This window comes from Malania oleifera, unplaced genomic scaffold (assembly GCF_029873635.1).
Source record: "Malania oleifera isolate guangnan ecotype guangnan unplaced genomic scaffold, ASM2987363v1 ctg159, whole genome shotgun sequence".
Taxonomy (NCBI): Eukaryota; Viridiplantae; Streptophyta; class Magnoliopsida; order Santalales; family Ximeniaceae; genus Malania; species Malania oleifera.
Window position 1 is genome coordinate 73,064 of NW_026651733.1, and position 72,089 is coordinate 145,152.

Genomic DNA, 72,089 nt, shown 5'->3' on the forward strand with positions numbered 1-72,089 from the left:
TTGTTTGACACTCTCACGTACGCATTACACTGATAGAAAATACTTTGAGAGTTGAACTATCTAGACCACATTGAGCTTACATATTGAATAATATTTTTGATGTATGTTATTGCGTGCATTTAGGTACATATCTACTTTACACGAAAGCACAATCACTGTACCATCTGTTTATATACACATTTGTTGTATAACCAGGCATGGGCCTGAAGAGGGAGATTAGCCGTGGAATAGTCTCGGATTGGCTTAGACCCGGTTAGGAAAGCTAGGTGCATCGTCCTGTTAAGGCGTGTAGGTAGAGGTCAGCCCCGCTAATTGACCTGGTTAAGGTTGAGGTCAGCCTTGTGTTAATTTGACCTGATTGTAAACGGTGCTGCTCCACCCTTAAGTAAGCTATTAGTGGAATCCTCTGGCTTGCGAGCTAGAGGCGGGGATGTAGGCACAGTTGGCCAAACCCCGATAACATATCATGCTCTTTGTTTATATTTCCGTTCTTTTTATTTACTACACACTTATGTTTTGGTGTGAATGATGTGTTTGATTTAATTTCCACATCATCATCTTGATCTTCGCATTTGGAATCGCATAAAAAGATCCTAGGTTGTTATATTCAGTCGACATCTAGTTTTAACTAGGAAAGAAATTTAAAATTCCAATTCACCCCCCCCCCTCCCCCACCTCTTGGGAATACACATTTTCTAACAAATTTACTAACTCCCCATCTGAGAACTGGCTTCCCCGTATTATAGGAATTTAAATATAATACGACAATAAGTCTAATGCATCTCCTATCTGGAATACATTTTAACATATTCTTCCAGTCCCTCGTGTTAACTCTGATCGGCAGAGTTTTCTCCACACTTCTATCTTGAAGATCAATATGTAAATCATATATTACATTTATCCAGGATACTCCTGAGTGTAAGTTAGCCCTTGCTCCTCCTAGTAAGGACCTACCAAAATTAACAATGCTTCCGTCCATTACTACAATAAGAGGAAGATCTTGCCCTTTTCTTACTAATGGATTTATCCCAACCTGGATAATTCCATAGTGCACATATCTTGCCTTCTTATCCATTGCTCTCTGAACTTCTTGTGTAGTGAGTAAAGGAACTATAAATGTTCCCATATCGGTACTAGATACCTCTACAGTTATCTGTTTTTCAATAACCTTCATACTCTCTTTATAAGGTATCTATGAGGTTTGATATGCTTCATACCAACTAGCTTGAGGCATTCTCCATTCTTGGCAATCCCTACTTTCTGAAGTGATTTCAGTTTTTGCAGTTTGCACTAAATCCTCTTCTTCTCCTACTAAAGAAACTAGTTCCGGTGCTTTATTTACTGCAATCATCAAGGATAGTCTTAACTGGCTTAGTTTAAGATGAAATGGAGATTGATCTAAGTCTTCTTCTTCTAATTCTTCTCCCTCAAATTCTGAGTACTCTGAAAAGATAGAGTAAACACTGTCGTCATTTGAGTTAATGTCTTCTCCCCAAATTGGTTTGTAGAGAAGCTCTGAAGAGTTCTCTATAAAGATACTCTTCAGGCTACCTTTTCTATTCTCTGCTTTGGGGCAGTCATTAGCCTTATGACCCTTCTTGCCACAAAACCAAAAATAGTTACATTCTGAAAGAGATTTTCCTTGTGGGCATTTAGGATATCTTTCATATTTCTTTTTGAAAGATTCCTCAACATCCTTTCTAACCCTGCTAAGTCTCAGGTATCCCTTTCCTAGATCTTTAGGTTCTTTCCAAGAACTGCTCCTTTTACAATATCTTTTCCAAGATTTCCTTCTTGGTTTTCTTATATGGCAATGACCTCCTACACAGCTATACTCTGTATGTTCTAAAGTTTTTATTGTCCTCTGATCACATCCGTACCTTCCTACAGCCCCACTAGTCTTAGGGCAACATGCAGGATTCATAAATGGCATATTTCTTACGTCCTTTAAGACATGCCTCTGCATACAGTAAAGCCTTATCATCTGGCTTACTATTTTTGCTCATACTCCGAGAGTATCTGACACTTATGTATCTCTCTCTAATCTTTGTTTTACAGCTTGGGCTACCAATCATAGCCAGCTACTTGGTAGTTTCTGTACAAAGACCTCTTTGGCATAGGCTTGGTCTTGGGAGCTTAATCGATAATACTAGTGTTGAAACTCACAAAGGTATTCTTCAAAATAGCACATATCACAAATTTGAATTTTTGTGATTGCCATTCTGGCTTTCTCTTCTAATTCATCTCCCCTATCTCTATCACAAATATATATGTCTCTCATAATGGCCAATGAAAGATCAAATCAATGGGGTATGTGGATGGATTGCAATGTCAAGTTAGCATTAAAAGTGTGAAAGGAAGAAGGGGAAAGACAACTAGATTTTTGGGCAAATCACTACATATGGAATTTGTGGGGGAATTGGAATTGGGAGGGTGGACGAAGCAAAGGCTAGGATTGAGTCGGGCTTGGGCTAATGTGAATTGAGCTAAAACTAGGAAATAAATGAGCTACAAGAATGGGATTTGGGCTAGATTTTTCGAATAAAACTCCAATTGGAGTTCAATTTCAAAATTGAGAATCCGATTAAGCCTTGATTCTAGGGCTTGGATAAAAGTGAGTTTTAGTACATACTTTTGGATTTTCAACTTTTTAAGCATTTTTTAATTTTAAAATTTTTATTTTGCTAGTGTCACCCAAAACCAATTTTTCTAATTTGAGACCCTTGAAAATTAAGAGGTATAAAAAATGAAACCATGTTTTACTAAGCAACGCTAGAGACAAAATGGGGTGTCAATAGGCATTGTAAAATCATAAATATAACTCATCTAGATCCTATTATTGAGAAGTAACCCTCCATTAATTTAAAGAATGAGGATGTATAACTCCCTCAAAATGGAGGAGTAACCTCCCTATTAATATAAGGTATAATGAAGGTGCAACCCGCTCCAAATTATTGGGTGACTCCTTATTAATATAGATCATTTAAAAGAGTAAGATAAAAAGGAAGGGTGGGGGAAAGGAAGGTAGGAAAGATTTAACATGGCCATACTGATTACATTCTTTCACTATCAACACTGGCTAAAGCATTTGAGAAGGCCATCGGAGTTTAACGAGGGCCTCTTATGCTCTTTTTTTCCCTCAGTTGTTTGTTATTGATAATGAGTTACAAACATGAAAATAGAGAGTTGATTTTTTATGTCAACATACATAAATGTGGTAGAGATTCATTCATACAATTAATACATTGCCCAATATTCAAATAGTTGTGATTGTTAATACTTATTTAAATTAGATATTCAACTATTACGTGTTCACATATAATATAATATATATATATATATATATATATATGTATAAACCCTTCAAATTGTGATGATTTTGATTCAGGCATTTTGATTATTCTCCACAAAAATTAGTTCTTTTTATTCAACTTCCAAATTCTTTATTTGTAAAGTAGCATTAGACCCATCTTTTATTGTTATTTTCCAGAGACATTGTGATTATTCTCCAAAATCATTGGAAATAGAGAGGTCTGAGTAGTATTGTGATATCCATCCTTCGAGGATCTTAACCTCGACTTTTCGTTGCATGACCAACCATTCTGGATCAGTGGTTTGGTTTGCTATAAGTATATCCAGGCAATGAGATCCTGCAAAATAAAGTTTATATTAAGAGATTTCCAAATTAAGTATATATCATAGTCTCCTAGGTCTTGCATAGGGATATTTTTTTTATTATGGTTTCTATTTATTTATTATTGTTGTGCAAAATATCAATGCGCAACGAACAAATAAATCTTTTCGAATCAAACAATGTAGAAATCAATGATGAATAATATGAAAATACAATCACACACAAATAATATGGAAAGCAAATAAACACATAATACAATAATTTACGTGGTTCGATAATATGCCTACATCCCCGAGAGCAAGCGGCTGAATTTCACTATCAATCCTCAAACAAGGGTTATAATATTGTTTATATGCTAACCCTACACATACCAAGAACTTAGGAAGTTCCTAAAATACCCCTATAACAATCCTCAGAGGTTTTGCCTATGAATCCCCAACCTACTAATCTTCCCAATTCAAAATTTGAAATCTGCGCCAAACAAAACTGTTGACAGTTTCATCAAACCGTTGATTAAACCATTGATTGTTCCTCCTATAGCCCGACTTCCTTGTTTTTCTTCACCATGCTTCACCTTTGCATGCATTCCACTCAATATGAGCCATATACTCCAACAATATCTACCTTGGTGAATATTCACCCCTTACGAGAAATACAAAAGCATAACTCATAGCTCCACCTGGGGTAGTAGGTTGAGACGCCTCCCATCTAGCAATTGAAGACGTTGACCAAGTCCGAGCAATTCTTGAACTTGTCTGTTGTAATAGGATTTGTCAACATATCTGTTGCATTCTCATACGTGAAAACTTACTCAAACAATAGTTCCCCAGAAGAAACCAATTTCTTAATCTTGTGAAACTACACATCTATGTGCTTGGTCCTCACATGATACACCTGGTTCTTCACAAAAAAGATGACACTCTAACTATCACAATGCAACTTAACTCCACTTACTGAATACCTAGCTCCTTGACCAATCCTCTAACCCACAATGCTTTCTTAGTAACCTCGGCCACTACTATGTACTCCAATTCAGTAGTAGATAATGCAACAAGTTACTGCACCATGGACCTCCAACAAATAGGCCCTCCCACAAGGGTGAATACATACCATGTGGTAGACCTCCTGTCATTCAACTCCCCCGCATAGTCTACATTCACATAACCTACCACTGAAGGATTATCCTATTGTGTGCTAAACATAATGCCAAAGTATGTAGTACCCCTCAAGTATATGAGAATCCACTTGACTGCATCCTAATGCCTTCTGCCCAGATTTTAAAAGAACTTGCTCACCATACTGACAGCTTGTGCCAAGTCTAGTCTTGTACAAACCATATCATATATCAAGCACCCCACTGCACTGACATATGGGACCTTTGACATGCAACGAATATCATCATCCTTCTTTGGACACAAGGTGGTAGACAACCTAAAGTGATTCACCAATGGTGTACTCACTGATTTTGCATTAATATTGTCCATGCTAAACCTCCCCAACACCTTCTCAACGCAGCTCCTCTGAGATAACCACAATCTCCCTGCAGCTCTGTCCCTGCGAATCTCCATCCCAAGAATCTTCCTAACACTACCCAAATCTTTCATGTCAAATTCTTTATCTCCAAAAGAGATACTATATATTTAAATTTGCTATCCATATATTTAATCTCTAGAATGGGTGAAAAATTATTGCCACAATTTAATATTGTAAATTGGAACCATTCTCTTGAATAGTACAAATTTAAACAATAAATAAATAAATAAATAAATAAATAAAATAATAAGTAACCCCGAAATGGTGAAAATAATATATTATTATCTCATTATTATATCAAATTTTACATTTCGCTTTTCTAAATCACTTTATTATTGTTAATTTATTTAGATGTCAAGCCTAAGCAAAGTTGAGTTTGTTCCCCTTAACATCAAAAGAAACAACTATTTGTCATGGATTCTTGATGTAGAAATCCATCTAAATGTAATGAACTTGAAAAATGCTACTTTAGATGGAAATTCCGCATCCCTGTAGGATTGCGCAAAAGCCATGACCTTTATCCGACATCATTTAGAGGAAGAGTTAAAAATGGAATGCCTTACTGTTAAAGACTCACTCGTCCTATGGAGAAATTTAAATGATAGGTTTGACGTTCAAAATACAGTGATTTTACCAAAAGTTCGATATGAATGGTTGCACCTAAGGTTGAAAGATTTTAAAACAGTGAGCGAATATAACTCATATCTACATAAGATTAGTTAAAATCTAAAATTATGTGGAGAAAATATTACTGATGAAGACATGTTAGAAAATTTTTTTACTACCTTCCATCCCATTAATGTGCTCCTACAGCAGCAATATAGGGAGAGGAAATTTACTAAATTTTCCAAACTTATATCATGTCTTCTTGTCGTTGAACATAATAACGAGCTTTTGATGAGAAATCACCAAACTCGTCCAGCTGGTTTGACCCTCATTCCCTGAAGTGAATGTAAACACATCTCATGGTCAAGGATGAGGCCGAAGGTATGGTCGTGGGTATGGTCATAGTCGTGGTTGAAATAATTACTGACATTGACATGAGGTAACAAAACCTCAAAAGAGGGATGACCCCCAGAAGCGGGCAAATTATCAGAATTAGCGGCCCAGACATCATGAAACTAAATGTTACAGATGCAGAGGAAGAGGTCATTGGTCGCGTACCTATCGTATGTCTAGACACTTGGTAGATCTATATCGAGCATCTATAAAAGAAAAGGAAAAGAGTAAAGAAGTTGAAACAAATTTTTCTGATAATGTTATTCCAATAGATTTTAATACTGGACCATCAAACTCTGTATATCTTGATGTTGTTAATTTTCTTATAAATCAAGATGAAAACAATGATGTAATAATTTAAAGTAAGCAATATTATGTTTGAATTTATTACCGTATGATAAAAAATGGATTTTTAAAATATGTATTGTAGTGGGGATTGTCCTAAAGCTTTGAGCGAGTCTAAGATGCCTATGGAAGAAGTTTGTTTAGTTGACAGTGCTACAACATACACAATTCTTCGAGATAGAAAATATTTTCATCATTTAAATATATCCTCAATGAATTTTAATACAATATCTAGGCCTACAAATATAATTTAAGACTCTAGAAGAGCTAATATAAAGTTACCCATTGGTACTCTATTAAAAATCAATGAAGCTTTATATTCCAGCATATGCAGAAGAAATATGTTAATCTTTAAAGATTTAAGACTCAATGGATATCATATTGAAACCACAAATAAAGGCAGCTATTGTTTCTGAGAAGAAACAAATTTTAGAAAAACTACCAACTTTATCTTCAGGACAATATTATACAAAGATTAAAGTAGTAGAATCATATAATGTCTTGCACCAGAAGTGCAATGACCCAAAGTTGTTTACACTTTGGCATGATCGTCTTGGACATCTTGGAGATGTAATGATGCGAAGAATCATTGGGAATTCACTTGGTCATCCACTAAAGAACCAGAATATTCTTTTGTCGAGTGATTTTATGTGTACTACCTACACTCAAAAGAAATTAATTGTCAAACTGTCTATTTCAAAAGTAAGTCTTGAATCTCTTAGTTTCTTACAAAGAATTCATAGTGATGTATGCAGACCAATACATCCACCATCTGGATCATTTAGATATTTCATGGTTTTAATTGATGCATCTTCTAGATGGCCACATGTTTCTCTACTTTCTATTTGTAATATTGCATTCGCTAGACTTCTTTCTCAATTGATTAGATTATGAGCCCATTTTCCCGATTATCCAATTAAATCAATTCATTTGGATAATGTTGGTGAATTTACATCCAAAACTTTTGATAACTCTTGCATGCCACTTGGAACAGACATCGAACATCCAGTTGCTCATACCCATACACAAAATGGTTTAGCTGAATCTTTTATTAAGAGACTTCAACTCATTGCTAGACCTATGATAATGAGAATCAAATTGCCTCTATCTGTTTGGGGACATGCTTTTCTTCATGTTGCATAACTAGTCCATATAAGGCTAACTGCTTACTATAATCTTTCACCTATGCAATTAGTTTCAGGGCAACAACCTGATATTTCTTATTTAAGAACTTTTGGTTGTGTTGTATATATTCCTATTGCCCCTCCTCAAAGAATTCAAATGAGTCCTCAACATAAGTTTGGTATATATGTTAGTTTTAATTCTCCTTCTATTATTAGATATCCTGAACCTTTAACGGGTGATTTGTTTAAAGCACGATTTCAAGATTGTCATTTTGATGAAACATTATTCCTTACATTAGAGGGAGCAAAATTAGTGCCTAAAGCACAGGATGAAATCGTAGGGAATGCCATGAGTTTATCTCATTTAGATTCTCATACAAATCAAAGTGAACTGGAAGTTAATAAGATTGTACATTTGGAAGGAATTGCAAATCAGTTACCAGATTCTTTTGCTGATACCAAGGCTATACTAAAATCTCACATACCTGCTACAAATATTCCAACATGTATTAATGTCCTTGAAGGATAACAGTCAGCTAATAAACCTAAGCCACAAGTTAAACATGGAAGGTCTGATGGTGCAAAAGATAAAACTCCCAGATGGAGAAAACTAAAATCTGTAAACACTCTAGAAGAGGTTACAGAGGTGAATAATCCATTCGACATTCACAAACTCATTTCTCCTAAAAATGAAATCCCTATTATCGAACCTCCCAAAGAGGAATCTCCTAAAGAGAAAATTCCTTCGGAAGAGGAATCTCCTAATTAAAGAGAAAACTCCTGAAGAGACATCCCTTGAAAAGAGACAGATACCTGGAAATAATAATGAGATCTCAATTCATTATATAGGAGAAATGTGGTATAGAAATAAAGTTGTCAATAACACATTTGCATATATAGTAACTACTGACATTACCAAAAGTAATAAGGATGCTGAACCTAAATCTATTGATAAATGTCGATATAGAAGTGATTGGTCAAAATGGAATTCAAGAGGCTATCACAGCAGAAATAAACTCTATTAAAAATAGAAGTTTGTGGACTTGTAGTACAAACACTAAGAGATGTCCAACCCATTAGATAGAAATGGGTATTTATGCGCAAACGAAATGAAAATAATGAAATTACTCAATATAAAGCAAGACTTGTGGTACAAGGTTTCTCACAGAAACCCGAAATTGATTATAAGAAGACATATTCTCTCGTAATGGATGAAATCACTTTCAAATTCTTAATTGGGCTAGCAGTCGCTGAATGACTGAGCATACGTCTTATGGACATAGTAACAGTATACCTATATGGATCGATGGATAGTGAAATTTATATGAAAATACCTGAAGGATTTGAATTGCTTGAAGCAAATCCCAGAAATTTATATTCAGTTAAACTCCAACAATCTTTATATGAATTAAGCCATTTGGATGCATGTGGTACAATCGATTAAGTGAGTACCTTGTGAAAGAATGACTCATAAATGATCCAATTTGTCCATGAACTTTTATTAAAGGATCAGAATCTGGATTTTCTATAATTGTTATAGCAAATATTGTCTTGGCCTAGAGATTGAACATATAAATGGTAGAGTTATTGTTCATCAGTCTAAATATACCGAAAAGGTATTAAGGCAATTCTATGTGGCCAAAGTTCATCCTTTGGGATCTCCAATGATGGTACGATCACTTGATGTTAAGAAAGATCCATTTCGACCTCATGATAAAGGGGAGGAATTATTTAGTCCTAAAGTACCATATTTAAGTGCTATCGGCTCTTTGATGTATCTGGCAAATTGTACAAGACCCGACACTACATTTTCTGTAAATCTACTACAAAGATATAGATATGCTCCTACTTGGCGACACTGGAATGGAATTAAAACACATTCTACGATATTTAAGAGGTACATCTGACTTGGGTTTATTCTACTCATTGGATTCCAAATCTAAACTAGTAGGATAAGTAGATGTTGGATATCTATCTGATCTTCACAATGTTAAATTTCAAGCTGAGTATATATTTCTTTATGGAAAAACTATTATATCTCAGAAATCAGTAAAATAGACGATTATAGCAACATCCTTTAACCATTCTGAAATACTAGCTATGCATGAAGTTAATAGAGAATGTGTATGGTTCAGATCAATGATTTCACATATCCAAAAAAATTTTGGTTTTCAATCAATCAAAGATATTCCAACAGTTTTATATGAAGACCACGTTGTATGTATAGCTCAACTGAGAGGAGGATACATAAAAGGTGACATAACGAAGCATATGTCTCCAAAATTCTTTTATACACTTGAACTTCAAAAGAATGGTGATATAGATGTTCAAAAAATTCGATCAATTGATAATTTAACTGATTTGTTGAGCAAAGTTTTGACAACTATAACATTCAAAAAATTGGTTCATCTCATCGAAATGAGACATTTTAAAGATTTTAGCAAAAGGAGTGAATATATGATTGACAACCAAGAGGGAGTATTATAAAATAAAGCATGGTGGTTGTCAATCACATGGCTGACAACCACCTACTCTCCACATGCATCACATGGATGCTCCATCATTGATGTCTCTTCATTACTCACATAGATAATAATAATATATTATCATGCATTTAGATCTCAATATGCCTATATAAGAAGTAGATTGAGGTGAGAGGTATACACGTAGAAGAGAATATAACGGATGAAAGAGAAGAGAAATAAGGAAGAGAAGAGAGAAAGAAAAAAGAGAGATATATAAGGTAAAAGATGGATATTTTTGTACAAGGTCAAATTCGTATCACTTTGTAATTCTCCCCTAAAATAGTGAAACTTTGATCCCATCTACCCGTAGAGTAGGTATATCCGAACCACATAAAAATTCAGTCTCGTCTTCATTTATTTTTTTGCTCATCTCCATTTATTTTATTATTAATTTCTATATAATTTTATAACAGAAAATAATTTAAGATGAAATAATCTAATACATACCATTAATTGTGGAGATGGCAACAACACTATCTGATATATTCTGCAACACCCTATAGCCAACCAAGCAGATATGCAAACAAAAATCATAAATAGTTAGAGCATGTAAGTATTCCATAAAATAATATATCAACACTATTTTTTTTTTAAAATGAAAAATATATTGTTTCCACACTAGATTTTTTTTTTTTTTTTGGACAACCCGAGGACTACAGCCACCATCGCGCCACTTTGGACACTATGGGACGACACCAAACCCAAGGGATAAAAGTCGCTCGCCCATTGACACACCTCTGGTATTTCACCAACATAGTGCCTTAAAAGGGAATTGAACGGGTGACCTTGGGATCACCAAAGTCACCCATGACCTTAGTTTCCAAGGTAGATTGATAAGCTTATAAAATTAAACTATCTATTTTAACAGCATAGTATACATCTTTTTCTTTCTTATAATTTTAAAGTTACCCGCCAATGCTGTAAGGGTCTCTTAGCCCATTCGAGAAAATAATGTTACTTCCAAACCTTTGGAGAACCAACTTTATATCCTGTAGAGCATAACAATTTTTCGAAATGATATGATAAAATAAGGTTACATAAGAATTAAATATATATGGAAACATTATAAATTAACATATAACTTATAAATATGGATAAAGAAATATACATACATGACCTCCATAATAACTTGTCACCCAATGAGGGCGGGGAGGGATACCATAAGATTTGTTACAGTCCTCAATGAAGCTACTAAGATTAAATGGGGTTGGTGGAGAGAACATACTATCTTTTTCAGTAGCAAAGTCAAAGGGCATCACCATTTCGCTACAAGTCTATATAAAAGAAACATAATCAGTCATCATCAACTATATTTGGTTAAATGCAAGCATAATTCTTATCGAATTAATTAAGTACTCCCAAGAGCAATTTCTCTCAAAAATAATTAACTGAACACTTATATGTACAAGGATTGATGGTCCAAGTAACAAAATAAGTTTGACAGTATTCAATGGATAGAGAATGTAGTGTCTTTCTTGTTGCTTTTCCAAATAAAATTATTAATCTAAGAAAAGAAAAGTGCAGTTTCTTGGCAGTGAAAAATAAGGAAATTTTGAAAGTTGATGAAAAAATTAGGTCACCTGCCATTGCCAACCCAAGGATGTTTCTGTTGGCGGAGTAGTTGTGTGATAGCATGATCTTTTCCCAATATAAGCAACTAATCCAGCAAATATCCTACTGAGAATATCAGTTTGCTGGGATCCTCCATCAATACCTGAACATATCCTGTTAACTGGGTAGTATGGCGGAAGATCATATTGCGCTGCCCCTTCATATATATCGACCAGGTAGTTCATCAGCTCTGAAGAGTCGTTTAAAGGGCTGATCCACAAAGCCATAGATGTTATTAATCAGATAGTTACAAAAATTAAATCTATATGTAAACTTGTATTATATATATAGAAGTCAATGGCAGAGATTGTATAGTTACGAGCATGTTCTAAATTTCCTGCTGAGGAATGAAAGACCATCAGGCGTAGAGCCTATTTGTTTGATTTGAGTCCATGATGCACGTATAGTCTCGTAGCAACTCTCACTAGTTTCCTGCATGCATTATATGTGCTCGCCTTGTTAGTCTTCACGACAAGCAGATTTCATGCATGTGGGCATGGTTTAAAATAGCATAAAAGCAACTGACCTAAGTTCCAAAATGCTCTTGAAAGATAAATTTCTATTTAGATTATTAAAATATTATATTATAAGATATATATTTTATATATTTATTATATATCGGTTTAAAATAAGTAATGTTCTATAATATATATATATATATATATATATATATATATATATGTGCATGTGAAATCAATTAAACCAAAATTAGATAAAATTACATTTATAATTTCTAATATTTAAAGTTTGAACGTGAAGAAAAAATTTTCTATTTAGCTAGAAAATAAAATAAACTGAAAATAATATAATAATTTAATAAAAATATGAATAAAGTAAATCATTTTATGACAAAACTATCCCTAGTTTTCAAAGCAATACAAAATATTTTTAAAAGAAAATAAATTCTACCAAAATTAGATAAATACATTTATAAAATTTATTTTAGATACATTAAAGTTTGAACACAAAAACGAATGTATACACACATCATATATAAAAATACAAATATTTTAAATGATGTGGACAAATAATATTATTATCTTTTATAAGTAAGACAAGTATTTAAAAAAAAAGGTAAAATTCAATAATACTATATAAATATATGTTTAAAACCTTTATTTTAAACATGTCAATATTGAATCTAATAAAATCCATTTAATTTGAAAAATAAATAAATAAATTTAATGGTGTTATAAATGTTAAATAAAATATATATACCAAAATAAAATAGGTAAATTTCTTGATTTCTTCTAAAATTATTATGAAGTATCTAACATCATTGAAATAAATAGTGATATAATTTCTAAAAGCTTAATTTTATAAATGAAATTGCGGACCAAGAAGTATCCTCCAAACAATAAATTTAAAAATTAAAAATAAAAAAAACTCATTAATAATTGGTTGGTAACAAAAAAATAGCAGGCAATAAAATTTTTAATTACAATTAAAAAATTGTAATAAACTTTTAAATATTTTCATGGAAGAAATCATATATTGATATTTTTTTAGAATAAGAACTAATTACGTATAATTTTTTTTTTGTCTATAATGCTTTGTAATATTTCTGATAATCTCAATTAGAGCATTCATGTCATATTACATCTTGCATTTTTTTTTTTTTTATACTTTTCATGTCATATTCTTTTAGAATAAGAACTAATTACTTATATATTTTTTTTCTATAATGCTTTGTAATATTTCTAATAATCTTAGTTAGAGCGTTACTGCCACATTATATCTTGTATTTTTAATACTTTCCATGCCCCTATATTACAAGATGTTACATGGTATCTCATCGATATTTGTATTTTTTTTTTTTAATTTAAAAAAGTATTAATATTTATAAATAACTTCAAAAATTCACTCTTTAATATTTATAAACTAAATTATGATGAAATCTTTTTTTTTTATATCTTTTTTAAAAAATACATTTGAAAAATTTCTTAAAAATTATAAAAATATTTCATGCGGCATTACTCATATGCAATCACATTCAATATATGTGCATGTTTACTAGCTTATACGAAATATATGCTTAATAAACTATAGATGATTGCTATTACTTTAAAATCTTTGGTTACAATTGAAGTATATCCATTGTGTGGTGTGATGTCGTCGAACCACAGGATAGGCGCTGATGAGGCTAGAGCTCCGAGGGCAATGTGGGGATACTTGAGCCGAAACCATGATGCAAGCACTGAAAAAAGTAAATTGAAAAAAATGATGCGCGTTTATTTAATTATTGAATCGTGCTTATCCTTTCTGTGCATATCAATTTGTGTATTTGATTGTGAGTTTAGTCGATTAAATCAAAAGGTTAGGATTTGTAGTAACTCACTTCCACCATAAGATCCTCCGATGACAATTGTTGGAGACTTTTTTGCATTTAATGTTTCTTTAAGATATGTGAGCACTTCCGCATAATCTGCTATAGCTTGAGCAGAGTTGAAATAACCTCGAATAGTAACATTTTTCAAGACCTCTTCAATCGATTTAAAGGGTTTGGAATCCCCATAAAATCGATGCTGACAAGTTACAAAGTAAATCTCAAAATAAGATTCCAATGATAAATGATGGAGTTGAAATTATAGGAATAATAAATGGAAAATAATAATAGTCAAACTTTAATTAACTATGAAAGGAAGCGTAAATACAACTCGATAAAATATGATAAATTATTAGGTTATACAGCCTAATCACGTCATATTTTCGACTACCAATCATATTTCTAGATTTTAAGTGATTTTGATTTGAAAAATTAAATGTCTAGTTCAAGCTTTTCTAAAATCACTCTAGGTCATTCAAAATCTAAAGATATGATAAGTTATTTATGTCGACATTCCATTTTTTTGGGGGCATCGTACAACAAAATCAAACCATTGCAATCCTCCCTTTTTTTTTTTTTTTTTCCATTTGTTTAAAAATCTCGCAAATTTCAATTAAAAATTGGGATTTTAGTAAAATATTGAGATTCCTAATATAAGCAATTACCAAGGGGTCAAGAAATCCCTCTTTCCTCTTATTGTTTAAAATTCCCTCACATCCCTTCTTGCCACTTCACCAAGTGACATAAAATCTAAGTTGTTTTTTTTTGTTTCGTTTCTTGCACTATGTTATTTGTGGCTCTTATACTTCTATTTTGATAAACAAAGAAGGAAGGAGGAAATACATGAAGGGGGCAACACAGCAGGACTCATCAACGAAAGGCCTATGCTCGTCGACAAGAGAACAACAGAGGTTTGTCGATGAAGGCTCTGAAGTTCGTCGACAAATAATTACCAAGAGCAGGAAATTTGAGACTCCTGACTTCATCGATGAGAGCCCAGTATTCTTCAACAAAGGTTCTTCTTTGTCTTGTTGACGAAGCCTTGTGTTCGTCGACGAGAGGCCCCTGGGCTGCGTCAGTTTGTCTAAATTTTTAAATTTTGAACGTTGGGTAGTTGGGAAAACGAGAGGAAACCTCTGAGGAAACTCTAGATATGTCATCTGGGCATATTTTGAGAGTGAGAGTGATCATTATTGAAGTATATTGTGTACATTGTGATTTTCATAGTGAAATTTGTGTGCCTTTTGCTTCCGTGGATGTAGGCTTTGCCAAACCACATAAATCTTTGTGTTGTTGTTCCTTTTTGTTGTGTTATTTATTTCTTGTTGTTTATTCTGTCATACATTTTCATTATACGATCCATATCACAACAAATTGGTATCAGAGCGGTTGTTGTTATGGCAGTGGGATCGTCTTCTACAAGATTTGACATTGTCAAATTCGATGGAATCGGAAACTTCGGTTTATGCAAAGGAGAGTGAAAGATATTCTTGTGCAATAAGGAATGGATGAGGCAACATGGTTAGATTTGAAAGCAAAGGCAGCGTCGACAATACGCTTGTGTTTAGCCGACGAAGTTCTCTATCGGGTGATGGAGGAGGATTCTCCAACGGCTATTTGGCGAAAGTTAGAAAGTCGGTACATGTTTAATCCCTCAATAACAAAATTTTTCTTAAGCAGCGTTTATATTGGCTTAAGATGGTAGAAGGATCTAGTATAGATCAACACATCAATGCGTTTAATCAAATCATAAGTGATCTTGTGAGAGTTGATGTGAAGTTTGATGAGGATGATAAGGCTTTGATGTTGTTAAATTCTTTGCCCTCAACTCATACCTACGAAAATCTTTTGACCACTCTTACGTGGGGAAGAGAAACACTTGATTTGGAAGAGGTAACAAATGCTTTGTAAAATTTTCATCCAAGTTTGAAAATATGTGATGAAGGAGAAGGACTTGTGGTAAACGGTAGAAATGAGTGAGGCAAAGGAAAGTTTGAAAATGGGTCTAATCAGAAATCTCAAAATCAATCCAAGAAGAAGAAGGAAATCCGATGTTATAAATGCGGTAAAAAGGGGTATGTGAAACCAGAATGTCCAAATTGGAAGAAGGGAAATGCTAATAAGCATAAGAGGATTTTTAAATCTGTGAATGTTGTTTAAGAAGAGGATTCAGTGGATGGTGATGTTCTATCAGTTTCAGCGGAGTCGAATAATCTAACGAACTCTTGGATACTTGATTCGACATGTTCTTATCACATGGCTCCAAACAAGGAGTGGTTCAACACTTACAGGTTAGTAAATTCTAGATCAGTTCTTATTAGGTAATGTTGCTTCTTGCAAGATTGTTGGCATGGGAAATGTAAAGATAAAAATGTTTGATGGTGTTATATAAACATTGTGTAATGTAAGACATATACTTGAGTTGAGAAAGAGTTTAATATCTCTTGGTACTTTGGATTGCAATGGCTTTAATTACAAGTACAAAGGTAGAGTCTTGTCGGTATGGAAAGGTAATCTGATTGTAATGAAAGGACAGAAACTAGATGGAAATATTTACACATTGCAAGGAACTACCGTTGTAGGTGGAGTTGCAACCGTGGATGCTGAATTAGATGAGACCGTCTTGTGGCATATGCATCTTGGGCATATGGGAGAATATGGAATGAAAGAACTACACAAGAGAAAATAATTGAAAGGTTTGAAAACATGTCAGTTGGAATTTTGTAGGTTTTGTGTTCTTGGAAAATAGAATAGGGCAAAATTCAAATAAGCTACTCACAAGACAAAAGGAATTCTTGACTATATACATTCAGATGTTTGGGGGCCAGTTAGAGTTGCATTAAAGGGTGGACATGTGTACTATGTTAGTTTCATTGATGATTACTCATGGAAGGTTTGGGTTTACTTCCTGCGTCACAAATCTAGTACATTTGCCAATTTTAAGATTTAGAAGGCTGGAGTGGAAGACTTGACAGGGAGGAGAATCAAATACTTAAGGTCGGATAATGGGACCAAGTACGTTGATTCTCGGTTTATGGAGTTTTGTGCAGAGCAGGGCATCAAGAGACATTTTATAGTTCACCGAACACCTCAGCAAAATGGTGTGGCAGAACGGATGAACCGGACTCTTGCTGGTAGGACTTCATGTATCAGATTGAATGCAAGGCTATTGAAGAACTTCTAGGCCAAGGCAGTTTGTATGACTTATTTTATGGTTAATCGATCACCAAGGCTATCACTAGCCGGTAAAGTGGTGCAAGAGGTTTGGATAGAAAATGCAGTAGACTACTCCAAATTGAAGCTATTCAGGTGTCAAGACTATATCCACGTGTCTAGTGAGGAGAGGTTTATGCTTGACCTGAAGTCTCATTATTGCATCTTCTTAGGATATCTAAAGGATGTGAAGGGGTGTAAGTTGTGGGACTCAGTGGCAAACAAGGTGGTGATCAGTAGAGATGTAGTCTTTAATGAGAAGGCTATGGTGAAGCGTACTTAAGAGTTTGATGAACATAAACAAGAGCCAAAAAGCTGGGGCAGTGATGAACATGTTGTGTAGGTGGAGTTGGAAGCTCAGGGCAATGAAAATGATCATGGTCGCGTTGTTGTAGGGAGCTCTAGCTTGAGAAACCAGCAAGTTGACGATATTCATATATGGAGATCCAAACGCATTATTAGACCTCTATTAAGGCATGATTTTGATGAGTTAGTATCTTATGCTTTCCTTACTTGTTGCAACGATCCAACTTCTTTTCAAAAGGCAGTGCACGACCAGGAGAAAGATAGTGGATGAGAGCAATGATTGAGGAAATGGAACCACTGCATAAGAACAAAACTTGGGAGTTGGTGGAGCTTCCAGATGGGAAGACACCGATTGGGTGCAAATGGGTGTACAAGAAGAAGGAGGCAATATCTGAAAAGGAAGAAAATAAATTCAAGGCACGGTTGGTGGCAAAAGGATACTCACAAAAGAAGGGGATATTTTATGATGAGATCTTTTATCTAGTGGTCCGACATACTTTTATCAGAATTGTGTTGGGGTTGGTAGTTTATTACTATCTTCATTTGGAACAAATGGATGTGAAGACGATGTTTCTTCACGATGACTTGGAGAAACAAATCTACATGGTATAGCCAGAGGGATTCATTGAACTAGAAAAAGAAAATTTTGTTTGCAAGTTGAAGAAATCTTTTTATGGTCTAAAACAGTCTCCAAGGCAATGGTATAAACGGTTTGATTCGTATATGATGAAGATTGGCTACAAATAGTGTGAGTATGATTGCTGCGTTTATATGAATAAACTTGAGGATGGTTCTTTTGTTTTCTTGTTATTGTACGTCGATGACATGTTGATAGCTGCAAAGGATTTAACTAAGGTGAATCAATTAAATGACCTATTGCATAAGGAATTGGACATGAAGGATCTTGGTTCAGCCATGAAAATACTTGGGATGGAGATTCGCTGTGACAGTACTGTAGGGAGATTATGGTTATCTCAGGGCGGTTATGTTCAGAAGGTGTTGGAGAGGTTTAGCATGGCTGATGCAATACTGGTGTGTACACATCTAGTGAATCATTTCAATTTGTCTACTACAGTTTGCCCAAGTTCGGATGAAGAAATCTGGGACATGTCAAAGGTCTTCTATGGTAGTGTTGTGGGGAGTTTAATGTATGTCATGGCATGTACAAGGCCAAATTTGGCGCATGCGGTAAGCATGGTGAGCAAGTTCCTCTCTAATCTAGGAAGGCAGCATAGGGAAGCTATAAAATGGATACTCGAATACTTGTGGGGCACATCAGGATATGGTATCATGTTCGAAAAGCAATAGGGTTGTCCTTCAATTATGGGGTTTGTTGATGCAGATTATGCTGGAGTTATGGATGATAGAAGGTCTACAATGAGATATGTGTTTACCCTTGTAGGAGGACCGGTATGTTGGAGATCCATGGTATAGTCTCTGGTTGCATTGTTTACAACTGAGGCAGAATATATGACAGTTGTTGAAGCTGCAAAGGAAGCATTGTGGCTTACTGGTTTAGTTAGAGAGTTGGGGTTATAGCAAGATGGTGTGGTGCTGCATTGTGATAGTTAGAGTGTCATTTACTTGGCGAAGAATTAGGTATACCATGCTAGGACCAAGCACGTAGATGTGAGGTTCCACAGGGTTCGGGAATTGATTGCTTCAGGTGAACATGTGTTGGAGAAAATTCACACATCTAAAAATGTAGCGAATATTCTGAAGAAATCAGTTACTTCAGAGAAGTTCAAGCATTGCTTGGACTTACTCCATGTCTCCAAGTGATACAAGGGAGACATACCCAACCAAGCGTTTTTACGTTCAAGGTGAAGTAGCTCATGTTTTTTAGATTCTCCTAAGGGACGTATAATCGCCATGGTGGAGATTGTTATTTCTGGCTCTTATACTTCTGTTTTGATAAACAAAGAAAGAAGGAGAAAAAACATGAAGGGGGTAGCACCGCAAGACTCGTTGACGAAGGGCCTATGCTCGTTGATGAGGGAACAGCAGAGGTTCATCGATGAAGGCTCTGAAGCTCGTTGACCAATAATTACAGAGAGCAGGAAATTTTAGTCGTCTAGCTTCATTGACGAGAGCCTTGTATTCTTCGACAAAGGTTCTTCTTGGTTTCATCGACGAAACCCTGTGTTCGTCGATAAGGGGTGCCTAGGTTGCGGCAGTTTGTTCGAATTTTTGAATTTTGAATGTTGGGTAGTTGTTCAAATGGGGGGAAACCTCTGAGGAAACTCCATATATGTCATCTGGGCATATTTTGAGAGTAAGAGTGATCATTATTGAAGTGTATTGTGTACATTGTGATTTCCATAGTGAAATTTGTGTGCCTTTTGCTTCCATGGATGTAGGCTTTTCCGAACCACGTAAATCTTTGTGTTGTTGTTCTTTTTGGTTATGTTATTTATTTCTTGTTGTTTATTCCACTATGCATTTTCATTATATGATCCATATCACAACACACTATTTATATTATACATGTAACTTAGTGTCTCAAAATAAAGCAAGAAAATTTAATGTACATGCAAAAGAGGAGGTTTTCATGCATCCATCTTCAAGTGAGCTCATCACTACCTGCATGATAGAGGGTAAGTATAAGTTCCATCATTTATTGACCAAGGTAGCTTAGTTTTTTTAGCATGAGATCGAGGCCCAATTAAGTTTTCTTTCTTTTTTACAAGTGATCCAAGCATATCTCCAAACCTAAGCCATTTGAACCTCTACTCAAGCCTAACATGCAATCCACACCTAAAGCCCACTAAACTTAGTCCATAACCTATACTTGGAGTTCATCTCACATGTAGCCCATAAACCCTTAGAATCAATAATTCATACTCCTTCTCTCAACATCTTGGACATCCTAGATTTTCCCTTAACCAATAGCATATTCCCTCGAAACCAACTCCAAACTTGGTAGCCCTTCAAATTTTCAAGCAAAATGACCACAAAAAACAAACAATTGAAAATGAAACAAAAGTGTACATTATTACCCTAAAAAAACAATGTTGCCTATTTCAGTGTTAAATTTTGCATTGTAGCTTGCATATCTTTTTACTTTGCATGTGCATGTGGGAGTGTGCGCTTCCCTTATAGTGAATGTTAATAATTCGAGGTTATGTAATCCTCAACCATTTTCTAAGGGGACACTTAGTTTAGAAAAATCACTTCAAGTTCGTTCAGTGATGATTCTATTAGACTTTCTAATTTTGAGCAGACATTTCATTTGCTATTATTTCTATTATTTGTATTCGTGTGTGTTTTCTTATGGAAAAGTATGAAAATTGTGGACACAATGATTAGAAGAAAAATTAATCTAATATGGCTTCGAGTAACTAAGTGAGTGAGGGAGAAGGCCAGAGAAATTAAAAGATCATGATTTAAACTTTGGTGCACCAGAAAAGAAAAACATAAAAATAATGTAGGAATTATTGTTAACAAAAAATTAAAAGATAGGATTGTAGATGTTAAAGGAGTAAGGAATAGAATTATAAAAATCAAGAAGATATTAGCCCAGGAGATTATAAATGTCATTAGTGCTTATGCTCCTCAATAAGTAGGTTTAGTAGAAAATCTTAAGAGATAATTTTGAGAAGATATGAGTACTATACAATCCATATTGGGGACTGAGAAAATATTCATAGGAATAGGTTTGAATAGCTAGATATGTTGGAAGGGATAATAAATGTTAGGAGATGATACATGGAGGATAGGGATACTATGAAGGCAAAAGTGAGCCTAGGGAGATGATCTTAGACTTTGCCATGTCATATGATTTTATTACAATGAATACTTGCTTTAAGAAGAGAGAAGAGCGCTTAATAACCCTCAAAAGTGGACAAAATAAAAGTCAAATAATTTTCTTCTTAACTAAGAGGGTTTCATCATTTATCATGTAAGGATTGTAAAGTTATCATAGGTGAAAGCTTAACCACATAACATTGAGTTTTAGGGTTTGATATATGTATCAAAATTGGAAGAGAAAAGATACAATAAACCAACATAAGAGAACTTGGTGGTAGATCCTAAAGGGAGAAAATATAATAAAATTTAAACATAAAATGATCAAAAATGGCAATTGGACTATAGAGGATGGTGTAGATACAAACACTCTTTAAAGTAGGATAGCTAACTCTATTGAAATGATAATATATATATATATATATATATATATATATATATATATATATATATTAAGTCAAACAAGAGGCAAATTCTTAAATAGAAAAGAAAGTTGGTGATAGGGTCAAGATGTTTAAAAATATGTAAAGACAAAAAGAATTTGGTATAAAGCATCGAAAAAAAAAGTAGAAGAATTAAAAACTTTAAAAAGTATAAAAAGGTTATTAGTGAAGTTAAACATAGATCATTTAATAATTTGTATGCTAGATTAGGTACAAAAGAAGGGGAAAGTGACATATTTAAACTTCCTAGAACTAGAGAAAGAAAGAGTAAGGACTTAGTTAGGTAATGAAAAATGTATAAAAAGTAAGGATGATATTGTTTTGGTTACGGAAGAAGATATAAAGGAAAGATCTGAAGTTAAAACTGAGTAGAAGGCTTAAGCTTATAATTTGAAAAATGAGGAAAAGGCTAAAAATATGAGATTTATTCAAAATATTAGAGTTAATGAAATTAAGTTTATACTAAAAAATATGCAAAATGGAAAGGTTATAGGAGTGGATAACATCCCTATTGAAGTTTTGAAATGTTTAGGTGATAACAGAATTATATGGTTAACTAATTTATTTAATACAACTATAAAAAAATTAAAAAAATGTCAAACGAATGTTGGAAAAACATTTTAATACTTATATAGAAAAATAAAGGAGATATTCAAAATTGTAATAACCATCATGGAATTGAAGTCATGAGTCATATAATGAAACTGCGGAAATGATAGTTGAGTAAAGATTTAGACTAGAAACAAAGGTCTCAGAAAATCAATTTGGTTTTATGTCTGAGAGATCTATTACATATGTTATATATCTTTGAATAAGATTAATGGAAAAGTTTAGGAAAAATAAGAGGACTTGCATATGGTATTTATCGATTTAGAGAAAGCATATGATAGGGTACTTAGGAAAATTTCATCATGGGTTTTAGAAAAAAAATAAAAAGTGTATGTTGTTGGTATACGGCATAATTAAGGATATATATGATGGAGTACTAACAAGTATTAGAACTATAGATGGAAAAACTAGAGAGTTTCCAATCACAATAAGTGTACATCAAGGATCTTCATTTGAGCCCTTATCTATTTTATTTAGTTATGGATGAACTGACTAAGAGTATCCAAAAAGAGGTTCCATGGTGCATGTTGTTTGCAAATGATATTATCTTCATTGATTAAACTAGGGGTGGAGTAGAATCCAAGTTAAAATTATGGAGATAAGTTTTAGAATCCAGAGGTTTTAGGAGAATTATAAATAAGACATAATATATGAAATGTAATTTTAGTAAATATATAGTAGAAGGAATATTGGAGACAAAGTTAAACTTGATGATGAAAAAATCAATAGCACTAGTAGATTTTGATACATAGATCTATTATGCAAGTTGAATGAAATATTGAAGAAGATGTTATATATAGAGTTAAAGCAGGTTGGGTAAAATGGAGTTCTTTAAGCATGCTTTTGTGATCGTGAAACACCCTTAAAATTAAAAGTGAAGTTTTATAAGACAATCATAAGACCAACTATGTTGTATGGATTAGAATGTTGGGCGACTAAGAAACAATTAATATATTCAAAAAATAAAAGTTGTGGAGATTGGAATGCTTAGACGGATGAGTAGTAGAAAGTTAAAAGATATACATATTCATGTTTAGTTAGACCTAGCTCCTGTAGAAGATAAGACAAGGGAGGGACGACTCAGATTGTTTATGCACTTACAACATAGGCCTCATAATACGCTAGTGAAGAAGAGTGAAAAAGTTAATTTTAGGGGTAATACTAGAAGGGTAGCAGTAGACCTAAAATAACTTAGAATGAGATAGTGGGTAAGGATTTAATGGCCTTGAGTTTGTTGAAGCAAATTTTCCATAATTGCATAAATTGTCCATAATTGCATAAATTGGTGGAAAAAGATTCATGTAGCCAACCCCATCTAGTGGGACTAAAGGTTTGGTATTATTGTTGTTGCTGTCGTCGTCGTCATCGTCGTTGTTTGTTTTCATGTGCATTTTGCTATCTTGTTTTTGCACAAACGTGTGTCTTGCCTACATGCTCCCATGTTTGGCTCAATTGTTCATTATGCTTCCTTAGGTGCTTTTTGTAGTTGTTTACACATACTTGATAGTTTAACAAGCTCTTTTGTGCTTGCATGTATTTTTAGTTGTTTAATTTATTTTTTATAACATGATGTCTATTCCCTTTGCTTGCCTTAAATAGTTTTGTTGCTATATATTAGATGATTCAGTATGTTATGTGTGTACTTTCCCTTGGTTTTGCATGTGTTTGCAGGTGGTTTGTGAATATGTGCTATTATGCCTTGTTTATTTATTTTTCTGGCTTCATTTTTCATTATTTTTTAATAAAATGAATTTAATAAAATGCAAAGAATTTATGTCTTGATCAGTTATATTTAAAGGTAAACTTAGGATAATCAAGTACCGTTTGTTGGACGGGTGTTTTGGGAGTGCTAGCACCTTCCCCTTAGATAACAATAATACTCCCGAACCCTGCCTACTAATGCAAGCCATTGACTATTGGTTTCCTTAGATCTAGGTGTATCTTACAGGCCATCAAACTGATAATAATTAATTGTGTGTTCTAACCTCACTTAATTAGGATGAAATAGTTTAGTGTTAACTCCATTGGATTATGTGATAGACCCATTTATCATCCCATCTTTTACCCTTTCGATTCCAAGTTCTCCATTTGATTAAGGGTAGCCCTCTAAGACACTACGCAACCTAAAATATCACATGATGAAGCACCTAAACTAATAATTCTAATAGAAAGAAAAATAGTTGTTCAAAATCCAAGGATATAACTTTGCTTGTTATTGACCTATGATAGATGAAAAAGGATATAGTGATTTTTATTTTTAGGCATTCAAAATTAAAATTTAATTTATAAATTTCACATTATTAGAAAAGGTGAAAAATTATAGAGATACTTTAAAAATTCTAAATTGGGAATAGTTTATCAAATTACATGTTTATTCATTTTTTTAAAATATTATCAGCAAATGATAATTTGTGAATACGTACTATAGGTTTTCTTTTAGAGTATGTGAAAAAATGATATATGATTGAGAGATACCACGTCTCCTTTTAAATAATAATGTAATAAATCACGAAGGATAAACTTTTATTAAGTCTCCATTTTGTTAGATGAAAACAATAGAAAATTAAATAATATTAAATTTGAAGTAAAGTAAGGATTGTTCTGCTGTGGGAAAAAAAATATTTTTCATTTCTAATTTACTTAAAATTCAAAAATATTACCTTATTTTCCAATATTTTGACATTTGAATGGAAAATTTGACAAAGTATACATTTCTACAATTTTTCATCTTTTCTATACAAAACGTTGTATTGATACTACTTTCCACAACTTGATAGATCTTAATCTTTCCATGATTTTAATATGCTTGTTAAGACTATTGAAAATTAAGGCAGCCGTTTCTGTTGACATTAGCGATCGGCAGGCAACCTATTCCACCTACCAGCCCACCTCCATTGAAGATTAATTCCCACCATTGTTGATTATACTGTTGTATGATTTGCTATAAATAGATATGTGTGTGTACAATGTATTAAGAGGTGTTGAGGGAGTGAATAACCAGTGAGCGAGAAAGAGAGTTATTTTTTAAGTCCTCTGTATTTATTTTCAGAATGAATTACATTGTTTCTACAATTGATTCTCACTGAGTTTTGAGTCACAACTAGTGACTAAGTGTCCCCTCCACCCTTCAATGGTATCAGAGCGTCTAGGTACACCAAAATTTGCCAAACAAAGATGAACAGAGGAGAAATTCAATTTTCTCCCAGATTTGAAGTTGCTCAAAATCCAAATTGAGCCTACCATTGTGAAATTCGCGTCGTCCTTGCTCTGTTGGTGAGATCCGACCCAGCCACTCGATCCGAGACCCGCGTGCACAACCCGAACTCCTAACCCAAACACGACCCGACCTGCCTTCTGACCACGTCCAGCCGCTGACACATGGCACCTATAGAATCCGCCACATGGCCCTACCGGTAAGTGCTGACACCATTAAATGGCTGTTAAGTTAAACCAGCCCAGTTTAAACCACTAGAACTTCCTGTACCCGGTTCAGTGATTTTTGGACCGGTTCTTTGCAACCCAAAGTTGGTTCCTAAGGTTTTTCGACCTTCTAAACACATTGGTGGCATCAGATTTTCCAAAATCAACCCCCATCTCTCTTTTTTTATATATTAAATTTAATGGTGAACGGTGCTACTTAAGCAGTCATTCCAAAGTTGTCCCAGAAGAATTATGACAACTGGTATATACAAATGAGAGCTCTTCTAGGTGCTTAGGATGTCATGGACATCGTTGAAGATGGATACAGAGAAAGCCCATCAAAAGAAGCCGAAGCAGCTATGTTCGATGCTCAAAGAACGACCTTACGAGCCGATCGAAAGAAGGATTGCAAGGTGAAGTCCATAATCTACCAAGGCCTTGATGGGGCCACGTTCGAAATCATCGCTTTCTCCAAGACATCCAAAGAAGTTTAGGAATCTCTCTAGCGAACACACAAAGGTGCAGACAAAGTAAAGAAGATTTGTCTTCAAACATTGCGAGGTGATTTCGATCTTTAAAAATGAAATCTACTGAATCTAATGCTGACTACTATACATGAGTTATGGTAGTATCAAATCAGTTGAGAAGAAATGGAGACACTCTTAATGACGAGAGAATTTATGAGAAATTTTTTTGATTTATAGATCCAAAATATGATTTTATAGCTATGACCATGGAAGAAACAAAAGATTTGGAAACCATGTCCATAGAAGAACTTGTGGGCTCACTTCAAGCCCATGAGCAGAAAGTCAACAGAAGGAGTGATGATAAAGCTTTGGAGCAAGCCCTCCAAAAAAAGTTGCCCCTCACTATAGATAAATATGACAAAGGGAGGAAGTCACAGCAAGGAAGGGACGAGGCTGAGGATCTCGTGGAAGAAATTATGAAAATTTTGACTCCAGAGGAGGTGACAAAGGCAGAAGAGGTCCCACTAGAGAAGGGTAAAATTGAAAGAACTATATCCCACAAGACAAAGGACAAGGAAGAAGAGGAAGATATAATAACTGTCCAAACGTAGACAAGAGAAACATTCAGTGCTACAACTGCCACAAGTATGGACACTACAACAATGAGTGCAGAGGTAATCCCCAAAATCACAAAATAAATGAAAATGCTAACTTTGCAGAAAAGGAGAAAGGCAAAGGAGTATCGTTGATGCTGATGGCACACAGTTCAACCCACCAGGACCAAAATGTTTGGTACCTTGACTCTAGAGCTAGCAATCACATGACTGGAAGAAAAAATCTTTTGAATGAACTTGATGAGAAAGTTTAGGGAGAGATATCATTTGGTGATCTCTCTAAAGCCCCAGTTTGAGGAAGGGGAAATGTCCTTATCAAAAGGAAGGATGGAGACCACGTTTTTATCTCCAACGTGTACTATGTGCCAGTCATGAAGACTAATATACTTAGTCTCGGACAGCTTGTGGAGAAAGGCTATCGAATTAGTCTTAAAGATAAGCAGATGGTAATAACAGACGCTCGAGGTAAGCTCGTTACTCGAGTATAAATGGCAAAGAATCGAATGTTCCCTCTCGCCATCCAACATGATATGCCAAGGTGTTTGAGCGCTATCATCAAAGACAAAGACTGGCTATGACATCTAAGGTATGGACATTTGAATTTTGAAAGTTTGAAACAGTTGGGAAGCAAGAAGATGGTGAAAGGCTTACCTAACATCCACCACCCAAATATGATATGTGAAAACTATGTTATGAGCAAACAACACAGAAACAGCTTTGGAAAGCAAGCCGACTAGAGATCTACCATGTCGCTCTGACTAGTACACACATACGTGTGTAGTCCATTAAGACCATTGTCAAATGGACAGAATCAATACTTCCTCACCTTTATCGATGACTACAGTAGGAAAACTTGGGTTTACTTCCTAAAAAGGAAGTTAGAGGTGTTCGACAAGTTCAAAGAGTGGCTATCGCATCAAGTCACTCCGATCAAACCATGAAGAAGAGTACAAGAACGAAGCTTTCCTAGAATTCCTTAGGCAACAAGGGATTCAAATACAGTTCACACTGACCTACACTCCCCAGTTGAACTGTGTAGCTGAAAGGAAGAACCGTGCAATCCTTAACATAACCGAGAGCATGTTAAAGGATAAGAATGTGTCCAAGAGTTTTTAAGCAGAAGCAGTGTCATGTGCAGTCTATCTACTCGACTAGTGTCTTACGAAGAGTCTTGATACAAAGACACCACATGAAGCCTGGAGTACTCACAAGCCTATTGTGAGTCATCTTAGGGTGATTGGCTCCATAGCCTACGCCAAGATCCCAGAAGCAAGAAGGACAAAGCTAGATGATAAATGAGAGAAGTGTATCCTTGTTGGATATGGTGACAGAACCATGGGATATTGACTCTACAATCCCATCAACAAGAGAGTCATTAATAGTCGGGATGTGATTTTTGAAGAAAATGAATTCTAAAAATGGGACTAGGCTAAATCTTCCAAAGATGCGGAATTGACACTTGAAGGAGAAGAACCTACTCAGGCAAGAGAAGTGGTTATCGAGTCACAAGTTTCTGAGCTGCAGACACCTACACATGGTTCACCAAAGAGGAATGAAGCTCTATCACCAATTGAGCATGAAATCTCAGACATGAGACCTAGAGAAGCTCGAAATCTAGCTGACTTGTATGAAACTACAAAACCAATAGAATAGTATGTTACCCTATACTATCTGTTGTTGACTAGTGACCTGGTTAGCTTTGAAGAAGCTAACGAAGAAGACAAATGGAGAAAAACGATGGATGAGGAGATTCAATCCATCGAAAAGAACAAGACTTGGGAGTTGACAAATCTCCCGAAGGGCCGCAAAACTATTGGTGTGAAATGGGTCTACAAGACCAAGAAGAACACTCAAGGAGAAGTTCAGAGATACAAAGCAACACTTGTCGCCAAAGGCTACAAGAAGAAAGAAGGGATTGATTATGGAGAAATCTTTACCCCAGTTTCCAAGCTTAAAACCATTAGATTACTAATTTCACTATCAGCAGAAAATGGATGGAAGATTTACCAGGTGGATATGAAATCTGCATTTCTCAATGGTTTTCTGGAAGAAGAGATTTATGTCGATCAACCACCTAGATATGTGAAGAAGTGCAAAGAAGATAGATTGTACAATCTGAAGAAAGCACTTTATGGCTTGAAGTAGGCACCTCATGCTTGGAACATGAGGATTGATGACTACTTCCAGAAGAATGGATTTGAGAAGTGTCCCTACGATAATGCGCTATACATGAAGATGGAGATAGATGGAAGCATGCTGATTGCCTACCTATATGTTGATGATCTGATCTTCACCGGCAACAATCTAGAGATGTTTGTCATTTTCAAAAGGAGCATGGTGAAAGAATTCGAAATGACGGATATTGGTCAGATGACTCATTTCCTTGACATAGAAGTCGTGCAAAGCAAGAAGGGAGTCTTCATCTCCCAGAGCCACTATGCAAAAGAAGTACTGAAGAAGTTTGGGATGGACAAATGCAACCCTGTGACAACTCCAGTTGAAACGGGATTAGAATTGAGAAAGAATGAGGAAGGAGATGTTAACCCCACATACTTCAAGAGTTTGGTTGGAAGCTTGAGGTATTTGATGTGCACCAAACCAGACATACTCTATGGAGTTGGACTTATCAGCAGGTACATGGAGACTCCTGACCAGTCCCACCTGAATGCAGCGAAAAGGACACTCCGATATGTCAAGGGTACATCACTGATGGTATGTTCTATTCATCAAAAGGTGATTGCAAACTTATCGACTATTCAGATAGTGATTGGGGAAGAGATCTTGATGAAAGAAAAAGCATGACGGGATTCACATTTTTCATGGGAGATACAGTGTTTACATGGTCATTTAAGAAACAACCCATCATAACGCTATTATCATGTGAAGCTTAGTATGTTGCTGTCAGTTCAGTTGTTTGTCATGGTATATGGATTATGAATGTACTGAAGTATCTAGGATTTCTTCAAGATAACCCCACAAAAGTCTACATCGACAATAGAGTAACAATTGCACTTGCGAAAAATCCAGTTTACCATGAAAGAAGCAAACATATTGATACTCGATATCATTTTATCAGGGAGCATGTCAAGAATAAAGAAGTGGAGTTGATATCTTGCAGAACATATGATCAGATTGCTGACATCTTCACAAAACCACTTAGGAATAATATTTTTGTAAGATTGAAGATAATGCTCGGAATGACAAAGTTAGGAGAGTCAAGTTTAAGGGGGGATGTTGAAAATTAAATTTGACTTGTTGACAGCTATTTTTGTTGACATTAGAGATCGGCAGGCAACCTACACCACTTACCAGCCCACCTCCGTTGAAGATTAATTCCCGCCATTGTTGATTATACTATTGTATGATTTGCTATAAATAGATATATGTGTGTGCAATGTATTATGAGGTGTTGAGGGAGTGAATAACTAGTGAGCGAGAAAGAGAGTTATTTTTTAAGTCCTCTGTATTTATTTTCAGATTGAATTACATTGTTTTTGCAATTGATTCCCATTGAATTTCAGTCACAACCAGTGACTGAGTGTCCCCTCCACCCATCAAAGACTTCCTTTGGATCAAGGATGTTATTTGGGAAAAATGTTTTATGTCTATTCAAATACTCTTCAAAATAAAATTTTGCTCTAACATAATTAAAATTTCCTAAATCAAATGTAATCATTTGCAAAATTAATCTTTTTCATTAATTTTTTGCATATTTATATTTTTCTTTATCACTTTCCTTGGTAACTAAATATATTTAGACTAAAAAAAAAAAAAGAGTAGATTCCTTCACATTTTCGTCTCTTTTCCCAATATTTTTCATATTCCAAATAAGAACTCAATGTTCCATATGGAAAATATAAATGAATCTACTTTTTTATGTTCAGTTATCAAGGAAAATTAAAAAAAAAAAAGACAAAAAAAATATAACAAATCAATGAACAAAAATTTTACACATCATTAATATTTGATTTTTCTTAATTTTAAATCACATTAGAATAAATTTTCATTTTTAGTAGTATTCGGTACAAAGTGAAAATATAATGGTAAATAAATTTCCTGTTTTTTCTTTTCTTTTCTTTTCCTATCCAAAATATTTGATCAAAACAGATCCTAAGTAAATATGAATTACTTTTTTCTTCAAAAAACCAAAGGAAGGCTTCCTTTTTTGTTAATATCATGCATGGCGCCAAATATTTAAACAATTTATTTCTCCAAAAAAAAAAAAAACACAAATCTCCCTACCAAGTGCAGCCAAAATAATCAGTGCGTTCATCAATGAGATTTGATGCTATGTTATGCATACAAATAGGGAGAAGCAAGAGAAAACTGTGAAGATGAGGATAAAGGGAAGAACGTGGAGTTTGATTCTTACCTCTATATAAACAAGAAGAGCCTGAAAATGTCTAGCATTATCTGACAGAACCCCAACAACAGACATGTCTTCTTCCAGCGGTGCTTCGGACCCGAAATAAACAAAGATGGGAGCAATGGCCGCTGCACCGCCCCAATACTCTGTATTCATCACATATTTTTGTGGAAAAGTTTTATAGCTTTCTGGATTATAATTGAAGTGATCGAGCGTTTGGTTGTAGAAAAAAGTTTTAAAATCGCTCGAAGAAGATGCAGATGGTACAACTTGGGGATAACGCAGGATTTCTTCTCGTATTGCTACGCCGAGTCTTGGCAGATTGAATGATGGTTTCATATGAGCAGAGATTGGGGAAAGCAGCAATAGTAATATTGACAGGCATGGAGCCGAAAGCACGAGGGTATTCATATCATATGTTGCATACGATGCTTTTTTATGACTGGGTATTTTCTGCTTCAAAGATCATACATATATATATATATATACAGAATGTTGTATGAAAATTGAAAAACAAAATGATGGGTTCTCCCCTAAATTTGTGGGCAAGAGGCAGTAAATTCAAAAATTTATTATTTAATTCCAGAAGAAAGCACAAAGGGTGAAAATGTGTAGTGATTTTGGTATAAATTTTATACCATCAATTTACCCCTCTATTAAGGCTGTTTTTAATGGTATGTTGTGCTTCCCTTGGTTTTCAATATGCACAAATAAAAACAAAAAAAACATCTTGAATTTCCAATACGAAAAGGAGCATAAAAACGGTTATCATTTCATTCTTCCAAATATTTTTCAATATTAGTTCATTCTCCCACAAATGTATTAGCTAAGTTAATTCATTAAAAAAGCTCTCGTGAATTTTGATGTAGAATAGAGCAAAGGGGGGAGGGAGCCGAAGCACAGTTGAACAAGTATTGTCCCGCAAACCCCACAAACATGGCACGGTGGAAAGACGCTAGCACGTAAGACAGAGGATCGTGTGTTGGATTCCTGGTTGATGCACTCAAGGCACCTCGGACGAAGTTCTTTGACGGTAAACTGAGATGGGTCCTAAGTCTCAAATTTGACGAAGGTCCAACTGGCGAATGGAAACCGTGATCGCATCTGAATTTTTAGAGAGACGCATTAGGGAGAAGGTCGTCGACCCATGGGTTTGGTGCGAGCAAAGGTGGAGGGCATCGATGAGGAGGAGTTCCCATGTAAATCATAAAAAATTATTGCCCCACAAGCAAAAATGTATAACCCAATTTTGTGGATAATTCATTAAGCATTAAAATTGAAACTTGGTGGGACGTGCGTCACCATCAAATTTTTTCACCTCATTTTTCTTTTCTTTTTTCTTTTCTTGTCTTTTTTTCCCCTCTTTTCTTTTTTCTCTCTATTTCTTGATTCCTGAACCAGAGACTTAACAAGCGTAGACACACAGCGTTGGATGTCATTTTTTGTGCGTCTACAAAGGGCCTCATGTGATTCTCACTACTTTAAAAAAAAAAAAAAAAACACATTTTTTTAGCAATTGCAAGACCCACGCAGGCCCCATAATTTTTTTTAAACCTTTCTTATTTCATTTCTATCTCAACAAGGGTCCATGTGGGCCCCACTAATTTTTAATAGCTTTTAAATTTATTTTTAAAACTTTTTCCTTTTCAAGCCCACACGACCCCACTAAATTCCTCTCTCTAAGCGTAGTTGGGCTTTTTCTCAACAAGGGTCCAAAGACTTAACTAAGCGTATGTTGGGCTTTTGTGGAGCCTAGTTGTATTTTAATTTGGATGACAACCCGACCTCTATTTAATTAGAGATTTCTATCATAAGGCTTAGTCCATGGAGCGAAGGCTTGAGCCGTAACATATTAAAAGGATTGCTTTCGGGTGATTAGGGTTGGTGTTATTGTACTTGCGAGAGAGCGAGAGGGAGAACATTGTATCACCGCACTCTCTATGTTTTCTTCCTGATAATATTGAAATCCCTGCAACTCCGTGGAAGTAGGCAAAATTGCCGAACCACGTAAATATTGTCTTGTGCGTGAGATTGATTTTCTTTGGCGTTATTTTTCCTCTATTTTGTTTCTCACAGGTTTCAGGAATTTGTTCTTTATTCCCAACAGCTTAGACACACAGCGTTGGATGTCATTTTTTGTGTGTCTACAGAGGGCCTCATGTGAGCCCCACTATATATTTTTTTTTTTAAAACATTTTTCTAGCAATTGCAAGACCCACGCAGGCCCCATAATCTTTTTTTAAACCTTTCTTATTTCTTTTCCCCTCATTTCTCTCTTAGCAAGGGTCCATGTGGGCCCCACTAATTTTTAATAGTTTTAAAATTTATTTTTAAAACTTGTTTCCTTTTCAAGCCCACACGACCTCACTAAATTCCTCTCTCTATATTGATTCCATTAATTTTGTAAAAAATTATTTTCAAATTCATCAACTTTCTATCACTTTCTTTTTCAATACTTTTATATTATAAAATTAACTAAAATTATTAATTTCTACTTTCTTTATTATTTTTTTATATTTACATCTACTAAAAGTATAATATTAATTTTAATTATTTTATGTGTTTCAACGTAATGTTTGATTTCATGCCAAAATGATATATTGTTTTAATTTTGTATTATTCAAGTTTTCTGTTAACCGTGGAAATTAGGCAGATAAGTTTTTGTCATAATTTAGTAGCCAAAGCTTGACTCGTAACCCTACTAAAGTTTATGATAATTTAATTTAATTTGGCGATTTAATTAAACCGGCCCATCCGCAATCAATTATGATTACATAAAATTAAGTGCATATTGCTTTATATACCTTAGCTTGTTGTAGGGATCCATGTGGTAGCAACAAAAGATTAAATTGATTTCATCATAACATGAGTTCCATTTTTTTAATGATATAAATAGATCTCAATTAAAATAGTCAAAATTAGAATCCGTTTAAATAGTTTTTAAATCATTTATGTGATTTTAATTTTATCCGACTTGATCAAATTCTTCCTTTTATCGCATATTATTTAACAAATAATCAAGGAAAAGATTTGGGTAAAAGTTTTCTATATAGGTTGTTGCTAGTTTATTTCTTTTTTCCGATCATCTTGTTTTCCATTATATATGTCGTATGGATTGAAAAAAAAAAAAGTAAAATCAAACTTTTTTTCCCAGAAGTTATAGGGAAAATTTTAGTAACACCATCTCAATTTTTGAAAACAATAAAAAAAAAAAAAAATCTGTAATTTAATTAAATTTATTGACTAAATGAACATTATATGAGTTGATCGTTAATCAAACATTAATTATGTGAGAAAAAAAAAATTTACCTTTATTAAAATAACAACTTTATCCTTTTTATTCAATTGTGATAGATAACTTAAGAAAATGACATCAATTTAATAAATTAAGTTGAAAAAAATGCTTTGTTAAGTAAAGTATGTTTTCAAAATCGAACTAGTAAATAATATGAACATTCAATTCTCAGCAACTTTAACTAGCCTAATTGATTCGTTTGAACTGGATGACATCACCAAGATAACATTATATACATATATATTGTTGGGTTTCCCTCCTTGTGGGGCCCAACAATTTACCCCTCTATTAAGAAAGCACAAAGGGTGAAAATGTAGAGTGATTTTGGTAAACTTTTTAAACGAACAATTTACCCCTCTATTAAGGCTGCTTTTAATGGTATGTTGTGCTTCCCTTGGTTTTCAATATGCACAAAAAAAAAAAACATTTTGAACTTCCAATACGAAAAGGAGCATAAAAACGGTTATCATTTCATTCTTCCAAATATTTTACAATATTAGTTAATTCTCCCACAAATGTATTAGTTAATTCATTAAAAAAGCTCTCGTGAATTTTGACGTAGAATAGAGCAAAAAGGGGGGGTGGGGGGGTTATGTCTGTATCAGCCCAAGCATAGTTCAACAAGTATTGTCCCGCAAACCCCACGGGCATGGCGCGGTGGAAAGACGCTGGCACGTAAGACAGAGGATCATGTGTTCGATTCCTGGTTGATGCACTCAAGGTACCTCGAACGAAGTTCTTTGATGGTAAACTAAGATGGACCCTAGGTCTCGAATTTGACGAACGTCCAACTGGCGAATGGAAACTGTGACTGCATTCGGATTTCTAGAGAGACACATCAGGGGGAAGGTCGTCAACCATGGGTTTGGTGCGAGCAAAGGGGTCCTTGTGGAGGGCATTGATGAAGAGGAGTTCTCATGTAAATAAATAAAAAAAAAAGTATTGTTCCACAAGCAAAAATGTATAACCCAATTTAGGGGTTAATTAATTATGTATTAAAATTGAAACTTGGTAGGACATGCGTCACCATCAAGTTTTTTCACCTCACTTTTCTTTTGTTTTTTTATTTTTTCTTTTTCTTTTCCCCCTTTCTCTTTTCTCTCTCTTTCTTGATTCCTGAATCGAGAGATTTAACCAAACGTAGACACGTTGGATGTTTTTTTGTGTCTTTTACCATACAGAGGGCCTCATGTAAGCTCCACTATTTTTTTTAAAAAGCATTTTTCTAGCAATTGCAAGACCCATGCAGGCCCCATAATTTTTTTAAACCTTTCTTATTTCTTTTCCTCTCATTTCTCTCTCAACAAGGGTCCATGTGGGCCCCACTAATATTTTATAGTTTTAAATTTTATTTTTAAAACTTTTTCCTTTTTGATCCCACACAACCCCACTAAATTCCTCTCTCTATATCGATTCCATAAATTTTGTAAAAAATTATTTTCAAATTCATCAACTTTCTATCACTTTCTTTTTCAATACTTTTATAATATAAAATTTACTAAAATTATTACTTTCTACTTTCTTTATTATTTTTTTTATATTTACATCTACTAAAAGTATAATATTCATTTTAATTATTATATGTGTTTCAACGTAATGTTTGGTTTCATGCCAAAATGATATATTGTTTCATTTTTGTATTGTTCAAGTTTTCTGTTAACCGTGAAAGTTAGGCAGATAAGTTTTGTCATAATTTAGTCGCCAATGTTTGACCCGTAACCCTACTAAAGTTTATGATAATTTAATTTAATTTGGCGATTTAATTAAACCGGCTCATCCATAATCGACTATGCTTACGTAAGATTACATAGATATTGCGTTATATACCTTAGCTTGTTGTAGGGATCCATGTGGTGACAACACAAGATAAAATTGATTTCATCATGACATGAGTTCCATTTTTTTAATGATATAAATTGATCTCAATTAAAATAGTCAAAATTAGAATCTGTTTAAATAGTTTTTAAATAATTTATGTGATTTTAATTTTATCTGACTTGATCAAATTCTTCCTTTTATCGCATATTATTTAACAAATAATCAATAATATCATTATTTAACTTAAGCTTGAAAGTTACGTTTTTTATTGTACCCATGTGACTTAAACCCAAAAAATATATATACAAGGTTTACTATTATGTCGTTTGAATTTTTCACCCACAAAATCAAGGAAAAGATTTGGGTAAAAGTTTTCTACATAGTTTGTTGCTAGTTTATTTCTTTTTTCCGGTCATCTTGTTTTCCATTAAATATGTCGTATGGATTGAAAAAAAAAAGTGAAATCGAACTTTTTTTTCCCTAGAAGTTATAGGGAAAAATTTAGTAACACCATCTCAAATTTTGAAAACGATAAAAAAAAAAAAATATATCTATAATTTAATTATATTTATTGACTAAATAAACATTATATGAGTTGTTGCCCCTTCATCTCCTTTTCTCCATTTTTCTTATAGCAGCTGCGGCTCTCCTAGTCCTCTCTCCATTTTGGGTTTTCCACTCACACAGAGCCTCTGCCTACAATAGCACCTCACCAACACTGGTCGGCATCTCCTGTTGCTTGGCTGCGTATTATTTTTTTCAGTATTTTTTTGGAGTTCTGGTTATGCTCATTTTGATTGGTTCTTTGGAGCTTTTTTCAGAACATTTGGTGAGGCATTTCCATCTTACTACTTTTGTTTATATGTATTTGTAAGACTTGTTCCTTTTATATCCACTTTGTACAATATTTTGGTGATAGTGAATTTGGACGGCCGTGCCATGTGAACGTACCTCAACATTTGAGGGAACCACGTTAAATTTTATATGTCTCATTTTTAATCATTATTTGCATTACTCCATTAATTTACTTGTGGAAATTGTTTCATATATATATATATATATATTTGAAAGTAATAATGCTGATAATTTTAAAAATTGTTCCAATATATTTGTTATATACAATTTTCATGCATAAATGGTTAAATGTATCTTTAAAAAATAAAATATAGTTTAAAATCAACTTGGATTGACCGGTTGGTTGAATTGTGGCTTGTTTTCTTGGTCTAGTTGAATCACATATTTAAAAACATAATAACTTAGACAAAATTAAGAAAAAAAATCGATAAATTAACTCGATCAAAAGTCAACTAGTTAATATGAATTTTAGTTTGTTTTATCCATTTAACATTCACATTTTATATACAAAAATCTAAAGTTCAATTTTATAATTTTAATTTATGAAATATGAATTTTGAATATTTAGTTTATATTTTTTTTTAACACAATGTTTGATGTTTACTTGAATTTAAAAAATATTGAACTATGTTCTACTTGTTTTATGGTACATTAAGTTATTAAATAGTTATGAAAATTGTATCTAACAAACATTTTGTGGTATTATAATTACTAGATTTTTTTTAATGATTTATTAGTAATAGTTTTATTGTCACTCATAAAAATCGAGTATAATAGTTATCTAGTAATTATAGGCTAATGATGATTATCTAGTTTTATTGTCACTCATATTGTCACTAAAAGCCGAAAAAAATCGCGGGAAATATTTTTTGCTCAGAAATTATCCCTGGAAAATATTTGCGACGATTTGTAAAGTATTTGTGACAAATAAGATCCGTCACTAAAAGATTCTTATTAGTGACGAATAAGTAACCGTCACTACTATTATTTTAGAAATAAATAAATTTTTTTTCAGAGTATTAGTGACGAATATATAAGTTCGTCACTATTAGCCTGTTATTAATGACGAATCTTGGAACCGTCACTAATACTTCATGTATTGAAAAATAAATAAGAACTTTTTAATTCAGAGTATTAGTAACGACTTAAAATATTCATCACTATTGCCCAGTATTAGTGACGAATTTGAGAACCGTCACTATTACACCAGCATTAGTGACAGATTTTGGAACCGTCACTAATACTTCCCGTATTCTAAATTAATTTTTATTTTTTTATTTCAGAGTATTAGTAATGAATTTCGATTTTCGTCACTATTCCCTTGTATTAGTGACAGATTTGAGGACCGTCACTAATACTTCACATATTTAAAAAAAGAATTTTGGTTGCAGAGTATTAGTGACGAATTTATTAGTTCATCACTATTGGCCTTCTAGTAGTGACGGTTGTTGATTCGTCACTACTAGTCTTTTTATTAACTGTGCCGTAATCTTCCTTCCCTTCCCCCTTTCCCTTTCCTTTCCTGCTCATGGGTGCCTCTGCGCTCTCCCGAGACCGCTCCTTTCCCTCTTCTTTCTTTCCCCTCCTTTCCTTCTTCCTCCGACTGCCTTCAGCAGGTACCGCAGTTGCCGCCGCTGCTACCCACACCACTCACCATCTCTTCGTTGCCGCCGCAGAGGCTGCGGGTTTGTCCCCACCGCCTTCGCTCCACTGAACAACCACCGAAAGCCCCCTGCCGCTACTCGCCACTCGCCATCTCTTTGTCGCCCCCGCTGAGGCTCCGGGTCTGTCCCCGTTGCTTTCACCCCACTAAAAAACCACCAGAAGCCTTCCAGCCTTCAAGGAGGTATGTTTATTTTGAAGAATTTGGTGTCATTTTCGTATATGCTTAAATTTCAGTTGGGGCTGAAGCACATTGGAAAATTTGTCAAGTTTTGTATTTTATTCTATTCTTTTATACTAAATATTGGGTAAGAATATATGTGATTATTTTATGTATATTTGGAGTATGAAATTGAGACCCTAGATTTAGATTTGTGTGAATTTGAATAAAATATAATAGAAAAATTATAATAGTTTTCTTACAAATTTATATAAATTTTAAATCAATAGCCTAAAATTTATACCTGAACACTATTATTTGATACACAAGGAGAAATAAGAGAATTGATTGACTTGTATTGATTTTTTCTCCTTTTATGTTTCATGCTTGCTGGAGAAGCATCACTGGTGATGTTCATTAAATTTTGTTATTACCATTTCAGCACATCAGTCTCATTACTAATTTAATTTAATTTAATTGTATATCGAACAGTTCACATTAAGGGAGATGGTGGCGCTAACATTAATTTTGCTTCATTGCAACACAAAACTAATTCTCATTAAAAATGAAATGAAATCAAAATCTGAATTGTAAAAAAGAAAAAAAAGTGACATGTTCATCAAATTACTAGTGTCGGATACTATTTTATGGGATTTATCGGGTTGATAAGAGAATGGAAGGTTGCAAATTTTTATTTAATTTTTACAATAAAAATAACTTATTAAATTATTTGTATTTCCATGAATTGTAAATATTATAGTTATAAGAAAACCTATAAATTGAGGATATTTTTAAAAAATACAATAATAAAAAATAGTTAAAAGCCGTTCAAACTCTCCCTAAATAATAATAAAAATTAAATATGACTTTGGTGTATGAAAAAAAAAATATAATACATTATCGATACAGTGAACGTGCAATCATAAGTTTTATTGAAAATATTCACACAAAAAAAAAAAAAAACAAAAAAGAATAGCTCGGTGCACAAAGTTTCCACGTATGCGAGATCTGGGGAAGGGGCAGACTACAATAAAATATTCTATAAAAATTGATGATATATAGTTCTCTTTCTTCTTCTTATTATATTTTTATTGGTATTTATAGAGACAAATGTGGCAATATAACAAAATTAGGTAAGTAAAATATTGAAAATATTTAAATGGGTTGGCTCTTTTGAGGAGGTTATGATTCTAGAAACTAAGAATTTTGTGGTATAAATTAATTTTTGATTTTGTTAATAATTGAAATTTGAGTATAAATGATTTATTTAAGGTAGCAAATCAAATCTATCAATAATAAATTCAATCCTACTCGAGTCAAATTATTTCGACTCATAATAATTTCAAGTACAAACTATCCCCCAAAAATTATATCTATATTTTTATATAAATTTGTTATTTTAATATGAATTAGTAGTCGACAACAACAACAACAACAGCAATAACAAATATTCGGTAAGGATCATAGTGATCTAACAAATTTTATGTTGGATCTTCCTCCTTTATTCGGACTTAGGACCGACTGTGTGTGAAAAAATTAGGATATTAAGTGCATCACAGATAGAGTTAACATCAATAGTAGACACTATTAGTAAATAACGAAGTGACTGGATCTAAAATGCACGACATTTTTTTTCATAATCGAGAACTATTCAATGCAAATCTAGAATTATTTAAAATTTATGACAGTTACTAATGATTAAAAATAAAATAACAAAAATAAACGCGCTATTGCAGTTATTTTTATACTGTAATGCAATAGAAAAAGAGCATTAAACAAAAATAGCAACAAATTTTCTTTTTAATACTTTTTCTTTTGAACATCTCCCCTCTTACCCCTAAAATGCGTTGTCTTCTGGAGGAAATGACATGGGACCGAGATGTTATTGGAGTTGCTTTTACTTATTTCTAGAATCTGGCTATTTTTATTTCTACCTTTTATTGCATCTCCCATTTAGTGATTTGGATTTTATGGGTTTGTCTACTAAGGATGGTTAGATAAATTTTATTGGACTTCTATGGATGCTTCTGAATTTCCTAACTTATGATTTATACCATTAGAGATGTTATTTGGACTTTAGAGGTTTATTTTTTGTAAGTGTGAACATTATTGGATTTGTTTAAATTAGGAATGTGTATATATCGCCATTGTATATCTATTTAGGCTTATAATTGAAAATAAAAAAGACTTGGCTTAGAACAACAATCGTAAGTGTACAGTGAAAGGTCAAGAACTAAATGGAATATGAAGTAAAATGCCAAATTAATTACTGCCATTTCGTGTATTCATTGAAACTTAGACCCGTCCAAGAACGGTTACTATACATTCATACCTAATCGTACATGTGAGAAAAATCAATTGTTATATTTCAATTGATTATTAGTCATACTATGTTGACTAATAATCACTTGAACATGTTAATTATTTGTTTCACTTACAATTAGTGATGTTTGTATTTCAACCATTGTTGGATTGTCCAATGTGGATAGTTCAGGAAGTTGTATTTACATTGTTGTCATCATTCATGTTTTGTCAATTGTCATTATATATTTCGAGCACGTCTCTACTTGTGTTCTTTGGGTACATAGTGGGGTGTCGTGACAATTTGTTAGTAATGGAAAACTAGCAACATGTTCACTTTCCCTATCTCGTGTACTTGGAGAGACGGGGAGATGTTGCCGAAATTTATAATGACTACGACGAAGGAATTTGAGCGATTGATCACAATGTAAATGCAATATTCCTGAATGGGATAGGATTCGTACCCTTTAGAGTATGATAGTTGATTATAGGATTCATGATGCATGCGTTATAAACATTATGAGAATGTAATGAACACCATTTACTTGAACATGTTATAGGGTAATTAATGAACATGAATAAAAGTTGGATGAATGCTCGGGGTAGGTTTTTTCCAGAATATGTGAAAGGGGTACATGATTTCATAGAGTTCATGCGTCCTCGTGCAGACAAATCAGTAGAATAAGGTGTCCTTCCAAGAAATGCCAGAACATAACATTCAAACACATTTATTAGACTTTGGAATGGTGTTGACCCTACGGGTCATACCCTGTTGTGATTATGACAAATACTCTAGTATTTAATGGTTTGATAAGTTTGTCTGCAGGACCAATCGAACGTATCATATGGCGCACACACATGGATTTGTAGAAGACGAAGACTCAAAATGTGTATTCATTGTAATTATATTTATCATACTGAGTCTATAATAGTAAATAGGAAATGGTCTGTAATAATTAATGTCTTACCTGCATGATAGGATCGATAAGCTCAAGACCATAGATGGACCTTAGGGAACACCCTTCGGTCGATCGACACTGGATTTTTTCGGTGCCCTCAAACTAAAAAAGACCTAGAAATGACCCTAGGACACTCACTCGTGCATATATATGAATGGTTATTTGAATAGGGTGTTTGCATGCTTAAACAGGACTAAAATGCTATAAATAGGTGCATTCGGTCGACCGTACCTCCATGTACAAAAGTTGCCGGTCGACCGAACCCAGACCAGGTCAACAGTTTGACCACAGTCCAGTCGACCGAACTGATATAGTTCATTTATGCCTGGTTGACCAAACTCCCTTTTAGTCAACTTGTTGACTACGTGGTCGACTGAGCCCAACATGAACTCCAACTGTCTGGTCGACCGAAGGTCCTCGGGAGATGTCCCAACTACCTGGTCGACCAAACTTTGTAGTTCAAATACTCCCGGTCAACCGAACCGCACTAACTAAGAAAATTGCCTATGAACCTTGATGCTCGATCGACCGACCATATAGTTCAATTCTTGCCGGGTTGACCGAACCTCAAGAACTTCGGTCGACTGAACTTCTTCTGGTCGACCGGACCTCTCGGGTTGCCCCAATATTTTTACCGTGGCTAACTTTTTTAAATGGGGTTAAAATAATTAAATTGTATTAAAACTTTCCTAATAATTCCATGTGTCCTAAACGGTTATATTTTAGGGGAAGTCTATATATACCCCTCATTTGGAATAATTAGAAAGAGATTAGAAAAAACAATTAACAAATATCCTTTGATTCTCAAAAGCTATATTTCTCATATCCAATCTTCATTTTTCCATTCTTACTAATCCTTATTGCAAATCTTGCTAAGTAAGAGTGCTATTATGAGTATCTAGTTTAGCTTACTCTCTCGTTTGTTCTAGTTGATTGATATATATATTTTTATCCGAGAGTAAGCTTGAAGTTTTTGTATGAGACTTCATTAATAAGTCTTCCATAGGAAAACTTCATAGAACTTGTGAGTTTTGCATCATCATTGCAATAGTCAAGAGTTTGTATTGCTTTTTGTTTGTGAAATAAATTTTTGCAAATTGATTTCAAATATCTCGTGTGATTTACTTCGAGAAATATTTTGTTGAGATATTTGTGCATACGCAATAAGATCTTTGTTGAAATATCCTTTGATTAATTTTATCTTCTTGAACACAAAGATCAAATTATTTTATAAATTAAATCTGAATATCTCTTGAGCCTTATATATTGAGAAATATCATTTGAGATATTTGAAGTATTGCTATCATCTTTACTTGAGCATTGTGATTGAAAATATAGTGTGATACGAAGATAGCATTATTTGCACTCTTATGCATTGATTGAAATATTTGCATAATTATTTGAGAGTAGACACTTAGACTACACCGAGCTTATCAAATCCTATTTCTTGGTAGTGTATTAATTACATTGTACTTAGTGGTACATAATCAACTTAGTGTAAGAAGCATTTCCTTGTACGCAAAATTATATACACATTTGTTGTACTTCCAAGCACGGGCCTGAAGAGGGAGACTAACCCTGAAATAGTCCCGGATTGGCTTAGACCCAGTTAGGAAAGCTAGGCGCGCCATCCTGGTAAGGCGTGTTGGTTGAGGTCAGCCCCTTAATTGACCTGGTTGTAAAGGTTGAGGTCAGCCTTGTACTAATTGACTTGGTTGTATTAGGTGCCGCTCCTCCCGTGTGAAACACTTCCCAAGTCTTTTTATGAGGTGAAGACATACATACGTGAATTGGGTCTCGGTTACGCTCTAGTACATGCATGTAGGTATGATTGTGCACTTTTTTATGGTGAACATGAAAATGCGAACGAGTGCCCAACATGTGGTGAACCGGGGTATACAACTACTCAGAAGAAGAGTAAAAAGATCCCTAAAAAAGTTTTGCAATATTGTCCATTAATCCCGCGACTGCAACGATTGTATATGTGCAAAAAGATTGCTATAGATATGAGATGACATCAAGAGAAACTTCTTCAAGATGGAAACACCCCTAGCCATCTAGCCGACTCCGAAGCTTGGGCCGATTTTGATAAAATCCATCCGTGGTTCGCTAGTGATCCTCACAACATCAGACTTGGCCTTGCTTCAGATGGGTTCAATCCTTTCGGTAACATGAACATCCCTTATAGCATGTGGCCAGTTATGATGATGTCATATAATATGCTGCCATGGAGATGTATGAAAGAACCTTTCATTTATATGTCTCTACTCATTCCCGAACCGAGAGCACTTGGTAATGATATTGATGTTTGCCTGCGTCCGTTAATTGACGAGTTGAAAGAATTATGGGAAAAAGGAGTAGAGACATTCGATGTGGAAACCGGGACAACATTTCGGATGCATGCTACAGTCTTGTGGACAATTAATGATTTCCCTGCATACGAAAAATTGTTAGGTCGGAGCAAAAAGGTTACTTAGCATACCCAGTATGTAATAAGGATGTTGGGTTCTTATCCTTGAAGCATGGCCGCAAGTTATGCTTTATGTGTCATCGCCGTTTTCTAGGAACTAGACATCCTTGGAGGACTCGTGGCATCAGAAGCTTCAATGGAAAACATGAACGAAGGTCACCACCAAAGTGACTAAGTAGGAAGATATATTAAACCAGCCAAGGTTGATCGGAGATGTGAAATTTGGGAAACCACCGACTAGTAGAAAAAGAAAATGCGCTGAGTTGGAGTTGAATTGGAAAAAAGAGAAGCATCTTCTTCGAGTTGCCATACTGGAAAGATCTTCTACTATACCACAACTTGGATGTCATGCACCTCGAAAAGAACATTTGTGAGAATGTCATTAGTACATTGCTTGATATAAATAGGAAGACAAAGGACATTGCAAATGCTCACCGGGATATAGAAGATATGGGGATACGGCCTGAGTTACACCTGTTTCATGATGGGGACAAGATTCTTATGCCATCAGCTTGTTACACATTTTCGAAGGATGAGAAGAATAAATTCTTCGAAAGGTTGAAATCAGTGAAGTTCCCCGATGGATATGCATCGAACATAGCTCGATGCATAAACACGAAGGAAGGGAAGATGCTAGGAATGAAAAGTCATGACTTTTACGTCCTTTTACAATGGGTTCTACCCGTTTTCCTTTGTGGACACTTGACTGAAGATGTTTGCTCGGTGCTGATTGAGCTAGGAATCTTTTTTTGGCAGTTGTGCTTCAAAAAATTGAGTGTAAACGTACTTGAACAGTTAGAGGATGACATCGTGATCATACTCTGCAAGCTGGAGAAAATATTTTTCGCCAGCATTCTTCAATGTGATGGTCCACCTAGCTCTCCATTTACCAAGGGAGGTCATAATTGGAGGATCGGTTCAATATTGTTGGATGTATCCTATTGAGAGGTAAATTATAAAGTCCTTGTATAATGGTCACATGATTTCTTTGATTTTATTTTTTTCTTTATTGTTTCTACAAGTCTATAATGCTACGTAAAATGCATAGGTTCTTATCCACTTTGAAGGGGTACGTGTGCAATAAGGCACGACCGGAAGATTCAATCATTGAGGCATACATTGACAGTGAATGTCTTGCATTTTTCTCAATATATCTACATGATAATGACACAATGTTCACTCGTGAGGAGCGAAATGCAGATGTTCATGCTATTAATGCCGAAGATGAAGAACCCAGGAGCTCTATATTTCGAGAAAGTGTTCGGCCTCTCGATACACGAATTTACGATTTCATTGAAATGGACGACCTACAAAAGGCTCATTTTTACGTTCTCAATAATTGTGATGAAACTTTTCCATATATCGAGTATGTGGTTCCAAACTCCTTACTTTGCATTGTATTTACATATGCATAATTATAGACTTAGTTGACAGTAACATGTACTATTGTTGCATATAGCGAACATAAAACTGAACTCCTGACCCAAAATGAACGGAATGTTGACGAAAGACATAAAAAGGAATTTATCAATTGGTTTGGGAGTCGTGTAAGTAACTAATACTTCTTGAGTGAGAAGCAATGTATGTTTTCACTATTGACGGTTTATTCTTCTAAACTCTTGTTTATTTAATAGATGAAAGTCATGTATTATAATAAAGAACCAACGGCAAGCAAAGATTTGTACGCATTGACATGTGACCTCGATCAATGAGTTAACCGCTACAGTGGTTTCATTATCAACGGGTTACGATGTCATACAAAGTCCCTCGAACTACATAGAAGAACCCAAAATTGTGGGGTTGCGGTGTTAGGCACAAAAGGAGATAAAGAAATTGACTACTTTGGTGTGCTGGATGACTTTATAGAGCTTAGCTATGGAGCAAACAGACTCGTACACCTGTTCAAGTGTACCTAGTGGGACATCGGCAATAAAAAGACTAGGATAAACACCGATGACTACTTTACCAGTGTCAATTTTAGCAAGACTTGGTATCAAAATGACCCTTTCGTGCTTGCGATGCAGGAAGAACAAGTGTTTTACATTAAAAACACCAAATTGAAGGGTGAATGGTCTGTGGCCCAAAAGATTCCTCCCTGAAGTTTGTACGCTATTGTAGAAGTTGCAGATGGTGAGATGAGTGCCAGTGAGACTGCATTCCAAGAAGATGAGTCATCTGTTAGTGCAGCAGCGCAATCTGTTGCAAATGCTGTCGAAGAAGGCGCCGATTCTATACCATTGCACAGGGATGGTGCCGCGGCAGAACACATAGGGACTGCTGATATTACAATTGAACATTTTGTAGACGTTCACTTCATCAATGATGAGGAAACTGATAGGGAAGATGAAATAGGGGTCGAGTATTGTAGTGAAGAGGAAGACACTTTAGAAAGTGAGGATGATACCGATATTGAGGACGTATAGGGGGGTAAGCATGTTATTTTTGTCACTATGTATCTGATATGTGTAAATAACTTAAAATATATGTATGATGCATCCATCTAATATTCGTACTTCTTATATTTACTTGTTTACTAATTTGCAGATATGGCACCAGGAGGCCGACGTTGGAGACTTCCTTTCAGGAACACGAGTACATCGTGTGAGGATGATACGACATCCTCGAGACCAGTGGAGCCCATCGGTCCTGATGCAGAGGGACCATTGTCTGAGCCACTGGCACCTCGGCCAGACATGGATACCACTTATACGACTGATACGTAGGGTGAGTTTCCGACCGTGATAAGCAGTATTGGTATGGATACGATTAATTTATTTACATGTAAACTATTGATGATAGTTATTCACGTGTATGATTATAATGTTGTTCTTAAATTAACTCTGCTTTTAGCATCTACGTCCACAGTCAGGTCAGACCATGGTGCAGCGAAGAACATGTCGCTAAAGAAGCACCTAGATAGGACAAAACAGCGAATTCGGATCAACATTCCTCCAGGATACACCGCCCCACTGAACAATTGGTGCACTACGTGGACGAGGGATCTCGGCATTGTATGCCAACAATATGTTCCATTCACCGCATTCAGCTGGCCGCAGGTGACTCAGGAGTAGCGCATGGTTCTTTATATGCACATTTTGGTAAGTTCCCAAACCCTATAAAGTTGTTTTTAATTTAAATGTTTTTTACTTTTAATATACTAGCCAATTAACAATTGTCTAACATTGTAATTGTATTACCTATATATGCAGGAGGAGTTTTATATGGACATCCTCGAGAATGACCATGTGAGGAGGGCAGTCGATGTCCACTTGTGTAATAAATTTAAGAGCTATTGCTCAAAAATGCGCTCCCATTTTCGAGCAATGGGAGATGAAGCAGAAGTGCGACCATACGTTAAGATATCCCAAGAGGATTGGGAGGTGGTGTGTCGCCATTTCCGTGACCCACGCTATCAAGTGATGTGTTTGTATTATAATCACTAATTTTTCACAATGATGTCGCTAATAAACCATCATTATATCTTCCTTGTAGGCTATATGTGAAACAAATGCTACGAAAAACAACAAACTCCCTACGATGCATTGCGGTAGATCGAGGCTATTCATAAATTATTGCCAGGTAATTACTATATATAAAACTATCTGACCATTACATAACATAATACTAATGATGTCTTATATGATAATGTAGTGTGATCCTGAGACTAGCGCAGAGGAGCCGCTGCCGGATCTTTATCAGAGAACACACCAATGGCGATCGGGGGAGTGGTGCGAGGGTGCGCAGGACATACATGTAAGTGAAACAAAAGATTTAGTTTATTACTTAATTCAAAACATCAAAGTTTTAGTCTTACTTATTCCTTTTTTATCATTTATATAAATGAAATTAGGAACGGATGGTCGAGCTGATGGATGCACCTGTTTTAGAGGGGAGTCAGCACATGACAGATTTTGAGATCACTTCCCAGGTGCCTGGGCAACGAGCAGGGGGCTAGTTGAAAGGTCTTGGAAGTGGATACATCGCCTGTAATGACCCAGAAAATATTGATATTCAAATATTAAAGAGAGAGTAAAATGGAAATAAGAACAGAAGGAGGCAGTAGACTTCATCGATGACATCGTATTTTGAAGTTAATAATAATTTCAAGAGATTTCCAGAACTCATCGATGAATACATGGCTTCATCGACGAGTGCATAAGGAAACTCATCGACGAATACAGGGCTTTGTTGACTAGTACATAAGGAAATTCGTCGACAAATTTGGGGCATAGTCGACGAGAAAATACCGAGAGGGCGTATGGAGCAGCTTGAATTTCGTCGACGAATACAGGGACTCGTTGACGAATTTAATGAAGGACTCGTTGATGAGGTGACGTGTCTCGTCGACGAATCAGGTAGTATAAATGGAGGGAAACCGGAAAATTTCATCTTTTTCAGCGCCCCTCTCTCTCTCCTCTCTCTCTCTCTCTCTACGACCCTCTCTCACTTCTCTCTTCATTTTTGGGCCCGTTTCTCGTCAGATCGAAGATCTGAGGCTACCACGACGCTTCTGGCAAGATTCTTTACAAGTCTACCAGAGCGGATCGTCGAGAAAACGAAGTTGGATTTCATCCCAAATTTAGGGTAAGGTCTTTTATTCAGTTTTTGACTTCTTGGCAGTTATAGGAAATGATGTAGGCTAAGAAATACTGATGTTTTATTCTGGAGGATTGTGTTTTCAGGATGTTGATCTAGGAATCCTGCGAGTATAGAGCCAGAATTTTTAAAGGGCTTTCCAAAGTTAAAGTAAGGGAAATATGCTATGCTAGGCGTTTCCATAATGTTATTAGAGATTTCATCGACACATGTTTATTCCATTTTATTATACAGTATTTACAGATTATGAGTTTAAATACTTGTGTGGCCTAAGTAGACTTTTATGTGACAATGCAATTTATATAGCTTTTATAATATATATATATATATATATATATATATATATCATACTATACTGAATGTATGAAAGTAGACAGTATATACAGTTTACAAAGTTTTTCCTAGTGTATGGAGTTATACAGACTATGCAGATACAAATATATATTCACAGAAAATTTTACAGAGAATTGTACATGCAAACACAACTTTTATACGAATAGTTTCATGAAACAGAGATACATACATATATATATATATATATATATATATATATATACACACACACATATACATGTATACAGTTTTATTCGGATCAGTATTTATATCACAACTTTATACGGAACAGTATATACATAGTTTAGTATGCCATGTTTCCTATTACCATAACATACAGAGTATACAAATAGAGAATATAGACAGAGATACAAATAGATACATATATATAGAGGTAGCATCAAGATGCTACAGATACAGTATACAGAGTTTATAGTATTTACAGTACAAAAAGATAGCATGATGGTAATTTTGGAAACATGACAAAAACAGTAAATGAGTATATATGTATATATGTATATAGTATCAGATCCCTGTGAAAATATTACAGACAGATACAATACAAATATAGAATACAGGGCACGGTACCGTTGCTATATACAGATAGAGTGCAACCACATATCTCAGATAGTGTGTGGGTACCGTCTAACTGTGCTCGGAGAGGATGCAGCTCCCCAGTACGCTGGGTAATGGGGCCAGTTAGATGAGGTAGCAGTTAGTCCCGCACCTAGGAGAGGATGCAGTTTGGTTAGGCTGAGGTAGTGTAGAGTATATTGACTCATTTGGAGGGCCGACCAGATAGAGTCCCGCCTACGGGCTGCACAACCCTGTCATGAGGGGTCAAATCATGACGTATAGAGTCCCACGGAATAAGTACAGTTATATATATGTAAACAGTTTTACAGTATATGATGAATATAGTATGATATTATCAGTATGAAAAGTAGAAAATACAGACGATGCAGTATATTTTAAATTGAGAAAGAAAAATATGTTTTACATATGTTTTATTACATTACAGTTTAGTACTAATTTTAAGTATTCTTAACTTAGTTGCAACACACTAGTAATAGCATATTCCCACTTACTGAGCTTCGACTCACCCCATTACTCTTAACATTTTTCAGGTGAGCCAGTTAGGCGAGCAGATTAGGCTCGCGGATAGAGAAAGTGTTTGATCACCCTAGTTTAGGGTGAGTTTTTGACAGAGTTGGGTATATTTTTGGGTAGATGATGATAGAAGGGCATTTTTTTGTATGGCTATGGTTTGTAGACACTGGATTCTGGTGTTGTTTTGTATATATTTAAATAATTGTATGATTTGTGTTTCCGCTGCTTAGGTATGAATGTTGATACACAGATATATATTTAAAAAAAATGATATGAATTTTGAGGTCGTCACATCGCCCTAATAGCATCATCATCCACGGGTGTGGCGGATCGTGCAAAGATGGAACGACAGCGTCGAGAGGCCGAGTATGATAAGCAGGAAATGGCTTAACGGATGCATATGATGGAAATGGAGAACGCGCAATTGAGAGACACGGTCTTCAGCTTTCAAGCCCAGATGCAACCCATGATGGATAGGCAAACGCGGTTCAAGGAAATGATGCGCCAATCTCGACCAGATAATGTAGGTGGCTCCTCTGATTAGAAGGTATGTATGGTACTTATAGCTTAACATAGTACTTGTGCAAAAGTATTTTATGATTTTGTTTGTGTTATAATATGGTGAAATATTTAATGATTAATGAATACTCATACTAGCTCTTCTAAAGAGCTTTATACGTTATTCTAACTTGGACACTAAAATCCAATAAGCTGAGTTGAATAGGGGGTGACATTAATGGGGTCCAATTTTATTTTATTTTTATGCAGAGGGGGGGGGGTGCAGATAGCGTTACATGTATTCTCTAGGAAAAGTACAAATTCAGGGAAGAACTATAGTCTCATATTTGGGGCAATTTTTATATTATGTAGTTATAAATAGTTTGCATGAATACTGCAAAAAATTAATATTACAAACAGATATGACTTGAGAATAATATTATTTTTTAACCTTTCTTGTTTCAGAAAGTTCCATTAGATGCATCATCCTTGTGAAAGTTCCATTGTTTTCGATGCGGCTTCCTTTTAAACAAACCGTCGTTTTGGATATGTGCTCCTTCTAAATGCATCCTCCTTATGCATCCATCCTGCTTTTGGATGTTGTCATTTCTAATTACTTGCTATGGTTGCATAATGCGTACATTTTTTTTGTTTATTGTTATTATAGTTGTATCTCCTGTTGAGTTAGGAAATTTTCATATTATAGCTATTCATCTTGTACAGACGATAGCTTTACTTCTTGGATATTCTGGATTTAATGGACACAAGTACTACTGTCGTGAATTGTTGAATGCTACATGATTGCATGCTAGTTTGCAATGCCTCCTACATGGCTGATGCAGTTGATGTGTATTGCATGCTGGTAGTGGATATAGGTTTTCGTGTGCCTTGAAATTCTTATAAATGATCGATTTGAACCTATTAGGTGCGGGTTTTATGGGAAAATATCTAATTTACAGACAGCCTGCTACTGAATTTTCGTTAAAATTTTCCCAAAAAAAAAAAGAAAACCATGTACACCGATAATTATGATAAGCTTCAATGTTAAAATATTTTTGAAATGATGAGTGAAAGTTAGGAATCATAAGAAATGAGGCAATATAGGCTTAGTTCATTTAAATAAGCATTCATTTATATGTTTTTGGTCCGGTAAGCTTAAAGCATTCATTGCCGAGCCGAAATCATTGAAAATATTATAAACATTTGGCTAAGGGTTTGAAAATTTGAAAAAGGCAAAAGTTGAAAATATACATAACTCAAAGGGAGCATCATTTTCATAATTATTTAAATTAAATGCTCTCATTATCTCATAACGTTCATATCCAAATGCCTAGATGAATAACAATACTACACTTAACTCAATACTATCCACTATTCTCTACTATTTATATTCTAAATTTAATGGATACATGTACTACTGTCGTGAATTATTGAATGCTACTTGATTGCATGCTAGTCTGAAATGCCTCCTGCATGGCGGATGCAGTTGATGTGTATCGCACGCTGGTAGTGGATATAGGTTCTCGTATGCCTTGAACTTCTTATAAATGATCTATTTGAACCTATCAGATGCAGGTTTTATGGGAAAATGTCTAATTTACAAACGACATGCTGCTGAATTTTCGTTAAAATTTTCTCAAGAAAAAAAAAAAAAAAACCATGTACATCGATCATTATGATAAGTTTCAATGTTAAAATATTTTTAAAAGGATGAGTGAAAGTTAGGAATCATAAGAAATGAGGCAATATAGGCTTAGTTCATTTAAATAAGCATTCATTTATATATTTTTGGTCCGATAACCCTAAAGCATTCATTGCCGAGCCAAAATCATTGAAAATATTATAAACACTTGGTTAAGGATTTGAAAATTTGAAAAATGCAAAAGTTGAATATATACATAACTCAGAGGGAGCATCATTTTCATAATTATTTAAATTAAATGCTCTCATCATCTCATAACGTTCATATCCAAATGCCTAGATGAATAAAAATACCACACTGAACTCAATACTATCCACTATTCTCTGCTATTTATATTATGAATTTAATGGATGCATGTATTACTGTCGTAAATTGTTGAATGCTACATGATTGCATGCTAGTCTAGAATGTCTCATGCATGGCTGATGCAGTCGATGTGCATTGCATACTGGTAGTGGATATAAATTCTCGTGTGCCTTGAACTTCTTATAAATGATCTGTATGAACCGATCAGGTGTAGGTTTTGTGAGAAAATGTCTAATTTACCAACGGTATGCTGCTAAATTTTCGTTAAAATTTTCCCAAAAAGAAAAAAAAACCATGTTCACCAACAATTATGATAAGCTTCAATGAGAAAATATTTTTGAAAGGATGTGTGAAAGTTATGAATCATAAGAAATGAGGCAATATAGGCTTTGTTCATTTAAATAAGCATTCATTTATATGTTTTTGGTCCGGTAAGCCTAAAGCATTCATTGTCGAGCCTAAATCATTGAAATTATTATAAACACTTGGCAATGGATTTGAAAATTTCAAAAAGGCATAAATTGAATATATATATATAACTCAAAGGGAGCATCATTTTCATATTTATTTAAATTAAATGCTTTTATCATCTCACAATGTTCATAATGTTCATATCCAAATGCCTAGATGAATAACAATGTTACACTGAACTCAATACTATCCACTGTTCTCTGCTATTTGTATTCTGAATTTAATGGATACATGTATTACTTTTGTGAATTGTTGAATGCCACATGATTGCATGCTAGTCAAGAATGCCTCCTGCATGGCAGATGCAGTTGATGTGTATTGCATGCTGGTAGTGGATATAGGTTCTTGTGTGCCTTGAACTTCTTATAAATTATCTTTTTGAACCTATCGGGTGCAGTTTTTATGGGAAAATGTCTAATTTACAGACAGTATGTTGCCGAATTTTCGTTAAAATTTTTCAAAAAAAAAAAAAAAAAAACCATGTACATCGATAATTATGATAAGCTTCAATGTTAAAATATTTTTGAAAGGATGAGTGAAAGTTAGGAATCATAAGAAATGAGGCAATATAGGCTTAGGTTATTTAAATACGCATTCATTTATATGTTTTTGGTCTAGTAAGTCTAAAACATTCATTGCCGAGCTGAAATCATTGAAAATATTATAAACACTTGGCTAAGGATTTGAAAATTTGAAAAAGGCATAAGTTGAATATACACATAACTCAGAGGGAGCATCATTTTCATAATTATTTAAATTAAATGCCCTCATCATCACATAACGTTCATGTCCAAATGCTTAGATGAATAACAATACTACACTGATCTTAATACTATCCACTGTTCTCTACTATTTATATTCTGAATTTAATGGATACATGTATTACTATTGTGAATCGTTGAATGCCATATGATTGCATGCTAGTCTAGAATGCCTCCTGCATGGCGGATGCAGTTTATGTTTATTGCATGCTTGTAGGGTATATAGGTTCTCGTGTGCCTTGAACTTCTAATAAATGATCTATTTGAACCTATCAGGTGCAAGTTTTATGGGAAAATGTCTAATTTACAAACAGCCTGCTGCCGAATTTTCATTAAAATTTTCTCAAGAAAAAAAAGAAAAAGAAAACCATGTACGTTGATAAATATGATAAGCTTCAATGTTAAAATATTTTTGAAAGGATGAGTGAAAGTTAGGGATCATAAGAAATGAGGCAATATATGCTTAGTTAGTTTAAATAAGCATTCATTTATATTTTTTTGGTCCGATAACCTTAAAACATTCATTGTCGAGCCAAAATCATTGAAAATATTATAAACAGTTGGTTAAGGATTTGAAAATTTGAAAAATGCAAAAGTTGAATATATACATAACTCAGAGAGAGCATCATTTTCATAATTATTTAAATTAAATACTCACATCATCGCAGAACGTTCATGTCCAAATGCCTAGATGAATAACAATACTACACTGAACTCATTACTATCCACTGTTCTCAGGGATTTTTATTCTGAATTTAATGGATACATGAATTACTGTCGTGAATTGTTGAATGGTAAATGATTGCATGCTAGTCTAGAATGTCTCCTGCATGACGTATACAGTTGATGTGCATTGCATGCTAGTAGTAAATATAGGTTCTCGTGTGCCTTGAACTTCTTATAAATGATTTATTTGAACCTATCAGGTGCAGGTTTTATGGAAAAATGTCTAATTTATAGACGGCATGTTGCCGAATTTTTGTTAAAATTTTTCCCAAACAAAGAAAACCATGTACACCAATAATTATGATAAGCTTTAATGAGAAAATATTTTTGAAAGGATGTGTGAAAGTTATGAATCATAAGAAATGAGGCAATATAGGCTTTGTTCATTTAAATAAGCATTCATTTATATGTTTTTGGTCCAGTAAGCCTAAAGCATTCATTGCCGAGCCTAAGTCATTGAAATTATTATAAACACTTGGCAATGGATTTGAAAATTTCAAAAAGGCATAAATTGAATATATACATAACTCAGAGGGAGCATCATTTTCATATTTATTTAAATTAAATGCTTTTATCATCTCATAACGTTCATATCCAAATGCCTAGATGAATAACAATGCTACACTGAACTCAATACTATCCACTATTCTCTGCTATTTATATTTACAATTTAATAGATACATGTATTACTTTTGTTAATTGTTGAATGTCACATGATTGCATGCTAGTCAAGAATGCCTTCTGCATAGCAGATGCAGTTGATGTGTATTGCATGCTGAAAGTGGATATAGGTTCTCGTGTGCCTTGAACTTCTTATAAATGATCTTTTTGAACCTATCGGGTGCAGTTTTTTTGGGAAAATGTCTAATTTACAGATAGTATGCTGCCGAATTTTCGTTAAAATTTTTCCAAAAAAAAAAAAAACCATGGACACCGATAATTATAATAAGCTTCAATGTTAAAATATTTTTGAAATGATGAGTAAAAGTTAGGAATCATAAGAAATGAGGCAATATAGGCTTAGTTTATAAAAAAAGCATTCATTTATATGTTTTTGGTCTAGTAAGTCTAAAACATTCATTGCCGAGTCGAAATCATTGAAAATATTATAAACACTTGTCTAAGGATTTGAAAATTTGAAAAAGGCATAAGTTGAATATATACATAACTCAGAGGGAGCATCATTTTCATAATTATTTAAATTAAATGCCCTCATCATCACCTAACGTTCATGTCCAAATGTCTAGATGAATAACAACACTACACTGAAATCAATACTATCCACCGTTCTTTGCTATTTATATTCTGAATTTAATGGATACATGTATTACTGTTGTGAATTGTTGAATGCCACATGATTGCATGCTAGTCTAGAATGCCTCCTGCATGGCAGATGCAGTTTATGTGTATTGCATGCTGGTAGTGGATATAGATTCTCGTGTGCCTTGAATTTCTTATAAACGATCTACTTGAACCTATTAGATGCAGGTTTTATGGAAAAATGTCTAATTTACTGACGGCATACTGTTGAATTTTCGTTAAAATTTTTCCAAAAAAAAAAAAAAAAGATAACTATGTACACTGATAATTATGATAAGCTTCAATGTTAAAATATTTTTGAAAAGATGAGTGAAAGTTAGGAATCATAAGAAATTAGGCAATATAGGCTTAGTTTATTTAAATAAGTATTCATTTATATGTTTTTGGTCCAGTAAGCCTAAAACATTCATTGCTGAGCCGAAATCATTGTAAATATTATAAACACTTGGCTAAGGAATCGAAAATTTGAAAAAGGCATAAGCTGAATATATACATATCTCAGAGGGAGCATCATTTTCATAATTATTTAAATTAAATACTCTCCTCATCTCATAATGTTCATGTCCAAATGTCTAGATGAATAACAATACTACACTGAACTCAATACTATCCACTGTTTTCTGCTATTTATATTTTGAATTTAATGGATATATATATTACTGTTGTGAATTGTGAAATGCTACATGACTGCATGCTAGTCTAGAATGCCTCCTGCATGGCTGATGCAGTTGATGTGTATTGCATGCTAGTAGTAGATATAGGTTCTCATGTGCCTTGAACTTCTTATAAATGATCTATTTGAACCTATCAGGTGCAGATTTTGTGGGAAAATGTCTAATTTACTGATGACATGCTGCTGAATTTTCATTAAAATTTTCCTAAAAAAAAAAGGCCGTGAAGTCGGGGTCACGCAGGACAGACGGTTCATTTTAGAGTGAGCAAGGACAAGCTACGTAAGAGAATTCCAACCCAAAGAAGTTATCCTAGGTAAAGTCCTTATCTCACTTTCATGAAAAATCACTTTAGAAATGTATTGCACATGTTTAGGCATCAGGGTTAGGACTCGTTCCTATCCTATTAGCCCATAGGGCATTACCTTACCTTTGTCAAACGTTTCTATGCCAATTTGGGTAACGATGAGGATGGGTGTTATTCTAAAGTTTTGGATACTGACGTTTGATTTGATGACGAGTACTTGTATGATACCCTTAATATTGGGCGGGGGGATTTTGAATGTCCTGATGTAATGTCCTCTTGGATAAATGAGCAGGAGTTCTCTATTGAAAGGTTTGCAAACCTTGTTATAACTGTCCTATATGCAAACCCCAATCACCCTCCAGACTATAGGCTCTTCAATTTAGAGGCCAAAGTGCATCATTATTTGATTACATACAATATATAGCCTAAAGATGAGTCTAGGGTACATGTGTCCTATCTGGATCACTTTGTCATGTGGTGCCTTTTCACTAGAAAGAAATTAGACCTATCGAATTTGACGATGAAATGGATGATGGCAAAGATTGATGGTCGTAGGATTATCTTGCCTTATGGAGGGATATTGAACAAATTGTTTAGGAGGATTGAAGTAACCAGATCAAATTATGCTCTGCTTAAGAGAAGGAGGAATGCATATATGTTCTCCTCAGTCACTTTGAGGCTTATGGGATACGAGTTTGTAGGTAATATGTGGATGCCTACAGCTAGTAGGAGACAAGAAGACTAGCAGGAAGTTCCACAGGAGCTGCCACTGCAGCCTGCACAACCGTCAAATGTAGATTTGATTGTAGCCATCATAGGGCTCACTAGTTCCTTGGTTGAGTATTGGGATTCCCGGTTCCAGATCACACAGTCCATACAGACAGATATACGGGAGCTGGCCACGCCATCTATTGCTCAGTACACAGCTCTTCAAAATGAGTTTAGAGAATTTTCGATCACATCATAGCACAGGTACAGGGAGCTAGGGAGGCTCATGGCCATTAATTTCAATGAGCTGCATGATCGTATTCATGAGTTGCACAATGATCGAGATGAGGAGCATATGGACATAGCTAGAGATGAGGGTGGATCTTCTAACGATGAAAACAGTGCATGGGCCTTGGGAGAACATCGTGAAGAAATTTTCATTTCGTATCTTTTTATTTGCTTACATTTTATCTTGGTCTGTATATCTAAACATCATACATTTTTATTTTCATCGATTGCACTACACTTTCACCCACTATCTATTTTGCACATCTGATGGTTGGGTTATTAGTGATAGCTACTGTTGATGATTGAATTAATAATATTAATGATTATATTACTTGATCATGCATTGACTATCACTATTGTTTATGCTTTACTAATTATATCTAAAACACCACTTGCATGACTGATACAGTGATGTGTAATACTGGTGCATATTCTATATGATTTTTATGACTTACAGGTATGGGAAATGTCCGTTTCACATACGGCATGTTGCTGAAACTTTGACAGAAATTTTCCCAAAATAAAACCATGTATAAAGATGATTATTATAAAATCAATAATGAAATATTTTTGAAAGAATGAGTGAAAACAAAATAAATATTAAATTTCATCCTTACATAATCATTAGATATTTAGGGGAGCAAAGATAATTGCTTATATTGCTCACCGTGCTTAATGAGATTAATCTTGTTTAGTATAAGCAATTTACTTCATCTAAGCTATGATTCAAATCGACAAGGAGAGCATCTAAAATAAAAATTCCATCTTTCTGTGCTCACCAACCTCTTAAAGCTTAGATCTATATTGAAATTCAATGTGGCATGTGCTTACTTATAATATTGTCATTGAATACCTTGAGTGAAAATTTTAATAATTGCCACTTATTCTTTGATTTGACCATATGATCCATGTTTCAATGTTTTTTTTTTTTTCTATATATATATCATCTTTGGATCCATGCAATTGTGCTTCTGGTTATATCATGAAATTGTGCATAAATGTCAAACCAAAATGATGTTGTCTACATGCGCTTTGTTCTAAAGTTTCTTTTTTCTGCGAGCACATCCCCAGTACTTCTGGAAAATATCATATGGGGAATATATATATATATATATATATATATATATATATATGTATATATATATATATCTATCCTTATATAATTATATACATATATTTTATCTTGCAAGAAATTGTCGAACCTTAACTATACTCTTTGTTTCTTGCTTGTGTGTGCCAAATTGCTATACCCAGCCAATCTTTTAAAATCAAAGGGGAAGTTATATGTTCAAAATATTAAATCAAAATGAGGGAGAACTCATTTAAGCAAAATGAAAAATTTTTTTGGGAACTGCCATTCTCAAGTTAAGACTTCTTTTAACGTCATCACATATTCTTCTTAACTTAACCCTTTTGCTGATGCCAAAAGGGGGGGGGGGGGGAGGTTTTATTGAGCAAAATGCATGAGTGCCTATATCTTACTGCCAAGACTAAATGCAAATGATTTTGAAATATATTATGCCTTCTTTTCTGAATATGCTTGAACTAAATCATTAATGATTGATTATCTTTTTACGATATGCATATTCTTAGGGGGAGCCTTTTCAGACTGGACCCATTTTGCTCATGCATGTTTGTCATCCTAAGAAAAGGGGAGATTGTTGACTTTTTGAGTCCAATCTCTGTTTTGATGCTGATGAAACATAGTGAACTTATGTGTGTATTTAGCATGTGAACAGGTTCATAATTGAGATCACAAATAAGGGACAGGAAGAATAGAGGCCAAGATGGATAATACATATACACCTGGCATACTCCATAATGTGAAGATCAAGGAGACTAAAGTCATTTATTTTTATTGTAATTGCATTTAGTTTTTGATTCTATAATAATGGTCTGTAATATTTGCATGTCATGCATGATAGGGTGTATATACTCAAAAGGCATTAGAATGACCATAGGAATCATCACCCATATAGGCTAAAATGCTTTATGTTTATTTACACTGGCACAGAGATCAAATCAGAACTTAAATGCACACTATAGGCGGTCTCGGTCGACCGAACCCTAAGTAGTACAAAAGCCTCGGTCGAACTGACCAAAATTCAACATATTGACTTCACGGTCGACCGTTTTAAAATGAGCGTGCCTTCCACAGTCGACCAAACTAGCACGTGTCTGACGCCCCAACAACTTGGTCGACCGAACCATTAATTTAAAACTACCTTGGTCTACCAAACCTTAGAAAAATGGTCAACTGAACTTGCCTTGTCGACCGAAACTACAAAGGGTTTGAAATTGCCTTGAGACGGTCGACCATATCTCCAGTTCAAAATCGCCACAGTCGACCAAACCCAATATTATGGTCAACCAAACCTTGAATATGGTCGACCGAACCTCTCGGGTTGGTAAAATTTTTATCGTAGTAAATCAGGATTAATTTTCATTAAACTCAATTAAACAAATTTCAAAATACCCTTGATGTCCCCAACGGTTATATTTTTACCCAACTCTATATATACCTCCTCATTTGTCATAATTAGAATGAGATTAGCATATATATTAGCAAATTTTTTCTCTAAAAATTTATTGTGTTAAATCTTTCATACTCCCATTTTTTTACAAGCAGGGTGCTAAAATCTCTTTCTCATACTCATTCAATCACATATTTTTTAGAGAGATCATTTTGTTCCTTTCATTCATTTTTGCAAGCTAAACTCTCTCCCACACTTGCATTTGTTGTGTATAAATTTTTGGAGAGTAGTTTAAAGTTTTTCCCATTGTATTTTATTTATAAATATTGGATTGGGAAAATTCTTCATTGGCTTAAGAACTTGCATCCTTATTGCAAGTTTCATATGTTTGCTTTGTGTTTTGATAAAATCATTTTAAGCAAGCTTAAACCCTAATATCCATTGTGCTTGATATTTGAAAAATATTTTTAAGATATTTGCTTAGGGTTCTAGAGATGCTTTGAATATTCATATTACAAATACATTATCCTGAAATCAAAGGGCCCACCCTCACATATACATATTGACACACATATTGTTGAGAGTTAAAACATTGGTTAATGAAATCTCACTTGAGCTTAATATCCTATCATATGTGGGTGCATTAATTGATTGTGTGTAGTGGTACATATCTGCTTAGTGTAAGAAGCATATTTGTTTATACAAAAATTTTCATATCTGTTGTATTCCTGACATGTGGTCGGAAGAGGGAGACTTGCCCTGTGAAAAGTCCCAGACTGGTTCAGACCTAGTTAGGAGAACTAAGTGCACCATCCTGTAAGGTGTTGTATTAGGTGCCGCTCCACCCATTAAACGAGCCATAGTGGAATCCTCTTACTTGTGAGCTTGAGGTAGGGACGTAGGCATTGTTGGCCGAACTCTGATAATTTTTCTTATGCCTAATTTTAATTTCTACAGTTTAAATTCCAACACTTGAATGCTTATATTTTAATGTGTGTATGATCATGAATTACTGAGCCTGATATATATGCTTTGATTTTTGCTTAGTTATTTGTTTGGTTAATTAAGTTTGCTTTTAGAAGGACCCTAGGTTGTGAAATACTGTCAATGTCTGGTTTAACCTAGGAGAAAAGTTTTAAAATTCCAATTCACCCCCTTCTTGGGAATACACCAATTCCAACAAGTTCTTTTAAGCCTTGGTAAAGGTATAATATTATATTTTTTATGCACTGGTATAGTTTGTTTATGTAAAAATTTTAGATTAAATTAAATGTCAAATATATCGAAGTATTAAAATCAAAGTAAATGATCATCATATTTAATATCGGGTCTTATGCACCAATACGCTTGTGAACCCATGACTAAGTAGTTCATGATGGGTAACATTTTTCCTAGACCTTTATATGAACATGAAAGATTCTTATCCTCACCCTAAGGCATTATAGTTCTCCATCCAGTCACAAATAAATAAAAAGGAAAAAGGTAATTTACTCGCCACACACACAATCTCATATATACTCAATATTAATATTCATTCATAAGGAAAAACAATTTTTAAACCACCATTAACACCTCTACATAACCAACATACTAGATTTAATAAGATTATTCATAAGAGAAAATGGTTATAATACTGCAACTGAAACCTCCTCATAAATGCTCTTAAATCTTCATAACCCCCCACAAGCACAAGTATGCACTCATCAAAACTGAACTAAAATAGGGTCAACTTCCACCTCTATAAAGGGGACTCTGAGAGGAGGTAAACATCTGATTCTCAACTACTTCTTTCCATTGTTGCAATTTTGTTCCAATTCAAAGTCTCCCACAAGTTTCTGACTTAAGTATCAGAGTGATTCCCCGGAGTACACCCCGGGTCTTCTAAGCAATTCTCATTTGATTCTTTTTAGGTGGTTGCGATCAAAGGATGATTCACAAAAGTTGTTCGATTTTCAGCAACAACAGTTGGTGCTGTTAGTGGGAACTTTTTGGGAGGTTTTTTCTATCCTTGACCATAGCTACATCACATAACTCGAAGTCGGAACCTACTATGGGTAACCAGTCACCTTAGTCATTCTGCAATGATAGACAACCTCAGTGTACCATTAAGTGAATTCCTAGCTTTCCAGAGAAGAGTGGAGGACATGTTTACCATGATGCTATAGAAAAAAAGAAAGGGATAATGAGGAATGTGGTCTTGAGGCTGATCGAATAGTAGTTGTGCTTGATGGGAAAGTTTTTGCTCAACCAGAGATCGTTGCTAAGGCTTCTGATCCAATAAAAAAGCTAGAAGATGTGAATAGTGTCAACATCTATGAGCAGTGGTCCCATGAGCTGGAGGAGAAATTCAAAAAAATTGACAAGTTGGAAATGATGATGAAGGAGGTATGCAATTATCCCCCTACGGGGGAATCATCAATAAAGTATTCAGATCCTCCTTTTACTAACAAGTAATGGATGTTCCTCTACCTAGCAAGTTTAGGATGCCAACTATGAAGGGGTGTGATGGCTTGTCCAATCCCATTAATCACAAGGACACCTTTAGAGTGCTGATGCAATTGCAAGGCACACCTGATGCAATTATGTTCCGAGCATTCGCAGTCACTTTAAAAGGGAATGCTAGGGCCTAGTACAAAACTTTAAAACCCGACTCTATTAAGTCCTTCTCTAAAATGGAGCAGTTGTTTATAGGACATTTCGCCTGCAACTAGAAAATGGTGAAAACCTTTGCCCAATTAATGAGTCTAGTCCAAGGGAAAAATGGGACACTAAAAGAGTTTATGCATCACTTTGTGAACACCACCTTAGATATTGGAAATTTGGATCATGCAGTGGTTGTTGCGGCATTAAAAATGGCTCTTCAGCCGAGGGACATCGTAAAATCACTAGGGGAAAAACCCCCAATCAATATGGGAGAGCTGATGACACAAGTCCAGAAATACATCAACCTAGAAAAGGATAAGACCACAAGAAAGATTCGGACTAATTTAAAAAGGAAGGGTCCAAGAGACACTGATGAAGCAACCAAAGTGTGGAATAGGCGAGAAAGTAGTAGAAATAATTATCATGAATTCGAAGTATGAAGTATATGTTATTTATACTTATTTAATTGTGTGCCCATAAATTTACAAATTGATTAGAATATTGTTATTAGTGGTTATTTTATTATGAAAAACTTACCAAATAATGGCAACTTTGATTCCTGTCTCTCTCCACAAGGCATTTGAAAAATATTTGATAATAATGGGGTGAGACACTTTTTAGTAAGGATGGAATAAATTATTATCAGTGTGTGACATATGAGTTTTAGTGTATATAAAATAGAGTCATTTGTTAATCAACATCAATTGAGAAAACACATGCAGACTGTACTCACACACACACATAAACATTTATAAGTGAGAGTTCCAGAGGATAGGGGAGATTACATGCTCATATATGTAATGCCCCTTTGCTTTGATACCGTTTGTAACTTTACCCCTTTAGTTAGGTGAGGCTGCAACTGATATTTATCAAAGCACTCACCTTACTCGATAAGCCCTCAAGCGGAGAGTTTTACTTCGCCGTAATTTGTTTATGCATTTTAATTCACATACATGTACTCACACACATTGAACATCAATCATACCATTGAATCCGCATACACGTACTTTTCATAATAACACAACATATCCAAAATCATAATGTATTCAATTCACCTTCACATACTCACACCCACAAAAAATAATGCATAAATACTTCAGTATTCATCGTTCTCATGGCATACCGAGCATATCTCAATACGTGGCCCACACATGGACTTTTACAGATACAATACACAACACCATTCATAGCACATTGATCAAAACGAACTCCTCATCCATCCTGCCAACCTTATATCGCAACTTATATCATGGACAATATGACGAACTCTTCATTTTCTTGCCACCATTATATTGCGATATACCTGAAGGACATTAAATCACACAAACATATAAGTACCCACACCACAACAATCTTAACCAGTTTATTAAAATAAAATATGAATCTCATGCCACACGATTTATGTATTTAACCATACTTTACTAAAAAGACTACGTATATTAAATCATACATTAATAATCCAAGTCCATTAATTTCATTCGTTTAATTTATTCAAAAAATCCGTTATAATCATCTAGAAATCAAATACTTTAATTCAATCCATTCAACTTTAAAATAATTATTATTATAAAATCCTTAAGCTCACAAACATCAATTTAATCAATTCATAATAATAATAATCCAAAATTCAATTTTCATATGCCAGAATATTTAGAAAAATGTGTATATAATTCATGTAATCTCATATTACAATTTAATCAGTTAATTTATAAAAATTCTTGACATAATTTATTCCCCTTACCTAACCCCATGAGAAGTGCCTAGGAAACCCAAATCTAAAATCTGCTCCGATTAACTTGCTAAAGATTGAAGCCGGGGTCTTGTGGTGGTGTCCCATCGTCAATTTGGCGAAATATTGGGGAGAAATTGAAGAGAGAGTGTGGGTTTACCTTATCACATGAGTGATTCCTAGAACGCCCTAATCACGAATCCACTCCGGTTAAAATATCGGTAGCAGAGAATGGAACCCAGAGGTATTTTCCATTCTTCGATTGACGCACGTTTGACTGAGGAAATCGAGGAGAGAAAGTGAATTTGAGAAGAGAGAGAGAGAGAGAGAGAGAGAGAGAGAGAGAGAGAGAGTCTATTAAGAGAGACGGCTAGAGAGAATTTGAGAGAAATTGTGTGTGACTGAAATTTAAAAATTGAATCTCAAAAGTCTTAGGAAGCTCCTAAGACTTCTAATTGGCATATATCATTATTATAGTATATTAATATTTTATACACACACACACACGCGTGTGCACACACACATAATAATAATAATAATAATAATAATAATAATAATAATAATAATAATAATTTTACACTTCCATACATATTACTTTTGTGGTCGTTACATTCTTCGTTCATTATAAAAATTTCGTCCTCAAACTTTGCTATAAATAGCCTCTAAGGACTTAAGGCCAAGTAGTATTGTTTCCAGAAAATGGTCTATCTTGTCATTGACCCATGAAGAAGCAAGGTGAAAAGGAGAAGGAGAGAAATGAATTTAGAATTCCAATATTGTAATCTAATTGATGCAACATTAACTAAAAACCAATATACATCCAAGTTCGAAATTTAAAGACCAGTCTCACAACTCAAAAACGAAATCATCTAGGGTTTGCCGTGACTTTTCTAAAACTGTTGGCTGCTTCAGAAAGATTATACAAAGTCGTCGACGTACTTCCGCTTCCAGGCTACAAGAAAAAATCCCATACGTCTCAACACCTAGCCTACCAATTTTCTATCCTCATTGTCATTTGTTTCCTATACTCTGGTATTAATCATTCCTAAAGTCTACAGAACCTAACAACCTAAAGCTTTGATACAACCTCGAACCCGAAACTGGGTCTGGAGTGTTATTGAAAAAAATAAAATAAATCTCTGATACCAAATAATTATAAAGTGGAAGACCTCAAAATTTATGTACCAGAGTACTAAAAACCTTTTATACAAGAATATTTCCAAAAACCAATTTAAATACATTCTTAGAAATTCTAAGATAAACCATAAATTGAAAACTAAGGTGTATTCCTAAGGGGGGGGGGTGAATTAGGTTATAAAAGTTTCTTTTAACTCCTTTTATAGATTCTCAACTTATTGTAAGTTTAGTACTCAAACAAGAATGATTTAAATCACAATATCAGTAAGAAATCAATATTCACTTTTAAAACTTTAAGAATGAGTAAATCAACTTGATCTTGCAGTAATGTCAATTAACACCCAACCAATAGAGTGATTCAATCAACACAAACCAATGATTCACAATGTAATTCTTTCAACTTTTGAATAATTCAATCTTATCAACAAGATAACCAAAACAAGATTCACACTAAAGAACAAATTCAGCAAAGGTTCCAATATTCATCATTTGAGTAACTCAAAGTAGAGTTTAATAAAAGCCCTGTTTTAACGAAGCACAATTGAAAATTTCAACACTCTTCAAAAACTCATATTTTAAATAAACGTTCAATTAATGAGTCTTTAGTGTTAATCAATCAACGTACTCCCTTATGGTTTCCGCAAAAAGTATTGATCAACCAATGTACTCCCATTTGGTTTCTGCAATCCCAAAGTCAAATTAATTTTTGGGTTATTTAATATCCAATCCAAACAATTTATATAATTTAAATAAACAACCACGCAGTTATATATGTGCAGAAAGTTAAAGAGAGTTTATGGAAAGAGAGTGAGATCGAGTTTTTTACGAGGTTCGACTTATACCTAGCCTACGTCTTCGCCTTTGGCAAGACCACCTAAGGATTCCACTATCGCGTTCCTTTACGAGCGGAACTAACCATAACAATCCCTCCTTTAGGGTGGGGCCTCCTCTCCAAGCAATACCCCACGCTCAGTACAACGATTCAACCAACCTTGAATTGTCAAAAACTATAAGAGAAACAAGAAACAATTTGGTGTACAATAACACTCTCAAAAGAGTATATTAGTACAATTTTAGGCACAAAGTATACTTCAAAGTAAATATCAATATGCAAGGAAATTGAAGCTCAAAGTAAACTTATCACTGGTATGATCTTTCTATGATTGAAAGATTCAGAATTTATACTCAATTTTGATGTGAGTTAGATGTAAGCAAGATAGCCTTTAAGAATTGAAAGCACTTGAGAATATTTAATTACTGAATAATTTCTTGTTATTTTAAAATCTTTGCCTTGGGGGCTATATATAGAGTTTAAAATCCTTGTTTCCCAAGTTTTCTTGGGGTGTTTCCCAAGTTTGCATGAAATTTGGAGCCCAAGAAACCAAATTTAGAAACTGTCTCACACTAAACTTTTAAAAAGTTTCGAATGGTAGTCGCTTGTCTTAAAAGGGTCAGGCACCTGTCTAGTTCAAATCCAATTTTATTTAAAAAGTCAATGTTCAATCAGTTGCTTGGCAAAATAAGGTCAGTCGCCTCAGTTGTCAAGGTCAGGCGCCTGCCAGGGTAAGTTAAGGCACTTGGCACCCTTTTGTCTGCCAACCTTAAAAAACATAAAAAGGTCAGTCGCCTGTCTGTTTTAGGTCAGGCTTCTAAGCATTTGAAAAACTTGTTTTTTAAGACTTTTATTTCGAAAACTCTTTTTGCTCTTTGGGCCTTTTAATTTATAACTTTGAGAAACATTTTTTAAGGTTTTAAAAATAGGTCTCTAGGTCTTTATTATTCCTAAAGAGCTTCAATGCATTCATATTAAACTTTAAATTGAAGTACTTACATAAGACTTCCTTAAGACTCTAAAACTTTCAATTCTTGAAGTCTTCATGTATGTCCTTGCTTGGAGTTCATCTTGTCTTGAGCTTCAACATTCTTCGAGCTTTCATAGTATTTGTCAAACTTTGATTTGAGCTTTGTTTGAATCACTTGTTTGTAGGTTTACAATGTACTCTTGTGATTACTTGATCTTGAACTTTCTAATACTCGATTCCTGAAATATCACCACTTTAAAAGCACACTAAATTCCCTTGATTTGTTATCATTAAAATAAGATTTTAAGTCTTTTAAGGTCAACAATCTCTCTCTTTTTGATGATGACAAACAAGGAGCAAAAATAAGTAAGCCTTAAAAAAGGCTCCCCCTTACAATAAGCATCAACTCAACAATATTTGCAATATCAAGATTAATTATCATGCTCATATACATCATTGCATAGTTGAGCCAATATACATGCTTAGGTATGTCATGCGAGTAGCATGCTCAATTTTTGCCCAAAAATTCTTCCCCTTTTGACGTCAGTTAAAAAGAGTAAGATATAAAGAAAAATATATAAATGCTAAGGCAAATAGAAACCATAAACAAAAGTATATATCAAGTGAAGACACAAAACAAAAACTTTGCATTCATCATGCATAAAAAGATAGACAATAAGTCCCCAAAATAACATGATAAAATACAAACGATTTTATATCAGATTTTTCAGTAATTTCTATAAGTCATGATATCATTACATAACAAATCTAACTCCCCCTGATTGAAATATATTTCATATCTAATAAATTTATAATTTCATTCATGAAGTATAAACTATGTATTCATGAAGTTGTCAAGATTATCAATCATGCTTTTGAATTTATCATGTTATGCTCATGCTCAGTTTGCTTACATTCAGTTTTACTAAATTTTCTTCCCCTTTTTATATCAAAAAAAAAAAAAATCCGAAAGAAATATTATGCAAAAGTACTAAGGACCAAAAAAAAATTCCGCATTTAGATCACAATAACAGGGTCCATAAGTCAGCATATATTTTAATCAAAACATGGTCATCCATTGTTCATCATGCCAAAAAATATATAACATAATCCAACATCAGCATCTTTCTTTCTAATGGACATTCAAACTTAATGTGACCTTTCTTCTTACATAGAAAACATGTGGTATGTGAGTAAGCATTTGAGGAGGTGCTAGCATAATCTTTGGAGGCTTTTGCAAAGTACCCTATATAGAGGTCCTTTTTCCTTATATTCTCATCTTTATTGAATCATATGCCTTCTTTATTCAAGGACATTCTTTGTGTGCCAATCATTTTATCAAGATTTTCTTTTTCTTTAGTGAAGTTGTAGATGATTTTGGTTTGATCCTCAATTTTTCTCTTAAGATCACATATTTCTGAGTTTTGTATATTTTTACCCTTTTCATCTAACTTTACTTGATCTTGAGACATCTTGTTGATTTTGTTTTCTAATTTAGAATTATATAGATCTTTCTCATTATCTATGGAAGTTTGGGATCTTAGATCTTCAAATTCTTTTATAACCTTTTCATTATTGCTTTCTATTTTCTTGATTTTTGAATATTTTTCTCTTTCAACAAGATTTTTAGATTCTAATTCTTTTATCACAGTTTCATTCTTATTTTTTAATGAAGTATATTGTTTAGTTACTTATCTAAAATCTTATGAGCTTTGAATAATTCACTTTGTAGTTCTTCATAAGATGGTCTACTCTCATCATTGGATTCATGAGATGAATCATCACAAGAATCATTAAATGATTTGGATGACGGGCTTGGTACTTCATAACATCCCATGCCATAAGACAACCATTTGACATCTCTTGATCACTTGATTCACTCTCCAAACTGCTGGAGCTTATATTGTCTCATGTAGTTGCCTTCATTGCCCTTTTCTTTTACTTCTTAGAATTCCTCTTAAGCTGTGGATAGTCCGGTTTTATGTGTCCAACTTTCTTGCAATTATAGCATGTAGGAGGTTCTTTCTTTGTTTCTTTCTTATTAGTTTCTTCTTCATCTGATTTTGAGTCCCGAAATTTTCTTTTATTCTTCTTTCTAAGGATTTTTGCAAGTCTCTTGATTATGAGGGCTATATCGTTATCATCCATTACCTCTTGATCTTCATCGCTAGAGCTTTCACTTGAGACTTTAAATGTAATGGATTCCTTGTTTTTAGATTTTCCACTTCTTTTGTTTGTTGTCATCTCATAAGTGAGTAGAGAACCTATTATTTCATCTAGGGAGGTGTTTTTCAAATTTCTTCCTTCAGTTATTGTAGTAGCCTTAGGTCTCCAAATCGGTGGAAGTCCTCTAAAAATTTTTCAGATCATTTCTTAAGTTGAGTAATTCTTTCCTAAGGCATTGAGGGAGTTTATTATATGGGTGAACCTAGTGTACATACTAGTGATGGTTTCATCTGGGTTCATCCTAAAGGCCTCATACTCGCTTGTGAGCATGTCGATTCTATTATCTTTAACATCAACCATTCCTTCATAGGGTACCTCTAGTTTATCCCATATTTATTTAGTTGATTTACATGCAATGACCCTATTGAATTCATTTACATCAAGAGCACAATATAAAGCATTCATTGAATTTACTTGCAACATCTTATGGTCATTGTTGATCATCACTTTTTCCTCTTTAGATATTTCTTTAGTATCTATGTTTTTGGTAGGGACAAGGTCATCATGTGTGAAAACTTTCCAAACTTTCCAATCCATGGTTTGCAGGTATTTCCTCATTCGTTGTTTCCAAAAAGTATAGCTGACTCTGCAAAAGAGAGGACGTCTATATAAGGATTGACCCTTGGCAAAGAGAGAAACACCTTGGTGTGCCATAAAGATCTTTGTATAACTTCTAATTAAGATTTGCTATAACCCCACTTTGATACCAATCTTAACAAACATAAAAGGTCAGTCACCTGTTTGTTTTAGGTCAGGCGCTTGAGCATTTGAAAAACTTGTTTTTAAGACTTTTATTTCAAAAACTCTTTTTGCTCTTTAAGCCTTTTAATTTATAACTTTGAGAAACATTTTTCAAGGTTTTAAAAATTGGTCTCTAGGTCTTTATTATTCCTAAAGAGCTTCAATGCATTCAAATTAAATTTTAAATTGAGGTACTTACATAAGACTTCCTTAAGACTCTAAAATTTTCAATTCTTGAAGTCTTCATGTATGTCCTTGCTTGGAATTTATCTTGTCTTGAGCTTCAACATTCTTTGACCTTTTATAGCATTTGTCAAACTTTGATCTGAGCTTTGTTTGAATCACTTTTTTGTAGGTTTACAATGTACTGTTGTGATTACTTGATCTTAAACTTTCTAATACTTGATTCCTAAAACATCACCACTTTAAAAGCATATTAAATTCCCCTGATTTGTTATCATCAAAATAAAATTTTAACCCTTGTAGGGCCAACATAAATAAAAAATTTAATTATGAATCTAAACTACTATTTCTAACCCCACCCACACTTCCACTGCACTACTCTGATTCCTGTCTCTTTTCACAGGGCATCTGAAAAATATTTTATAATGATGGGATGAGACACTTCTTAGTAAGGATGGAATAAATTATTATCAGTGTGTGAGAGATGAATTTTAGTGTATACAAAATATAGCTGTTTGTTATTCAACATCAACTAAGAAAATACATGCAGACTGT

General features: G+C 34.2%; 1 protein-coding gene across 1 annotated transcript; it reads right to left on the reverse strand.

Moving 5' to 3' along the window:
* Nucleotides 1-3,501: 3,501 nt before the first annotated feature.
* LOC131147129 (uncharacterized) lies at nucleotides 3,502-31,693 on the reverse strand. The gene is made up of 9 exons (XM_058096922.1): nucleotides 31,289-31,693; nucleotides 14,110-14,296; nucleotides 13,835-13,968; nucleotides 12,091-12,203; nucleotides 11,741-11,981; nucleotides 11,273-11,434; nucleotides 11,070-11,149; nucleotides 10,608-10,657; nucleotides 3,502-3,650 (listed from the first exon to the last, which is right to left on the reverse strand). The coding sequence occupies exons 1-9, from the start codon at nucleotides 31,691-31,693 to the stop codon at nucleotides 3,502-3,504; spliced, it is 1,521 nt and encodes a 506-aa protein (XP_057952905.1).
* Nucleotides 31,694-72,089: the final 40,396 nt, after the last annotated feature.

Coding starts and splice junctions, on each gene's coding strand:
- LOC131147129 (XM_058096922.1), bottom strand. CDS start 31,693: ATGAATACCCTCGTGCTTTCGGCTCCATGCCTGTCAATATTACTATTG. Junction 12,204..13,834: donor TTGTAACCAAAGATTTTAAA/GTAATAGCAATC, acceptor TAATGCATGCAG/GAAACTAGTGAGAGTTGCTA. Junction 11,982..12,090: donor AGGAAATTTAGAACATGCTC/GTAACTATACAA, acceptor TTTGTGGATCAG/CCCTTTAAACGACTCTTCAG.